The sequence below is a fragment of the Arachis stenosperma genome, chromosome 4, assembly GCF_014773155.1.
Source record: "Arachis stenosperma cultivar V10309 chromosome 4, arast.V10309.gnm1.PFL2, whole genome shotgun sequence".
Taxonomy (NCBI): Eukaryota; Viridiplantae; Streptophyta; class Magnoliopsida; order Fabales; family Fabaceae; genus Arachis; species Arachis stenosperma.
Genome location: NC_080380.1, coordinates 104,656,106 through 104,728,194, shown reverse-complemented (window position 1 = coordinate 104,728,194; position 72,089 = coordinate 104,656,106). Strand labels below are relative to the sequence as shown.

The 72,089-nt window shown below is 36.8% G+C and overlaps 1 protein-coding gene across 1 annotated transcript; it reads right to left on the bottom strand.

The window, feature by feature from the left end:
* Window positions 1–37,315: 37,315 nt before the first annotated feature.
* Window positions 37,316–45,647, bottom strand: LOC130975270 (uncharacterized). The gene is made up of 4 exons (XM_057900086.1): window positions 45,546–45,647; window positions 38,349–38,564; window positions 38,033–38,125; window positions 37,316–37,657 (listed from the first exon to the last, which is right to left on the bottom strand). Exons 1-4 carry the CDS (start codon window positions 45,645–45,647, stop codon window positions 37,316–37,318), a joined length of 753 nt encoding a protein of 250 aa, XP_057756069.1.
* Between the last annotated feature and the right edge of the window lie 26,442 nt (window positions 45,648–72,089).

Sequence of the window (72,089 nt, the reverse complement as noted above, 5' to 3'; positions counted from 1 at the left end):
TGCAACATTTAACATTCATCCTCGAAGTGCTCCAGGAGATAATGGTATGATAGCAAAATATTTTCAAAGCTTTTGGAATATACTCAGTGGTGATGTGTTTTGAGCAGTTAAAAGATTCTTTTTAAGAGGCAGAATTTTGAAAGGTTTTAATCATACTCAGATCTGTCTTATTCCTAAGATTTCTGATGCTAAAGATATGACTCAGGTAAGACCAATAAGCCAATCCTCAGTCTTTTAGAAGATTATCTCTAAAGTATTTGTACATAGACTTCAGAGTATGATGAATAGACTAATTAGCCCTACGCAGAGTGCTTTTATTAAAGGAAGATTAATCTCTGATAATATCCTAATTGCTCACGAGTGTATGCATTACTTGAAGAACAAAAAAAGGGGACTTGAAATTGAAATGGCACTAAAATTAGATTTGAGTGAATACACATCCGGTGAGGGGTTCGATCGCTCAATTCTATGTTCTTACACCTTATAGTGTATCTTCTTGCAAGTTGTTTAATTGGATAGTTTTGATAATTTCAATTCAATTCTTTGGACATCGATCTTAGCGCATGAACTCTTTGCATTGGCCCTAAAGCTTTCTTGTGATGGATTGGAATTTCATGGTTTGTTCCTACCAACTATTATCATAGTGCATATTGGCGATTAGCCTTAGGATAGCTGCATGCATTTAAGTAGTTTATAGCATAAGTCATTTTCCCTTTCATCTACCTCCTTTGAGTGCGTTTAACATGAGGACATACTAGTGTTTAAGTGTGGGGGAATTGATGAATCCTTATTTGATGTTGATTTTTGGTTGGATTTAATGGATTTCATCACATAAACTTGCACTTATTCCCTTGAATAGCATGATTTTGAACTTTCCTCCCAAATTGTGCTTGATTATGAAAATATGCTCTTTTGTGCCCAATTTGATCTATTTTATTCCATTTGCCATCCATTCGATCCCTTGATGTTGTTTGTGAGTAATTTTAGGTGTATAAGGTAGGAATGGCTTGGAAAAAATGGAAGAAGAGCATGCAAAGTGGAAGAAACATGAAGAATCAAAGGAGATGAGTTCAGAGACGTCTGTGTGCGCACAGCCTCTTGTGCATACGCACAGGAGCCCAAGCAGAGTGCATGGATCATTTCAAGCGCATTGCACGTCCACCCAAGCATCGCCTAGTGTGCGTGCGCATAGCTACTTGTGCGTACGCATAGGAATGGATTTCCGCAAAGTGTGCGGATGCACACGCCTGTGCGTCCGCACAGGTGTCCGCACATGACTTCATTAAAATGGCACGTGACTCATGATTTGAGGGCTTTGGAGGCCCATTTCTAAAGTCTTTTAGCTCATATTGGAAGGGAAATGAAGAAAAGAACATAGCATATCATTAGGATAGTTTAGGAGTAGTGGTAGGAAGTTGAGGTTAGTTTTCTCTAAGTTTTCTTCATTATCTCTACTAGGGTTTCTATTAGGTTTTTACATTCAAGTTCCATTTCCATTTTTGATCTTGGATTTTGCTAATTTCTTTGTAAATATTCTCTTGTTATTACTCTTTATAGTTACATTGTCATTATTCTTTCTTCTAATTCAAGCTATAGTTCAATTTTACTTCTCTTTTGCAATTTCAATTTCTTGTTGATGAATTTGATGTTTGATGTTTGTTTCATGTTTTCTTATGTTATTCTTGTTGATTGAGATCAATTGATGCTTTTAGTTTCAAATCTTTTCTCACTTTTCCTATGTTCAAGTTTTTTCCCACCAAGTGTTTGACAATATGTCAAACATGGTTTTAGGCTAAATTTTTGTCTCTTGGCTTGAGTAAAGTGAGAAATTGGGTTTCTAGAGTTGGAATGTCCAACATTTAGTGTCAATTCTTGGATTGTTAATTGTTCTTGTTCCCACTAACGCTAATTTGTTGTTAAGGCAATTAGCAAGCAATTTAGGATTTGTGGGTTAAGAACACTTATGCTCATTTAACTTACTTTCCGATGTGAGGGTTGATCAAGTGAGACTAATCCATCATAATTGTCATAGTTGTAGTTCCAACAAGGAAAGGACCCTTAGCTCACTCCAAGCCAAGGCTCTTTTTATGCTTTCAATCTTTCATACATTGCTATGTTAATCTCTTTTATACTTTACTTGTTTATATTACATAGTTGGTTCTTTAATTTCTTTATTAGTTCAATCATTACAATTTTGCATGTTCTTTTATTTATTTATATGTTCATTTCTTCATTGACAATTCCTTGATCACTACAACTGTAATTTGCACACTCATTGCTCTCAAGTGATTCCTTAGGAGATGACCTGGGAGTCAAATACTCTCGGTTTTAGGTTAGTTTTGAATTGTGACACATCTTTTGAACTTCAAATTTGATTATGAGAGTTGTTGTTGGTTTGGGCTATGCTACCAACGGATTTATTTCATGTTTTGATTGAATTCTGAATGATACAAAATTCTCGCTCATCAAATTTTTGTCGCCGTTGTTGGGGAAGTTCACTTTAAGTGCAATGAGTGCTATGATTTTGGTTGTATAAATATGTAAATAGTGTGAATACTTGATTTTTTGTTTGCTACTTGGCATTAATTGTAGATACTACTTTGCTCTTTAGTTAGTCTTAGTAGTTGTAGATTGTTAAGTTAGTTTTTGTTTACTTGCCCACTTTTGTTTTGCTTGCATGCTTTCATTGCCTCCTCAGTTGAATGACACGGTCTCTTCCAGACCCGAGCTTGGCTACTTTTGATCCAGAAATTGAAAGAACTTTAACTCGTATAAGGCAAGCTCGGCACCGACTAGCTTTTGTGAATAGTGAATCGGGTTCCCTTGAGGATCACTCCCATTCACTATCACCACCAATCTGTGACCATTATTCTCCAATCAATGAGGAGACCATATATTCATCTATGGGAAGTACTGAAATATCTTTGAGTGACTCAGGTGACACCGTCATGGCGGACCCACCTCGAAGAATCACCTTGAAGGAGGCCGGAGCTCCTGATCTTAACTTGCAACCGCTTCAAATTCTGTATCTGACCTTGGATCCGAATTTTGAGCTTAATTCCGGCACAATTAACTTGCTCCCCAAATTCAATGGACTTCCTGGGGAAGATCCTCTAAAGCATCTAAATGATTTCAAAGTTACATGCGCAACTGCGAGAATACATGGGGCGGATGAAGCCGTAGTGTTGGTCTTCACTTTCCCTTTCTCTTTGGAGGGAAAAGCGAAGGAGTGGTGTTATACTCAGCCGGGTGAAGTTATATCCAACTGGGACTTGTTGCGTAAAGAATTTTTGGAGAAGTTCTACCCTCCTCAGAAAATAGACAAGCTGCGAAGAAAGATCTCTTGCATTGTTCAGCGAGATAGGGAGACTTTATATGAACACTGGGAGAGATTTAAGAAGTTTCTGGAGGCTTGGCCTTACCACCAGATTGATGAGTTGGTTCTTATTAGTTATTTCTGTCAAGGAATGCACCACCAAGACAAGCTTCTCCTGGATGCCGCGAGTGGAGGATCATTGACCAAAAACAAGATCGCTGCAGAAGCATGGGAAGTTATATCGGATCTAGCAGACTCAACTCAACACTCAAGGGCAAGGAGTCCACAACCAAAAGCTTTGAGTGAAGTTTCTCCCTCTGGAGATGCTATTCTAACTAAGACCCTCTGTGAGATGACGATTTTGTTAAGGCAAGTCATCCAAGGGCAACAAATCCCTCAAGCTTTGATAAATGCTCCACCTCAACCTCCAAGGATCGAAGGACCATCAAGGATATGTGGTGTTTGTGCTTGTAATACTCATTACACCAATGAGTGCCCTCAACTCCAAGAGGACACTACATTGGTGGTTGCTAACTCTTACCCACAAAGGCCCAATTACAACCAAGGACCCTACCAACATGGAGGCAATCAAAACCAAGGGTGGAGAGATAATTCAAACCAAAGGTGGAACCAAGCTCCTCCAGCTCAACCCAACCAAAACGCTCAAGTCTACTACCATCAACATTCCTAAGGTCAACCCCAATACCAACAACCACAATACCAACAACACTACCAACAACCCCCATAACCTCAATCTCAAGTGAAGTATCAACATCCAAATAGTAGATCCAATCCTTCTCAAGTTAACCAAGCCCTTCCTTCCAATCAATCTCACATGAATGACACAATTCACACCTTCATGCAAGAGCAACGAGAGTTTCATAAGAAACAAGAGGCGTATATGGCTATGATAGACAAAGCCCTTTCCCGTTTAACTCTCCCTCCTTAAACCACACAAAAAACCCAACAAGCTTCAACCTCAAGTAGTTTACCCTCCCAACCTCAACCCAATCCTAAGGGAAGCATAAATGCCATTACTCTTAGAAGTGGTACAAACTGGATAAGAATGTTGCTATACCTACAAGGTTGAGTGAGGAGACAAACATTGAGGAGGTAGGAGATAAAGTGGAGGTGATGAAGGGTGAAGATGAAAGTGTTGACAAAAGTGAGGAAGAACCACCAAACGTCAAGGAGCCAAAGAGAAAGACCTTGCTTGAAGAGCCTTTGCCCCCCTTTGCCCATTCAATTCCCAACCTTGGCTAAGAAGGCCAAGAAACAAGAAGAGCTTGACCCCACTATGGTGGAAATTTTTGAGAAAGTTTAAGTTACCGTCCTTCTCTTTTAAGCCATTCAACAAGTGCCAAAATATGCCAAGTTCCTCAAGGATGTTTGCACTCACAAAGACAAGCTTGGCAACCTCAACAAAAAGCCGATAGATGATTCTATCTCCTCTTTACTTCCTGAAAAATGCAATGATCCCGGCCCATGTTTGGTTACTTATTTGATCGGTGGAATGAAATTCATGGATTGCATGTGTGATTTGGGGGCATGCGTAAGCATTATGCCACTTTCCATTTATCAAAGATTGAACTTGTCACCCCTAAAGAGGTCCGGGGCGAGGCTTGTGCTAGCCGATAAAAGCACTGTGTCAGTTATGGGGATTGCAGAGAATGTCATAGTTAATATTCAAGGATTGCTCTTTGCAATTGATTTTCACATTTTGGAGACCACTCCCATTGACTCAAACAAGCCATCGTCCATACTCCTTGGAAGACCATTCTTGAAGATGGCCCGTTTCAAGCTAGACGCACACTCAGGAGTCTACTCTTTTGAGTCAGATGGCAAGTTAGTCAGGTTCACTTTGGAAGAGTCCAACAAGCCTATTCTTGAAGCTTACTCTATTTTTGGGTGCAACATAGTTGAAGACAAAGTGCTTGAAGATGACAAGGAGCAAGAAGAAGAAGAAGTTGGCAAGAAGTCAAATTCAAAGTACCACACTCAACCCAAGAATACCAAGGAGTCGGAAATTTTTCTCCTTGGAGAAGTTTCTAAATGACCAATAAAGCCATGCAAGTCCAACTTAGGACTCTAAACCAAATTTCTTGGTAGGAGACTGATGAGCGGATAATTTATACGCTTTTTGGCTTTGTTTTTAGGTAGCTTTTAGTATGATTTAGTTAGCTTTTAGTATATTTTTATTATTTTTTATGCTAAAATCATATTTTTGGACTTTACTATGAGTTTGTGTGTTTTTCTGTGATTTCAGGTATTTTCTGGCTGAAATTAAGGGACCTTAGCAAAAATCTAATTCAGAGGCTGAAAAAGGACTGCAGATGCTGTTGGATTCTGACCTCCCTGCACTCGAAGTGGATTTTCTGGAGTTATAGAAGCCCAATTGGCACGCTCTCAATTGTGTTGGAAATTAGACATATTGGGCTTTCCAGCAATGTATAATAGTCCATACTTTGTCTGAGATTTGATGGCCCAAATTGGCGTCAAAATGCCGATCAGAGACCCTTTTCTGGCGTTAAACGCCAGAACTGGCATAAAAGCTGGAGTTAAACGCCTAAACCGGCACCAGAGCTGGCGTTTAACTCCAAGAAAAGTCTATGCACGTGAAAGCTTCAATGCTCAGCCCAAGCACACTCCAAGTGGGCCCCGGAAGTGGATTTCTGCATCATTTACTTATTTCTGTAAACCCTAGATTACTAGATCACTATAAATAGGACCTTTTACTATTGTATTTTCATCTTTTGATCATCTTTGATCTTGGGATCATGTCTTTGAACCCTTTTTTGATTGTTTCATGTCTAGACCTTGTTCTTATGTATTTTCAACGGTGGAGTTTATACACATAATAGATTAAGGTTTGGAGCTCTGCTGTTCCTCATGAATTAATGCAAAGTACTATTGTTCTTCTATTCAATTCATGCTTATTCTTGTTCTAAGATATTCACTCGTACTTCAACCTGATGGATGTGATGATCCGTGACACTCATCATCATCCTCCCTTATGAACGCGTGCCTAACAACCACTTCCGTTCTATTTGCGAGAGCTTGAGTGTGTATCTCTTAGCCTCCTGGTTCACGACGCATGGTTACCTCTCCTGACAACAGAGTCTTCCATTCCGTGAGATCAGAGTATTCGTTGTATAAGCTAGAATCAATTGGCAGCATTCTTGAGATCCAGAAAGTCTAAACCTTTTATGTGGAATTCCGAGTAGGATCTGGGATGGGATGACTGTGACGACCTTCAAACTCGCGAGTGTTGGGCGCAGAGACAGTGTGCAAAAGGATCAATGGATCTTATTCCGACATGATCGAGAACCGATAGATGATTAGCCATGCGGGAAACCGTAGAGGACCATTTTCACTGAGAGGATGGATGGTAGCCCTTGACAACGGTAATCTACCTACATATAGCTTTTCATGGAAAGGAGTATGAATGATTGGATGAAGGTAGTAGGAAAGCAGAGATTCAGGAAGAACAAAGTATCTCCATACGCTTATCTGAAATTCCCACCAATGAATTGGATAAGTATCTTTATCTTATTTTATGTCTTATTCAGATTTTAATTATTAAAACCCCATAACCATTTGAATATGCCTGACTGAGATTTACAAGGTGACCATAGCTTGGTTCAAGCCGACAATCTCCGTGGGATCGACCCTTACTCACGTAAGGTATTACTTGGACAACCTAGTGCACTTGCTGGTCAGCTGCACGGAGTTGTGTATCACGATTTCGAGCACCAAGTTTTTGCCGCTGTTGCCGGGGATTGTTCGAGTTTGGACAACTGACGGTTCATCTTGTTGTTTATATTAGGTATTTTTCTTTTTATTTTCTTCTCCCGAATATTTAAGAATGAATTCCAGAGTTTCAGATGATGCTTTTATCATAACAGGAGCTAATTGATTCCCATCAATTTGGCTGTTGTATGTAATGTCCTGCTGAAGCTTGGTTAGCCAAGTCTAAGTTTTTTTAGATTGAAGCTTTAGACTAACATTGCATGATTCTTGGAATTCGTATTAAAAATTTTGAGTTTCTTATTTTCTTTTTCAAAATAATTTTCGAAAAAAAACAAAAAAATTACAAAATCATAAAATCCAAAATATTTTGTGCTTCTAGTTTGAGTCTAGTGTCAATTTTTAAGTTTGGTGTCAATTGCATGCTTTTATTTTTCTTGCAAATTTTCGAAAACTCATGCATGGTGTTCTTCATGATCTTCAAGTTGTTCTTGATGATTTTCTTTGTCTGATCTTTAAATTCTCTTGTTTTGTGTCTTTTGTTGTTTCTCATGTGCATTCTCAAATTGTTAGTGTCTCTAGTATGAAAATTTCTAAGTTTTATGTCTTGCATGTATTTTTTTTCTTAAAAATTTTCAAAAATATGTTCTTAATGTTCATCATGATCTTCATAGTGTTCTTGATGTTCATCTTGACATTCAAAGTGTTCTTGCATGCATTCCCTGTTTTGATCATAGTTTTTCATGTTTAATTTCATTCTATTGTTTTTCTCTCTCGTCATTAAAAATTCAAAAAAATTCAAAATTATGTCTTTTCAAGTCAATAATATAGAGAATTGAAGATTCAGAACATACAACAGATGAATCACAGAGAAAAAGCTGGGCGTTCAAAATGCCCAGGGAAGAGGGAATTCTGGCGTTTAAACGCTAGCCAGGGTACCTGGCTGGGCGTTTAATGCCCAAGGAGGTAGACAAGTGGGTGAATGGATACCATTCTGGGCGTTTAACGCCAGGATAGCACCAATGAGGTAGTTTTGTTATCAATTCAAATCTTTTTCAATTTTTCAAGTTTTAAAACTAATTTTTCAAAATCTTATCTTTTTCATATCCTCTCTTATCAATCGTATCTTTTTCAAAATCAAATCTTTTTCATTTTTCTTTTAATATTTTCGAAAATCCTCGCTAACAATTAATGTTGTGATTCAAAAATTTCAAGTTTGTTACTTCCGTGTTAAGAAAGGTTCAATATTTGAATTTTAGAATCATATCTTTTAATTTCTTGTTAGTCAAGTCATCAATTTTAAAAATCAAATCTTTTTCAACCATATCTTTTCAATCATATCTTTTTAAAATCAATTTTTCTTCAATCATATTTTTTTAAAATCAAATTTTTTCAATCATATCTCTTTTAATTTGATTTCAAACTCTTTTTTTCTAACTTCTTATCTTTTCAAAATTATTTCCAAATCTTTTTCAACTAATCACTATTTCTTATCTTTTTCAAAACCACCTAACTACTCCTCTCTCTCTAATTTTCGAAAACCATTAACAACTTTTTCAAAAATCTTTTTAAGTAACTAATTGTTTTAAACTCTAATTTCATTTTATTTATTTTTTTTTTCAAAAACTCTCTCTCATCTCTTTCTATTTAATCACTAACACTTATCCTCCTTTAATAATTCGAACTCTCTCCCTCTCTATAAGTTCAAATTCTCTACCTCATTCTTCTATTCTCCTTTTTCTCTGACACATCAAGGAATCTCTATACTGTGACATAGAAGATTCCATACTTTTTTTGTTTTCTTCTCTTTCATATGAGTAGGAACAAAGATAAAGCCATTCTTGTCGAAGCTGATCCTGAACCTGAAAGGACTCTGAAGAGGAAGCTAAGAGAAGCTAAAGCACAACTCTCTGGAGAGGACCTGACAGAAATTTTCAAAAAAAAGAAGACATGGCAGCAGAAAATAACAACAATGCCAACAATGCAAGGAATGTGCTTGGTGACTTTACTGCACCAACTCCCGATTTCTATGGGAGAAGCATCTCTATTCCTGCCATTGGAGCAAACAACTTTGAGCTTAAGCCTCAATTAGTTTCTCTTATGCAACAAAATTACAAGTTTCATGAACTTCTATTGGAAGATCCTCATTAGTTCTTGGCTGAATTTTTGCAAATCTGTGGCACTGTTAAGACTAATGGAGTTGATCCTGAGGTCTATAGACTCATGCTTTTCCCTTTTGCTGTAAGAGATAGAGCTAGTATATGGTTAAACTCACAACCTAGAGACAGCCTGAACTCTTGGGAAAAGCTAGTCAATGCCTTCTTAGCTAAATTCTTTCCACCTCAAAAGATGAACAAGCTTAGAGTGGAAGTTCAAACCTTCAAATAGAAAGAAGGTGAATTCCTCTATAAAGCTTGGGAAAGATATAAGCAATTGATTAGAAGGTGTCCTTCTGATATGCTTTCAGAATGGAGCATCATAGGTATCTTCTATGATGGTCTATCTGAGTTATCCAAGATGTCATTGGACCATTCTGCAGGTGGATCTATTCATCTGAAGAGAATTCCTGCAGAAGCCTAGGAACTCATTGAAATGGTTGCGAATAACCAGTTCATGTACACTTCTGAAAGAAATCCTATGAACAATGGGATGACTCAGAAGAAAGAAGTTCTTGAGATTCATACTCTGAATGCCATATTGGCTCAGAACAAAATATTGACTCAACAAGTCAATATAATTTCTTAAAATCTGACTGGATTGTAAGCTGCATCTGACAGTGCTAAAGAAGCCTTATCTAAAGGATAAGCCTATGACCCTGAGAATCCTGTAATAAAATAGGTGAATTACACGGGAGAACCCTATGGAAACACCTACAATTCTTCATGGAGGAATCACCCAAATTTTTCATGGAAGGATCAACAGAAGCCTCGACAAGGCTTCAATAACAATAATGGTGGGAGAAACAGGTTTGGCAATAGCAAACCTTTCCCATCATCCTCTCAGCAACAGACAGAGAACTCTGAGTAGAATCGTTCTGGCTTAGCAACTATAGTCTTTGATCTATCTAAGACCACACTAAGTTTCATGAATGAAACAAGATCCTCCATTAGAAATTTGGAGGCACAAGTAGGTCAGCTGAGTAAAAAGGTTACTGAAACTCCTCCTAGCACTCTCCCAAGCAATACAGAAGAAAATTTCAAGAGAGAGTGCAAGGCCATAACCATGACCAACATGGCCGAGCCTAGAGAGAGTGAGGAGGACGTGATTCCAAGTGAGAAAAACCTCATGGGATGTCCTCTGAACGAAAAGAAGTTCCCCTTTGAGGAACCAAAGGATTCTGAGGCTCATATAGAGACCATAGAGATTCCATTGAACCTACTTCTGCCATTCATGAGCTCTAATGAGTATCCTTCCTCTGAAGAGGATGATGATATTACTGAAGAGCAAATTGCTAAGTACCTTGGAGCAATCATGAAGCTGAATGCCAAGTTATTTGGTAATGAGACTCGGGAGGATGAACCTCCATTGCTCATTAATGAACTAAACGCCTTGGCTCAGGTGAAGATACCTCAAAAGAAACCAGATCCCAGAAGGTTCTTAATACCTTGCACCATAGGCTCCATGACCTTTGAGAAGGCTTTGTGTGACCTGGGGTCAAGTGTAAACCTCATGCCGCTCTCTGTAATGGAGAAACTAGGGATCTATGAGGTACAAGCTATAAGAATCTCACGGGAGATGGCAGACAATTCAAGGAAACAGGCTTATGAACTTGTAGAGGATGTCTTAGTAAAGGTTGAAGGCCTTTAGATCCCTGCTTACTTCATAATCCTGGACAGCGGGAAGAATAAGGATGAATCCATCATCCTTGGCAGACCCTTCCTAGCCACAACAAAAGCTATGATTGATGTTGACAGAGGAGAGTTGGTCCTCCAAGTGAATGAGGACTACCTTGTGTTTAAGGCTCAAGGTTCTCCTTCGGTACACATGGAGAAGAAGCATGAAAAGATTCTCTTAATACAGAGTCAAACAGAGCCCCCACATTCAAACTCTAAGTTTGGTGTTGGGAGGCCATCATCATGCTCTAAATATCTGTGAAGCTCCATGAGAGCTCACTATCAAGCTATTGAAATTAAAGAAGCGCTTATTGGGAGGCAACCCAATTTTTATTTATCTATGTTAAATTTCCATTTTCCATTGTTATTTTATATTTTCTTTAGGTTGATGATCATGTGGAGTCACAAAAACAACTGCAAAAATCAAAGCAAATTCAAAAACAGCATTAAACATAGCGCGCCCTGGAGAAGGATCTTACTGGCGTTTAAATGCCAGTAAGGGTAGCAGAATGGGCATTAAATGCCTAGTTTGGCACCATCATGGGCATTTAATGCCAGAAAAGGGCACCAGACTGGCGTTTAACACCAGAAAAGGGCACCAAGTTGGAGTTTAACGCCAGGAAGGGAAGAAAAGCTGGCGGTAAATGCTAGAAATGGGCAGCAACCTGGTGTTTAACGCCAGGATCAGCACTCAGAGAGCGTTTACACGCCAAGATGGTGCAGGGATGAGAAATCCTTAACACCTCAGGATCTGTGGACCCCATAGGATCCCCACCTACCTCAACTCACTCTCTCTATTCTTCACACATTCTAATAACACCCTTCCCCAAATACCCTTCACCAATCACCTCCACCTCTCTTCCCCATCACCTCTTCATCACTCACATCCACCCACTCTTCTCCAAAAACCCCACCTACCCCACCATTTACAATTCAAAAAACTTTCCCTCCCAAACCCAACCCTAATACACGAAACCTACCCCTCTCTCCACTTGTATATAAACCCATCACCCCTCTTTCATTTTCAAACATCATAAACACTTCCTTCCCCCTTGGCCGAACCACTCACCACTCTCCATCTCCCCCATTTTTTCTTCTTCTCCATCATTCTTTCTTCTTTTGCTCGAGGACGAGCAAACCTTTTAAGTTTGGTGTAGAAAAAGCATTGCTTTTTGTGTTTTCATAACCATTTATGACACCTAAGGCCGGAGAAACCTCTAGAAAGAGGAAAGGGAAGGCAAAAGCTTTCACCTCTGAGTTATGGGAGATGGAGAGATTCATCTCAAAGGTCCATCAAGACCACTTCTATGAAGTTGTGGCCAAGAAGAAAGTGATCCCTGAAGTTCCTTTCATGCTCAAGAAGAATGAGTATCTGGAGATGCGACATGAGATTCGAATAAGAGGTTGGAAAGTTCTCACCAACCCCGTTCAACAAGTCGGAATCTTAATGGTTCAAGAGTTCTATGTTAATGCATAGATCACTAAGAACCATGATCAAAGTGTGAACCCGAACCCAAAGAATTGGCTTACAATGGTTCGGGAGAAATACTTAGATTTCAGTCCGGAAAATGTAAGGTTGGCATTCAACTTGCCAATGATGCAAGGAGATGCATGCCCATACACTAGAAGGGTCAACTTTGATCAAAAGTTGGACCAAGTACTCATGGACATATGTGTAGAAGGAGCTTAGTGGAAAAGAGACTCCAAAGGCAAGTCGGTTCAATTGAGAAGGCATGACCTTAAACCCGTGGCTAGAGGATGGTTAGATTTAATCCAACGCTTTATTATTCCTACTAGCAACCGGTCCGAAGTAACTGTGGATCGGGCTATCATGATCCATAGTATCATGATTGGAGAGGAAGTGAAAGTTCATGAGATCATACCTCTAGAACTATACAAGGTTACTGACAAACCTTCCATTTTAGCAAGGTTAGCCTTCCCTCATATCATCTGTCACCTATGCAATTTAGCTGAAATTGTCATAGAGGAAGACATCCTCATTGAAGAGGACAAGCCCATCACTAAAAAGAGGATAGAGCAAATAAGAGAGTCCACTCATGGACCTCAACAAGAGCATGAGGAAGTCCCTCATCATGAAATCCCTGAGATGCCTCAAGGGATGTATTTTCCTCTACACAACTATTGGGAGCAACTCAACACCTCTTTAGGAGATTTGAGTTCCAATATGGAGCAACTAAGGATGGAGCACCAAGAGCACTCCATTATTCTCCATGAAATTAGATAGGATCAAATAGCCATGAGGGAAGAGCAACAATGGCAAGGAAGAGACATAGAGGAGCTCAGGCATTCCATTGGATCTTCAAGAGGAAGAACTAGGCGCCATCACTAAGGTGGACCCGTTCTTTGATCTTCCTTGTTTTTATCTTTTTGTTTTTCAATTTTTATGCTTTATGTTTGTCTATGTTTGTGTCTTTATTACATGATCATTAGTGTCTAGTGTCTATGTCTTAGAGCTATGAATAATTCCATGAATCCTTCACCTTTCTTAAATGAAAAATGTTCCTAATTACAAAAGAACAAGAAGTACTTGAATTTCAAATTTTATCTTGAAATTAGTTTAATTATTTTGATGTGGTGGCAATAATTTTTGTTTTCTAAATGAATGCTTGAACAGTGCATATTTTTTTGATAGTGAATTTTATGAATCTTAAAATTGTTGGCTCTTGAAAGAATGATGAACAAAGAAAAATGTTATTGATAATCTAAAAAATCATGAAATTGATTCTTGAAGCAAGAAAAAGTAGTGAATAACAAAGCTCGTGAAAAAAATGGCAAAAAAGAAAAAGAAAGAAAAAGAAAAAGCAAGCAGAAAAAGCCAATAGCCCTTTAAACCAAAAGGCAAGGGTAAAAAGGGATCCAAGGCTTTGAGCATTAATGGATAGGAGGGCCTAAAGGAATAAAATCCTGGCCTAAGCAGCTGAATCAAGCTGTCCCTAACCATGTGCTTGTGGCATGCAGGTCCAAGTGAAAAGCTTGAGACTGAGTGGTTAAAGTCGTGATCCAAAGCAAAAGAGTGTGCTTAAGAACTTTGGACACCTCTAACTAGAGACTTTAGCAAAGCTGAGTCACAATCTGAAAAGGTTTATCCAGTTATGTGTCTGTGACATTTATGAATCCGGTGGTAATACTGGAAAACAAAATGCTTAGGGTCATGGCCAAGACTCATAAAGTAGCTGTGTTCAAGAATCAACGTACTGAACTAGGAGAATTAGTAACACTATCTAAAATTCTGAGTTCCTATAGATGCCAATCATTCTGAATTTCAAAGGATAAAGTAAGATGCCAAAACTGTTCAGAAGAAAAAAGCTACTAGCCCCGCTCATCTAATTAGGACTAAGTTTCATTGATATTGTGAGATTCATTGTATATTCTCTTTTTTTATTTTGTTTTCAGTTGCTTGGGGACAAGCAACAATTAAAGTTTGGTGTTGTGATGAGCGGATAATTTATACGCTTTTTGGCATTGTTTTTAGGTAGTTTTTAGTATGATTTAGTTAGTTTTAAGTATATTTTTATTAGTTTTATGCTAAAATCGTATTTCTGGACTTTACTATGAGTTTTTGTGTTTTTTTGTGATTTTAGGTATTTTCTAGCTGAAATTGAGGGACCTAAGCAAAAATCTTATTCAGAAGCTGAAAAAGGACTGCAGATGTTGTTGGATTCTGACCTCCCTACACTCGAAGTGGATTTTCTGGAGCTATAGAAGCCCAATTGGTGCGCTCTCAATTGTGTTGGGAAGTAGACATCTTGGTATTTCCAGCAATGCATAATAGTCCATACTTTGTCCGAGATTTGATGGCCCAAATTGGTGTCAAAATGCCGGTCAGAGACCCTTTTTTAACGTTAAATGCCAGAACTGGCATAAAAGCTTGAGTTAAATGCCCAAACTAGCACCAGAGCTGGCCTTTAACTCCAAGAAAAGTCTATGCACGTGAAAGCTTCAATGCTCAGCACAAGCACAAACCAAGTGGGCCCCGAAAGTGGATTTCTGCATCATTTACTTATTTTTGTAAATCTTATGTTACTAGTTCACTATAAATATGACTTTTACTATTGTATTTTCATCTTTTGATCATCTTTGATCTTGGGATTAGGTCTTTGAACCCTTTTTCGATTGTTTCATGTCTAGACCTTATTCTCATGTATTTTCAACAGTGGAGTTTCTACACATCATAGATTAAGGTGTGGAGCTCTGCTGTTCCTCATGAATTAATGCAAAGTACTATTGTTCTTCTATTCAATTCACGCTTATTCTTGTTCTAAGATATTTACTCGTACTTTAACCTGATGGATGTGATGATTCGTGACACTCATCATCATCCTCCCTTATGAACGCGTGCCTGACAACCACTTCCGTTCTATCTGCGAGAGCTTGAGTGTGTATCTCTTGGCCTCCTGGTTCATGACGGATGGTTACCTCTCTTGACAACAGAGTCTTCCATTCTGTGAGATCAGAGTCTTCATGGTATAAGCTAGAATCAATTGGCAGCATTTTTGAGATCTGAAAAGTCTAAACCTTGTCTATGGTATTCCGAGTAGGATCTGGGATGGGATGACTGTGACGAGCTTTAAACTCGCGAGTGTTGGGCACAGTGATAGTGTGCAAAAGGATCAATGGATCTTATTCCGACATGATCGAGAACCAACAGGTGATTAGCCATGAGGGAAACTGTAGAGGACCATTTTCACTGAGAGGATGGATGGTAGCCATTGACAACGGTGATCCACCTACATACAGCTTGCCATGGAAAGGAGTATGAATGATTAGATGAAGGCAGTAGGAAAGCAGAGATTCAGGAGTAACAAAGCATCTCCATATGCTTATCTAAAATTCCCACCAATGAATTTCATAAGTATCTCTATCTTATTTTATATCCTATTCATCTTTTAATTATTAAAACACCATAACCATTTGAATCTGCCTGACTGAGATTTACAAGGTGACCATAGCTTGCTTCAAGCCGACAATCTCCGTGGGATCGATCCTTACACACGTAAGGTATTACTTGGATGACCCAGTGCACTTGCTGGTCAGCTGCCAGGAGTTGTGTATCACGATTTCGAGCACCAGAGACACCCTACCGTGGTGACATTTTTCCAATTCTATCTCTTGTTTATAGCTTTTTGAACTATTTGTTTTCTTGTGATATAATGATTAGCTTAGGTTTGGTTTGATGATTTTGAGTTGCATAAGTTAAATTACTTGTGGACTATGATTTTGTCCTTGTTTGAATGATTTGTAGTTGGTATGTTGTTATGGTAAGGTTAGGAACCTTAGTTTTGAAGAGAAAAGAAATTTCTGAAACAGGACATCTGTGCGTACGCACTAAGTTGTGCGTGTGCACAAAACTGTATTTTTCGCCATCTGGACGGACGCACAATCCTGTGTATCCACACACACCTTGACATGCCCTCTGGTCGCGGCACCAGCATAGCTTATGCGTGCGCGCTGCCCCCTTTTCTCTGATCTGTGCGTGCACACAACCGCGTGCGTACGCACACATTCCCTTTCGTGCTTCATCTGTGTGGTCGCACAGATGTGTGCGTTCGCACACCAATTATAAGCCCCTCTAGTGGAAGCGAGGGAACAGCCTGTGGGCATGAACAACCTCCCCCATTTTTAGCATCTGTGCGTGCACACGGACCTGTGTGCGCACGCACACATGATTCTGTCCCCAAGTCTAAAAAAAAGTCCCTCTGTGTGGGCGCACGCCTTTGTGCAACCTCTTTGGTTACGGCGTTCGCATGCTGTGTGTGTTCTCACCTTTCTAAGTTGTGCCTTTTGTGCGTCCGTATAGCCCCCTCTGCGTCCGCACAAGACGTGTTCTGGGCATTAACAGCTCAACCTGCCCTGTTGAGAGGCAGCCCTTCTCTTTTCTTCTCTTCTTCATAGCTGCCTTCTCTCTCTCTTCTATGCCCAGCTCCGCCAGTTAGCCTGCAGCCGGCCACCACCGCCGTCAGCCCACCGCCAGCAACCACCATCTCTCTTTCTTTCTCTTGCTTCTCTTCTCTTTTCTTTCTTTCTTTCTTTCCCTTCTCTTTTCTCTATTCACCACCAATGAGTTCTCTCTTCTAGTGCTTTTTTCCGGCGAACCCAACCACCGTGATCTCGCAGTGGCTATAAGAAGTGCCACTATTTCTCCCTCGTTCTTGTTCTCTACAACCTCTATACCTAAGGTTCTTGTTTTTCCTTTCTTTTTTTATGTTAATATTTTTGCATTTGTTTTCATTCCTTTTATGGTGCTTAGATTAAATTTGTTGCTTTCTTTGTTGTTTTTTTGTATTGCAAAGTGTTGTTACTTGATTATTGGGTTGGTTAGGATCAATTTTGAGCTTACCTGTGATAAACTTGCACATTGCATACCACATGTCCGATAAAATGCCTCTATGAATATTTTGTTTGATTCATATAACTTGGCCACATGCTTTCAATGTACTTTTTGTTAGCTATATCATATGAATTGTGCACCTTTAATTGTGAATTTTATTGATTGATCAAATTGTTTTATCAATGCATTTCCTTGCTGGTATACTTTAAGTTCAATCACCCATGTTTTCCAAGAATTGTGTACCTTGCTAATGGGTGACTTTACTTGCAAATGCATTGTATTGGTAGAATCAAAGTTTCATTGTTCATCTTGGAATTTAAATTGAGTAACCACTTTACAAATGTTCAACTTCTGGTGATGTCTTGATCAAACATCTTTTAGCTTCAAATTAAGAACATTGTATATGTGATTACCACTTGTTGAGGATAAACAATTGACAATTCCCTTTTGGTGCTTGCTTGAAGTTGCTTGCATTTATATGTTTGATATTTGCGACTTGAGCACTTAGTTGTGAAGCTTTGAACTTTTAGTTGCCTTAAGAGTGTGATTGCTGTTGTGTGTGAGCGGTGTAAGTGTTTCAACCATGCACACCATTGGAATATATACACCACATTTCCTGTGAATCACACTATCTTTAAGCTTCTAACTAAGGATTAAGTTCCCTTGATTTTATTGAGTTCTTCCTCATTATTTTTAATTTGTTGTTGTCCTATGACCTTGATATTTTCTGTTTTCTTTTTAGGATGCGAAAGAAGGGTAAGAAACCGGTCAGTTTACCGGTTATACAACCTACAACCCGTGCATCCAGACCATGTTTCATGGATCGGCCGAGTGATGACCCAGACATCTTGCTCAACTAGAGAGCCGAGTTCTAATATGACAAATTTGAGAAAAGATCAATTCATTGGGAATAAACGCTTAAGGTTCCGAGCAAGTACAAACCGGTCATCCATGAGCAGATTGCCTTACTTCATTGGGAGTTTCTTGAGCAAGATCCAATTGAATTTAATGACACCTTGGTGCGAGAATTCTACGCCAACTACCAAAAATTGGGAAGCGGAGTCGGTGTTCCTCTAGGGAAAGAGGTTGGATACTTCCAACCGAGCTCTCAAAGCTATTCTGAAGATCCTCCATATTTCGCTCGAGAAAGATGATTATTCACGCATCAAGGTGAGTTTGTCCAAGGGAGTATAACAAAGGGAGGAAATCTATTCCCGCAACAATAACTTACTCCAATTTGAATGCCGAAGCTCGTATATGGCATTAAATTATGGCGGACTACGTTATTCCCAGCACCCATGCTACCCATGTGAGATTCAAGATTGCGTTGCTACTTTGGGCTATCATGGAAGGAAAGAGTATAGTCATTGTGCCTTTATTATGCACATCAATATGGAAACTGATTGAGAAGAAGAACATCAACATCCCTTTTCCATCGATGGTGATGCGTTTAGCAACAGCAGCGGGGGTAGAGTGGCATCCGCGAGACATTATGTTCAGGATTCCTAGAGGCAACAAGTTCATTCCGAGGGGAGATTTGGAGAGATCAACAAAAATAACACCCTCCGAGAGAAAAACACCCACAGTACCACCACTAAGTCTACCAACTTCGTCAACTGCTTTACCCTTTCTCTGTCCTCTTCCAGAATTATTCGAGGACATCTTGCATGATATCCACCACAAGGAGCAATTGGAGCAAAAGCGTTTTGAGTGGATAGCGGCAAGGCTAGAAGGAAGAGACCCTGGCCCACCTCCTAGAGCTTCATCCGAGCTATCTGGGGAGGAGTATGATGCAGTTGACCAACCCACTTCCGAGTCCACCAGCTGAAGGTGGCTCTTCTTCATTCTCCCGGAGCATAAGCATGCATGGAGGACCGTGCACAAACTAAGTGTGGGGGAGGATCGATGATTACAAGGGGGGTAAAATTTCTCTTTTCAAGGCACTTTGCAATGTTTCTTGTAGTACTTTTTCCTTATTTTGAGTAGTTTTATGTCTAGTTCATCTTGTTTGATTTGTCTGTAAATATTTCTTTATCGTTTATGGATATTTGGTAGTTAGTATTTGCATGTCGCATGATTGAATGAATAAGTTGGTGAAACACCAAGGAATTTCTATGAGATCTTTTCTAGGGCGTACCATTGATTGAATTGAAGGAAATCTTGTGTTTGCTAACTTACTTGGAGTAATTTGTTTGTAGAACATGGAAAAGAGCTCGAACAACATACCTTGTGAGACTTGAGCTTTAATAGATGGTTGCATCTTTTCAACCATAATGTTTTTCTTGTGTGTGATTATACTCCTTTTTTATTGTGATAATTGATTTGAATGATTCTTTATGTCCTGTATTTGTGTTTGGATGCATTTAACATGATTGAGGCCATCTTTGATGTTAAACTTACTAACCTATATGGCCAACCCTTGCATTAACCTTTGTCGAGCCTATGAATCCCCTTTTGTTCTGATGATAGCACATTACTCCTCTTAAGCGGAAAACCATTGATGTCCCCGAATTACTTTTGGGATTAGCTTGGGTGGATTAGTGTGTAAATTCTAAGTGTAGGGAAATTTTGGGAAACATTGGTGATAGAGGCATGAACTTATTGTGAAAAATTTTTTGGCAATTGGGTAATGCTCATGCATTTCATTAATTAAGATATATACATTCATAATATATATATATATATATATATATATATATATATATATATATATATAACTTGTGCATAACAGAGTATGAAATAAAAGAGTAAATAAAGGATGCATATGCCATGTTTGAAAGGAAAATGCATGAGTGAGGTGAGATAGAAAAAGAAAATGGCTAGATAGGTTGTATTGTTATATGTATATAGGTGAGATAGGATTAGGTGGATACTCAAGCTAATCAAAGAACTAATTTTTTAAGTCCACTTAACCATACTTCATCCTACCTAAACCCTAGCCCCACTACATCCCTCTAAAGACCTCATGATATTTGTTATTCATGCATTAAATACTAGTTGATTGTTAGATGACTTGTAAATCTTTAAAAAGCATGATAAAAAGAGAATTGAGTGGTTAAACCCTAAACACTGAGAGATTTGAGTGAATACACATCCGGTGAGTGGTTCGATCGCTCAATTCTATGTTCTTACACGTTATAATGTATCTTCTTGCAAGTTTTTAATTGGATAGTTTTGATAATTTCAATTTAATTCTTTGGACATCGATATTAGCGCATGAACTCTTTGCATTGGCTCTAAAGCTTTCTTGTGATGGATTGGAATTTCATGGTTTGTTCCTACCAACTCTTATCATAGTGCATATTGGCGATTAGCCTTAGAATAGTTGCATGCATTTAAGTAGTTTTTAGCATAAGTCATTTTCCCTTTCATTTACCTCCTTTGAGTGCGTTTAGCATGAGGACATGCTAGTGTTTAAGTGTAGGGGAATTGATGAATCCATATTTGATGATTTTTGGTTAGAATTCAATGGATTTTATCACATAAACTTGTACTTATTTCCCTTGAATAGAATGATTTTGAACTTTCCTCCCAAATTGTGCTTGATTATGAAAATATGCTCTTTCGTACCCAATTTGATCTATTTTATTCCATTTGCCTTCCATTCGATGCCTTGATGTTGTTTGTGAGTGATTTCAGGTGTATAAGGTAGGAATGGCTTGGAGAAAATGGAAGAAGAGCATGCAAAGTGGAGGAAACATGAAAAATCAAAGGAGTTGAGTTCAGAGACATGTGCATGCGCACAGCCTCTTGCGCGTATGCACAGGAGCCCAAGCAGAGCGTGTGGATCATTTCGAGCGCGTCGCGCTTCCAGCCAAGCATCACCTAGTGTGCGTGTGCACAGCTACTTGTGCGTACGCACAAGAAGGGATTTTCGCAAAGTGTGCGGATGCACACGCCTGTGCGTCCGCACAGGTGTCTGCACATGACTTCATTAAAATGGCACGTGACTCGTAATTTGAGGGCTTTGGAGGCCCATTTCTGAAGTCTTTTAGCTCATATTGGAAGGGAAATGAAGAAAAGAACATAGCATATCATTAGGATAGTTTAGGAGTAGTGGTAGGAAGTTTTGAGGTTAGTTTTCTCTAAGTTTTCTTTATTATCTCTACTAGGGTTTCTATTAGGGTTTTACATTCAAGTGCGATTTCCATTTTTGATCTTGGATTTTGCTAATTTCATTGTAAGTATTCTCTTGTTAGTACCAATGTTCTGAAAATCAGACCGGACCGGCCGGTTCAACCGAGTTAACCAAAAATTGGTCGCCTAGCAAGTCCGGTCCACATGCAAAACCGCGCTGCAAAAAACCAGTGGAAGAACATGATAAACCGGTGGTTAACTGGTAGACGAATTTGTGATCATCAACAATGGCTCCAAAGGCTTGGTGCTCTCAAACGTGAATCACACTTTGTCACAACTCCGCACAACTAACCAGCAAGTGTACTGGGTCATCCAAGTAATACCTTACGTGAGTAAGGGTCGATCCCACAGAGATTGTTGGTATGAAGCAAGCTATGGTCATCTTGTAAATCCCAGTCAGGCGGATTTAACTGGATTAAGATATTATTGGTTTAAATAAAGATAATAAAATAAACAGAAAATAAAGATAAAGTTACTCATGTAATTCAATGGTGGGAATTTCAGATAGGTGTATGGAGGTGCTGTGCTCCTACTTCTTCCTTCTAGTTTTTCATCACTCCTTTCTATGGCAAGCTGTATGTAGGGCATCACCGTTGTCAATGGCTACATACCATCCTCTTAGTGAAAATGGTCCAAATGCTCTGTCACAGCACGGCTAATCATCTGTCGGTTCTCAATTAGGTTGGAATAGAATCCAATGATTCTTTTGCGTCTGTCACTAACGCCCAGCCTTTAGGAGTTTGAAGCTCGGTCACAGTCATTCAATCCTGGAATCCTACTCGGAATACCACAGACAAGGTTAGACTTTCCGGATTCCCATGAATGCCGCCATCAATTCTAGCTTATACCACGAAGATTCTGATCAAGGAATCCAAGAGATATGCGCCCGGTCTAAGGTAGAACAGAAGTGGTTGTCAGTCACGTGCGTTCATAGGTGAGAATGATGATGAGTGTCACGGATTATCACATTCATCAAGTTAAAGTGCAACGAATATCTTAGAACAGGAATAAATCGAATTGGATAGAAAATAGTAGTAATTGCATTAAAACTTGAGGTACAGCAGAGCTCCACACCCTTAATCTATGGTGTGTAGAAACTCCACCGTTGAAAATACATAAGTGAAAGGTCCAGGCATGGCAGAATGGCCAGCCCCCAGATCTAAGAACTAAACGTCCAAAGATAGCTAATACACTAGTAAAAAGTTCTATTTATACTAAACTAGCTACTAGGGTTTACAAGAGTAAGTAATTGATGTATAAATCCACTTTCAGGGCCCACTTGGTGTATGTTTGGGCTGATCTATTCACGAGCTGGGGCTTTTCTTGGGGTTGAACGCCAAGTTGTAACGTGTTTTGAACTGGCTTGCCTTTGGAGTCTCTTTTTCATTGAGCTCCTTGCACACATATGTCCATAAGGACTTGGTCCAACCTTTGATCAAAGTTGACCCTTCTAGTGTTAGGGCGTTCATCTCCTTGCATCATGGGCAAGTTGAATGCCAACCTCACATTTTCCGGTCTAAAATATAAGTATTTCCCCCGAACCATTGTAAGATAATTCTTTGGATTCGGGTTCACACTTTGATCATGGTTCCTAGTGATCCATGCATTGGCATAGAACTCTTGAACCATTAACATTCTGACTTGTTGAATTGGGTTGGTTAGAACTTCCCAACCTCTTCTTTGGATCTCATGTCGGATCTCCGGATACTCATTTTTCTTGAGCTTGAAAGGGACCTCAGAGATTACCTTCTTCTTGGCCACAACATCATAGAAGTGGTCTTGATGGGTTTTGGAGATGAATCTTTCCATCTCCCATGACTCGGAGGTGGAAGCTTTTGTCTTCCCTTTCCCTTTTCTAGAGGTTTCTCCAGCCTTAGGTGCCATTAATGGTAATGGAAAAACAAAAAGCTTATGCTTTTACCACACCAAACTTAAAATATTGCTCACCCTCGAGCAAGAAAAGAAAGAAAAGAAGAAAAAGAAGAAGAGAAAATATGGAGGAGAGTAGGAGAGGTGTATTCGGCCAAGGTGTAGAAAAGGGGATTGTGTTGTGTGAAAATTAAGGAGAATGGAGGGGTTTATATAGTGAGGGGAGAGGGAGTAGGTTCGGCCTATTTAGGGTGGGTTTAGGTGGGAAAGAAATTTGAATTTTGAAGGTAGGTGGGGTTTATGGGGAATAGTGGATAGATGTGAGTGGTGAACGGGGTGATTGGGAAGAGAGATTGAGGTGATTGGTGAAGGGTTTTTGGGAAAGTGTGTTATAGGATTGTTAGGAGGTAAGGTGGGAATATGTTATGTGGGGATCCTGTGGGATCCACAGATCCTGAGATGATCCTGTGGGGTCCACAGATCCTGAGGTGTCAAGGATTTACATCCCTGCACCAATTAGGCATGTAAAATGCCTTTGGATGCAATTCTGGTGTTTAAACGCCGAAGTGATGCATGTTCTGGGCGTTCAACGCCCATGTGCAGCATGTTTCTGGCGTTGAACGCCAGTTCCATGCTTGTTACTGGCGTTCAGTGCCAGCTTTCCTCAGGGCATATTCCTGGCGTTCAAATGCTAGGATGTTGCTTGTTTCTGGCGTTCAGTGCCAGATCCATGCTCTGTTCTGGCGTTGAATGCCAGCCAGATGCTCCTTACTAGCGTTTAAACGCCAGTAAGTCCTTCCTCTAGGGTGTGATTTTTCTTCTGCTATTTTTGATTCTGTTTTTAATTTTAATATTTTTTTTGTGACTCCACATGATTATGAACCTAATAAAACACAAAATAACAATTAAATAAAAATAAAATTAGATAAATAAAAATTGGGTTGCCTCCCAACAAACGCTTCTTTAATGTCAATAGCTTGACAATGGGCTCTCATGGAGCCACACAGGTGATCAGGTCAATGTTGTATAGTCCTAATAGCAAACTTAGAGTTTGGTTGTGGGGATTCAACACCAAATTTAGAGTTTGGTTGTGGCCTCCCAACACTAAACTTAGAGTTTGATTGTGGGGTCTCTGTTTGACTCTGTACTGAGAGAAGCTCTGCATGCTTACTCTCCCTTATTACAGAAGGATAGCCGTGGGCCTTAAACACAAGGTAGTCCCCATTCAATTGAAGGACTAATTCTCCTCTGTTAACATCTATCACAGCTTCTGTTGTGGCTAGAAAAGGTCTTCCAAGGATGATGCGTTCATCCTCCTCCTTCCTAGTGTCTAAGATTATGAAATCAGCAGGAATGTAAAGGCCTTTAACCTTTACCAACACGTCCTCTACTAATCCATAAGCTTGTCTTACTGACTTGTCTGCCAATTATAATGAGAATAAAGCAGGCTATACCTCAATGATCTCCAGTTTCTCCATTACAGAGAGTGGCATAAGATTTATGCTTGACCCCAGGTCACACAGAGCCTTGTTAAAGGTCATGGTGCCTATGGTACAGGGTATTAAGAATTTACCAGGATCTTGTCTCTTTTGAGGTAAAGTTTTCTGAACCCATGTATCTAGTTCACTAATGAGCAAGGGAGGTTCACCTTTCCAGGTCTCATTACCAAACAACTTGACATTCAGCTTCATGATGGCTCCTAGATATTGAACAACTTGCTCTCCAGTCACATCTTCATCCTCTTCTGAGGAAGAATAGTCTTCAGAGCTCATGAATGGCAGAAGGAGATTTAGTGGAATCTCTATGGCCTCTATATGAGCCTCAGATTCCTTTAGGTCCTCAATAGGGAACTCCTTCTTGTTTGAGAGACGTCCCAGGAGGTCTTCCTCACTAGGATTTTCGTCCTTCTCCTCCCTTGTGGATTCGGCTATATTGATTACATCAATGGCCTTGCACTCTCCTTTTGGATTTTCTTCTGTATTGCTTGGGAGAATACTGGGAGGAGTTTCAGTGACTTTCTTACTCAGCTGGCCTACTTGTGCCTCCAAATTTTTGATGGAGGACCTTGTTTCACTCATGAAACTTAAAGTGGCCTTAGACAGATCAGAGACTAAATTTGCTGAATTAGAGGGGCTTTACTCAGAATTCTCTGTCTGTTGCTGAGAAGATGATGGAAAAGGCTTGTTATTGCTTAGCCTACTTCTTCCACCATTATTAAAGCCTTGTTAAGGCTTTTGTTGATCCTTCCATGAGAAATTTGGATGATTTCTCCATGATGAATTATAGGTGTTTCCATAAGGTTCACCCATGTAATTTACCTCTGCTATTGCAGGGTTCTCAGGATCATAAGCTTCTTTAGAAGCTGCCTCTTTAGTACTGTTGGATGCATTTTGCCATCCATTTAGACTTTGAGAAATCATGTTGACTTGCTGAGTCAACACTTTGTTCTGAGCCAATATGGCATTTAGAGCATCAATTTCAAGAACTCCCTTCCTCTGAGGCGTCCCATTATTCACGGAATTCCTCTCAGAAGTGTACATGAATTGGTTATTTGCATCCATGTCAATAAGTTCTTGAGCTTCTGCAGGCGTTTTCTTTAAGTGAATGGATCCACCTGCAGAATGGTCCAATGACATTTTGGAAAACCCAGATAGACCATAATAGAATATATCTAATATGGTCCATTCTGAAAACATGTCAGAATGACACTTTTTGGTCATCTGCTTGTATCTTTCCTAAGTTTCATAGAGGAATTCACCATCTTTTTACTTGAAGGTCTGAACATCCACTCTAAGCTTGCTCAACTTTTGAGGAGGAATGAATTTATCCAAGAAGGTCGTGACCAGCTTATCCCAGGAGTCCAAGCTATCTTTAGGTTGTGAGTCCAACCATGTTCTAGCTCTGTCTCTTATAGCAAAAGGGAAAAGCATGAGCCTGTAAACTTCAGGATCTACTCCATTTGTCTTAACAGTCTCACAAATCTGCAAGAACTCAGTTAAAAACTGATAAGGATCTTCAGATGGAAGTCCATGAAACTTGCAGTTCTGTTGTATCAAAGCAACTAATTGAGGTTTCAGTTCAAAATTGTTTGCTCCAATGGCAGAAATTGAGATACTTCTTCCATCAAACTTGGACGTTGGTTTAGTGAAATCACTAAGCATCCTCCTTGCATTATTGTTGTTGGGTTCGGCTGCCATCTCCTTCTCTTGTTCGAAAATTTCAGAAAGGTTGCCTCTGGATTGTTGTAATTTAGCTTCTCTTAGTTTCCCTTTCAGAGTCCTTTCAGGTTATGGATCAGCTTCAACAAAGATGCCTTTTTCCTTATTCCCGATCATATGAAAGAGAAGAGAAAAAGAAAAAGGAAGAGGAATCCTCTATATCTGGACAAAGAGGATCCTTATTATTAGTAGAAGAAGAAAGGAATAAGAGTGGAGAATCCAATCACAAGGGTGAGGATAGAGGCAGTGATTGGAGATGAAGAGAGGTGAAGAGAAGTGTTAGTAAATAAATAAATAAATAGAAGAAGAGAAGAGAGGGAGAATTCAAAAATAATTTTGAAAAAGTAGTTAATGATTTTCGAAAATTAAAGATAAGATATAATTAAAATTAAAATTTAAAACAATTAAAAAGAATTTTTGAAAAAGAGATGAGATATTTTTGAAAATTAAAGAGAGAAAAGTAGTTAGGTGATTTTGAAAAAGATAAGAAACAAACAAAAAGTCAAATAGTTAGTTGAAAAAGATATTAAAATCAAATTTGAAAAGATAAGAAGATAAGAAGTTAGATAAGATATTTTGAAATCAATTTTTTGAAAAAGATAAAATTTTGAAAAAGATATGATAAAAAGATAAGATAAGAAGATATGATAAAAAGATAGGATTGAAAAAGATTTAATTTTTAAAATTAAAATTAATTACTTAACTAACAAGAAACTAAAAGATATGGTTCTAGAGTTTAAAGATTGAACCTTTCTTAACAAGAAAGTAACAAACTTCAAATTTTTGAATCAATCATATTAATTGTTAGCATAATTTCGAAAATTAAGATAAAATTAAGAAAAATATTTTTTTGAAAAACATTTTAAAGAATTTTCGAAAATTAATAAGAAAAATGAAAAAGATTTAATTTTTGAAAAAGTTTTAAAAAGATAAGATTTTTTAAAATTGAAAATTTGACTTGACTTGTAAGAAACAACTAATTTTAAAAATTTTTGACCAAGTCAACTCAAATTTTCGAAAATTTGGAGAGAAATAAGGAAAAGATATTTTTTGATTTTTAAATTTTTAATGATGAGAGAGAAAAACACAATTATGACCCAAAACATGAAAATTTTTTATCAAAACCAATTACGCATGCAAGAACATTATGAATGTTAAGATGAACACCAAGAACACTTTGAAGACCATGATGAACATCAAGAACATATTTTTGAAAAATTTTTGATGCAAAGAAAACATGCAAGACACCAAACTTAGAATTCTTTAATGCATGGACACTATGAATGCAAAAATGTATATGAAAAACAACATACAACACAAAACAAGAAAACATCAAGATCAAACAAGAAGACTTGTCAAGAACAACTTGAAGATCATGAAGAATACCATGAATGCATGAATTTTCGTAAAATGCAAGAAAAATTTTTAAAGCATGCAATTGACACCAAACTTAAAAATTGACTCAAGACTCAAACAAGAAACACAAAATATTTTTGGTTTTTATGATTTTATGATTTTTTTGTATTTTTATTATTTTTTTCGAAAATTATATTTTTGAAAAACGAAAATAAAGAAAAATTTTTGAAAACTTTTTTGAAAGGAAAATAAAAAGAAAATTACCTAATCTGAGAAACAAGATGAACCGTCAGTTGTCCATACTCGAACAATCCCCAGCAATGTCGCCAAAAACTTGGTGGACGAAATTGTGATCATCAACAATGGATCCAAAGGCTTGATGCTCTCAAACGTGAATCACACTTTGTCACAACTCCGCACAACTAACCAGCAAGTGTACTGGGTCGTCCAAGTAATACCTTACGTGAGTAAGGGTCGATCCCACAGAGATTGTTGGTATGAAGCAAGCTATGGTCATCTTGTAAATCTCAGTCAGGTGGATTTAACTGGATTAAGAGATTATTGTTTTAAATAAAGATAATAAAATAAACAGAAAATAAAGATATAAGTTACTCATGTAATTCAATGGTGGGAATTTTAGATAAGTGTATGGAGGTGCTGTGTTCCTTCTGAATCTCTGCTTTCCTACTTCTTCCTTCTAGTTTTTCATCACTCTTTTCTATGGCAAGCTGTATGTAGGACATCACCATTGTCAATAGCTACATCCCATCCTCTCAGTGAAAATGGTCCAAATGCTCTGTCACAGCACGGCTAATCATCTGTCGGTTCTCAATCAGGTTGGAATAGAATCCAGTGATTCTTTTGCGTCTGTCACTAATGCCTAGCCTTCAGGAGTTTGAAGCTCGTCACAGTCATTCAATCCCGGAATCCTACTCGGAATACCACAGACAAGGTTAGATTTTCCGGATTCCCATGAATGCCGCCATCAATTCTAGCTTATACCACGAAGATTCTGATCAAGGAATCCAAGAGATATGCGCCCGGTCTATGGTAGAACGGAAGTGGTTGTCAGTCACTCGCGTTCATAGGTGAGAATGATGATGAGTGTCATGGATCATCACATTCATCAAGTTGAAGTGCAACGAATATCTTAGAACAGGAATAAATCGAATTGGATAGAAAATAGTCGTAATTGCATTAAAACTTGAGGTACAACAGAGCTCCACACCCTTAATCTATGGTGTGTAGAAACTCCACCGTTGAAAATACATAAGTGAAAGGTCCAGGCATGGCCGAATGGCCAGCCCCCAGATCTAAGAACTAAACGTCCAAAGATAGCTAATACACTAGTAAAAAGTTCTATTTATACTAAACTAGCTACTAGGGTTTACAAGAGTAAGTAATTGATGTATAAATCCACTTTCGGGGTCCACTTGGTGTATGTTTGGGCTAAGCTTGATCTATTCACAAGCTGAGACTTCTCTTGGGGTTGAATGCCAAGTTGTAACGTGTTTTGGGCGTTCAACTCTGGTTCGTGACGTGTTTTTAGCGTTTGACTCTAGAATGCATAATGGAACTGGCGTTGAGTGCCAGTTTACATCGTCAAATCTCGAATAAAGTATGGACTATTATATATTGCTGGAAAGTTCTGGATGTCTACTTTCCAACGCCGTTTAGAGCGCACCATTTTGAGTTCTGTAGCTCCAGAAAATTCATTTCGAGTGCAGGGAGGTCAGATTCCAACAACATCAGCAGTCCTTTATCAGCCTCTTATCAGAGTTTTGCTCAGGTCCCTCAATTTCAGCCAGAAAATACCTGAAATCATAGAAAAACAGACAAACTCATAGTAAAGTCCAGAAATGTGAATTTAGCATAAAAACTAATGAAAACATCCCTAAAAGTAACTAGATCATACTAAAAACTTCCTAAAAATAATGCCAAAAAGCGTATAAATTATCCGCTCATCATTAACCGATGAATCGGGCGAACCGGCCCGGTTTTTCCAAGTACCGGTTTTTCCTCCTGCTATTGAAACGGCGTCGTTTGGCTATTTTATAAAAGAAAAAAAAATAAAAACAGGCTAAAGCGCTGAACAACGCGAGTAGAAGCATCAGTTTACCCTAAATCAACCTTAATCTCCCAAAATCTTCGAAGAACACTCAACACTCCACTCCCAACCCTAAGCTCGAGGCTGGACAATCTGCATATGACGGACAACTGACAAATGCCATGAAGAACACTCTCACCGTCGCAGGTCGTTGCTGGTCGTCGCGCACTGTTGCCGCTGTTGGGTTTCTGGCTTCTGGGTTTCTGGGTTTTGGTCACGGGTCGTGAAGCACCATTGCGGGTTCTGGGTTTCTGGCTTCTGGGTTTTGGTCCCTGGTCGTGAAGCACCGTTGCGGGTTATGGTTTTCGGTCGCGGGTCGTGAAGCACCGTTGCGGGTTCTGGGTTTCTAGCTTCTGGGTTTCTGGGTTTTTGGCTTCTGTTCGTGCTGTTTTTCTGGCTTCTGTTCGTTCTTCACTTGCGGTAAGTTATGGGTTTCTGGCTTCCGTTCGAATGTTGAATAAATTTGTTCTTCAAATTTTTTGTGAGAGGAATAAATTTGTTCTTCAATTTTTTGTATGTTGAATAAATTTGTTGAAATGTTGAATAAATTTTTCTGGCTTCTGTTTGTAACTTCGTATGTTGAATAAATTTGAGAATACTGCTATGCTCTGTTCTTCAATTTTTTTATCTTTTCAATTCTGCTCTATTCAATTTTTTGATTTTGTCAGCCATATAAATTGTATGAACTATGAACTATGAATTGATATATTGGTCTGGATTCTGGGTTGCTGGCATTTTGAATTTGGATGGAATAGTCACAAAATGATCAGCAACAACAACATAATGCTGTACAAGAATCTCATACAGGTTCCTCTCGAGAAAAATCTTTGTTTAGTTGAAGTATTGTTTGTTGAATATTGTTTCTTTTGGTTGCAAAACATTGTGTTTGTCATTTATGTGCGTTTTAATTTCTTTAGTTATAAACTTTCATATTTGAGGTTATTTATGACTTTTTAATGATAACTTATGTAATTTTTATTTTGTGAAATTGTTAAATTTTGAATCTTATTAGTTTAAAAATTATTGCATTTAACTTTTTAAAATTATATATTGAATTTTTTATAATTTTACTTTATATTTAATTAAACTGGTTCAACTACGGTTTAACTTCGATTGAACCACTGAACCATTAAACCAGTCACTTGACAGGTTCAATGACCGGTCTGGTTCTCACAACCTTAGTTATTACTCTTTATAGTTACATTGTCATTACTCTTTCTTCTAATTCAAGCTATAGTTCAATTTTACTTCTCCTTTGCAATTTCAATTTCTTGTTGATGAATTTGATGTTTGATGTTTGTTTTATGCTTTCTTATGTTATTCTTGTTGATTGAGATCAATTGTTGCTTTTAGTTTCAAATCTTTTCTCACTTTTCATATGTTTAAGCTTTTTGCCCACCAAGTGTTTGACAAAATGTCAAACATGGTTTTAGGCTAAATTTTTGTCTTTTGGCTTGGATAAAGTGAGAAATTGGGTTCCTAGAGTTGGAATGTCCAACATCTAGTGTCAATTCTTGGATTGTTAATTGTTCTTGTTCCCACTAATGCTAATTTGTTGCTAAGGCAATTAGCAAGCAATTTAGGATATGTGGGTTAAGAACACTTATGATCATTTAACTTACTTTCCGATGTGAGTGTTGATCAAGTGAGACTAATCCATCATAATTGTCATAGTTGTTCCAACAAGGAAACGACCCTTAGCTCACTCCAAGCCAAGACTCTTTTTATGCTTTCAATCTTTCATACATTGCTATGTTGATCTCTTTTATACTTTACTTGTTTTATATTACATAGTCGGTTCTTTAATTTCTTTATTAGTTTAATCATTACAATTTTGCATGTTCTTTTATTGCTTTATATGTTCATTTCTTTATTGACAATCCCTTGATCACTACAACCAGAATTTGCACACTCATTGCTCTCAAGTGATTCCTTGGGAGACGACCCGGGAGTCAAATACTCTCGATTTTAGGTTGGTTTTGAATTGTGCCACATCTTTTGAACTTCAAACTTGATTGTGAGAGTTGTTGTTGGTTTGGGCTATGCTACCAACGGATTGATTTCATGTTTTGATTGAATTTCGAACCGACACAAAATTCTCGCTCATCACTTATTCTGAAGCATGTTCAAACATCCTGTATTTATTAAATTCTTATGAAAGCATCAGTGGCCAGAGGGTAAATCTTAATAAATCTGCTGTATTCTTTAGCCACAACACTCCCTCCACTACTCGTACACTACGGGCTAACTCTATGGATATTAATCATATTGGGGCTCAGGATAAATACCTTGGTTTTACCTTCTACAGTCTCTAAATCGAAAAAGGCTTATTTTAGTATGATCAAAGATAAGGTTCGGAAAAGAATCCAAGGGTGAAAGCGCAATCTTCTATCGTCAGGTGGTAGACACGTATTGCTTAAGACAGTGGGAGAAGCTATTTCTATCTATACATTGTCTTGCTTCAAGTTGCCTGATGGTTTAATTTTGAAAATTCACTCTCTACTTTCTCAGTTCTGTTGGGGCCAAAAAGGTTCTAAAAGGCGGATGACTTGGATTAGCTGAGACACTATGACTGGCCCACGAAGAGAAGGAAGCCTTGGATTTAAAGATCTCAGAATCCAAAATCTGGCACTTTTAAGCAAAAAGTTTTGGTGACTCGTAACACAGCCTACTTCCCTATTATCCAAAATCCTAAGAGGTAAATACTTTAGCAATGGTAATGTTATAACGGAAAAAATTAGAGTCTTACCTTCTTGGGGATGGAGGAGCATACTGGAAGGCCGAAAGATTGTTGAAAAAGGTCTTAATTGGACTGTGGGTACTGGAGAGAATATCCGAACCTTTGAGGATCCTTGGTTGCATCCTCTGTATGCTTTAATGATTTCTGACATGCCAAATAGATAGGCTATTTCTGAGTTGGTTCCAAGAGTTAAAGATCTAATTACTGAAGATAGAAATTGAAATCAGAATCTCATTCAAGAATTATTTCCCGAAGACGTTGCAAACAGGATTTTGTTAGTAAAAATTCAGTAGAGTAGGGACAAATTTTAATGGGATTTGAACAAATTCAAGCAATATGATACAGCTTCAGGTTACAGAATTGGCTATTTATTTTACCATCCATCTCTAGAGCTTTGCCCTAATTATATGCAACAGAAAAAGCTGTAGATTGGTCTATGAAAGTTGAACTTGCCTCACAAAATTAAGCTATTTATCTAGAAAGCTCTCCATGGCCGGCTTCCGGTGCTTGCTCAGATTCATCACCTCATTCCATCTATATCACCAATATGCCCCTGCTGTCATAAAGCAACAGAAACAGTCACTCATTATTTGATCGATTGCTCTAGAATTAAAGATGTATGGTCTCAGAGTTATCTTCGTGACTGTCTTCCCCTTAGAGTCCTAACGACTTTTGGACATGGTGGAATGCATCAACAGAGATGCTTAACCCGTTGAAGAATATTGATCGTAATCCTCAATTGCTTGCCATCATTTGCTGGAACAGCTGGAAAGCTCGCAACCAGTTAATTTTTGAAGGTTCTATTTCAATGCCGTCTGCCATTCTAGCAAGCTCTGTCAAGTTGTTTCGTGAAATCCAAAGAACTCCAGCCTAGGTCGTCTTTTCCATGAGGCAAATTTTTAGTTAGTTTCATTCAATTTGATTTATCATTCTTTCTTCTTTAAGATTTTTCTTCGTTTTTTGACCACGCACCGTTGAATGAATACTTTTAATGTAGTATTTTTGGAAAATCTTCACCTTTTATTATGCTATCCTATTTTTGAATATTTTTGTATTTTATTTTTTAATAATAAATGAAATATAATCTACTATTTTAGAAAAAAAATCAAATTAATCATTTTGTTAACAAAAATGATGTATCACGAATTATTCATGCTACATGTCATCATTTAAATGATAAAATGACCATTCACAGTTGATATAGATTAATTATAGTTCATTAATTGGTATGAATTATATAAATTATGTGAGTTTGGATCTAAAGAATTTAAAGAAATAAATTGAGAACTATTTTAAAAAATATGTCATATTAATTTTATTATTTAAAAGCAGAAATTTGATTTTAATATAAAAAAATATTAGAAAATTATCAGAATTTATTATTTTTTTATTATTATTTAGTTACCAATTTAATTTTTTTATTATAATTTTTTTAGTCTAGTAATCAAACCATATATTTTATTCTATAATTTTAAACATTGATAATTAACCGATGGCCAAAAATAATATATTTTAATGGCTTTTTAGTATTTTTCTTAGTATAATATAATATAATATAATATAATAAAAAGAAATATTAGAAGACCATCAAAATTTATTATTTTTAGTCATTAATTAGCCATCAATATTTAAATTATGAAATAAAATATATTATTAAATTATTATATTAAAAAAATTACATTAAAAAAATTGTATTTATGATTAAGAAATAATAAAAAATAATAAATTCTAAAAACTTCTAATATTTTTTTAGATAGTATAAAAAATGTTGGTTAAATAAAATTTATTTTTGACTGTCATCCTCTAATTGTAATTGATAGGGTGTTTGCGGTGTGATTTAGATCGGTTTTGAGTAAAAAATTTATTCGATTTGAACACTATTTTTATTTGCAGTGCGATTTGGATTGGATGATTTCTTTTAAAAAAAATCCGATCCGATTCGGTCAAATTTCAAGCGGTTTGGATTGGATTAGATTTGCGATTTTGTAAATTAAAAAATTAAATATATATAACAAGTGTCAAGATTAAATTTTAAATAATCAACAATGACTTAACAAGTCTCAACAAGATCTTTAAAAACCAACAATAACATAACAAATAGAAATAAAATTATAAGTTAGTTAAAATAAATAAATAAATCACAAATATAAAATATTTATTAAATAATAATAATAATACATGAATAATATAAAAGGTATAACAAATTGAACATGTAATAAGTATAATTGTAAATATAATAATAAAATAATAATATTATAGCACATTGTGCGATTTGGATCGGATTGGATCGATTATAAAAAGTAGATCCAAAATCCGATCCGATTTATCGGTTTGCAAAAAATAGAATCCAATTAAATCTAAATTAATGTGATTTTAACCAATTTTCAATTTAAACTAGATTAGATGAACAATCTAATTTAGATCTATTTGAATTTAAACATCCCTAATAAATAATCATGAAATTGATATATGAAACTTCACATCTACGAAGTGATATTCAAATAATGGTATTCGATAATTAAATATGGAAACTTTACATCAATATTAACTTCAGAATTATATTTATTTAAAGGTCTGAGTCTGACATGCATTTTGATTTTTAATGTTCTCATGTGCTGATTGGCTTTGCACTTGTTATATGTCTGTAGCAGTTAGCTCAATTGATGTAGTTTTAATTTTCTTTCTTCCCATATTCTAGAATAATAAACTTATATTTAACGTACCAAGAGAGCAACCACTTACTGATAAGTCCGAGTTAAGTGAAGAACACTAAACTACTTAGATAGGATTATATTAGCAAAGTGTCCTTCTTAGCACTGAAGCAAAAAATGTAATTGCTAATGCATATTTTCCTTTTCAACCTCTCTTTTGTTTTTTTTTTGGTGTTTTTTTTTTTGAGAATCTTCCCATGAAGAAGACCATTTAAGGAAGAACAACCTAGGACAGAACAATGCCTAATATACCCTTTATAAAGCATTAATGAAAATATTCCTTTCCTTCTTTCCTAGATTTATTAGCAGATCTGTGAGGACCCTTGTTCTTGAGTTCTTTTTGACATCATTATCCTTATAAAGGACTGAAAATATGGGATTTTTAATTTCTTGAAGTTTAGGTATCCTTATAAAATAAGTTTCTTCCATGCTTTGCTAGTTTCACCATTACTTGGTCATGTTTTTTTCATTTTCAGTTAATATTAGACTTTTGTCAAGAAGATCAAGGTTTATTAGAGACAAATAATACATATTATATTACCACTTTTTTTCAAAAGTTTAAATTAATAAAAAGAGACATATAAATAATTATAGACTTATTTGAGTGAATTTTTCAAAAAATATATTTTTTGAGTTATTTTTTTTAAAGATTCTATTCAAAAAGAAAAAGTAATTTTATGTTTAGATATCTCATGTAAAAAGATCTTTTTATTTATCAATTATGTTTGGATATAATAATATAAAATTATTTATTTATTTATTTATTATGTAAAAAATATCTTCTTTTTAAAAAAAAATCTTTTAAAAAATATATAAATTGTAACTTCTAAAAAAAGATATTTTTATTTTTGTAATACTTTTATTTTTACTACTAGAAATTTATCAAATATTCTAAAAGAAGATATATTTTTTATTAAATTTTTTTTTTCTATCAACTTAACCTAAACAAGCACTATATCTTACTCTAATTCAAGTTCTAACGCAAGAGCCTCTTTTAAGTTTTACGTGAATTATATCATACTCTAATACTATGTTATGATATCATTTTTCTCAAAAATTTAAACTGATAAATAACGCATATAAACGACTATATCTTACTCTAATAGAACCGTATGCTGTATATTAAGTTCATGTTCTAATAATATATATTCCTACCAATTGCACTTTTCTTTTCGTAGAACTTTTTCTTTGCTCGTGTCAATTTAGTTTTGGTTCTTTAACTGCAATTTGTGCCATCCGAGATTGGAAGAAGAAGAACTAGCCAATGGCCATCAATTATTTGAAGCTACACTACACCTTTTCTGATAAATAGCAGCAGTTATATACAGGATTAACAGCGGTTTTTAATCAGTATCAAATAGATAACAGCGGTTGATATATCTGCTCAAAGATAGTCTACGGCTAAATCGTTAGTAGCGGTTAATAGCAACCGTTGAAACAATCGCTGCTAAATGGTATTTTGCAGCGGTTTTTTTCACTACAAAAAAATCGTAAGAATATGACTGCTTGGAGATGGCAGTGGTTGTTAACCGCTGCAAAATGCTATCCGTTGACTTATTATGTTAAGATATAGCAGCGGATTTAAAATCACTGCCAAATGTAGAGTTATACTTTGTTTATAAAAAAACCCGAATTTACACTAAAATATGTCAATTCTTTTATCCTTTATACATTCTTCCACTCAGTTGCTTTAACTTATTAAAATAACCAACATCCAATCAAACTACAACACACAAAACAAAACAAAAATATATGCAAAACTGAATCATTATAATAGTTATTTGAATTCAATGCATCCATGACTGTAAACTACAAATAAAGTCACCAAAATGAAAAACTACAAATAAATATCTCAAAAGTCATTATGACAGTGAAAAATTAAAGAGTATTCATATTCCAACATTGATAATTCAAATCATTAGTGTCCGCACATTATATTGCATGGGATGAGGTTGGTGCACTTCTCAAAGAATCCAAATTTGCAGCTATTTCAGGTGGCACATTACCTCCTTGTTGCTGGATTATGTATCTTAACAAATTTTCCATAGTCTGCATTTTTGCCTTCTCCTCTGCTGCCTCTGCCTCCATTCTCTGTCTCTTTGCCTTTTCCTCTTCTACTGCTGCCTTGAGTTCTGCTACCTCCGCCTTAAGTTTTACAATCTCCATCTGATACTCCTCAATATGTACACCGTAGTCAGACTGCTGTGGATTGTTACGAAAATACTGACTGGGACAAGGACCAAAACTGAGTCCACGAACTCTTCCTGGGTGCTCCTTTCCAAGCACTTGTGCAAGGGAATCATTCTATGAAAATTCCTTACTGGACGGGTCTTGGCTCTCAATATATTCAATTGCTTCTTGCAAACATGTGAGATCCGGATTTACACTAATCTAAATTCAATGGTAGTAATTGCAAAGAGAAATTTGAAAAAGTAAAGAACATGATTTACCCCAATCAGACGTGCATCTTCATTCATATACGAACCATTCTTTTTTTTTATGACTCATGGTCCATCCCTCTCCTCTACCAATAGGCCTTCCCTATCACAACTCCTATAACTAACAATCATCAATACACAATCATATAACAGACAACACTATATTACCAGAAACACGTCAATATTCTGGAACTGAATTTAAATTAATTACTTCTTCGTGTCTCTTTCTTGCCATCGTTTTAGAACCTCCGGTATGTGTGTACAGTTGCTTTGAACGATTAATGGCATTTTTCTTACACTTCTCCTAAACACAAAATGACAAACATAAATGTTATCGGGATAAATTACTACACTTTTAATGGTCTTATAAGTCAGGCATGTACAACTTCAGGAAACACAAAAAAGGATAAGGTGATGAACTTTTTGGTAGTAGTTTTTCCACTATCACAATAAATTCAGCATATTTAGTAGTAATGAAGTTCGATTTATGATCGAATACAATGAAATATCAACTAAATATTTGTTACTTGTATGTCCTCGTTCAACCGATATTCAAGAAACATTTTCCAGTGATTTGCCTCTATTCCTGCTGGCTTACGCTTGAGGTTTTCCTCAAAAGTCAATTCTTCATCATAAACCTTATGGAACAAATGATTTCTTGCGTTCCTCCATGAACTTTCTATTCTTTGTACAATTCCCCGCTTTATCCTCTCTCTTCCATCGTCCTCATAGTGGAAGACTCGCTACAAGTAGTTCAGATCATAATATAACACAATAAAGATGATAACGATATTGACATCAGTGCTTTCACACCGTCATTGTAACCACTAACTTTAACTCCAAATTCATTCTACATCACAGAACTTTATACACGATTCATCAACTCAACACACAAACAAAGTTGATTGAGAACTTTTCACCATGAAAACTTTATCCTAAAGGCTAAGTTCAAAACGCAAGTTTCACAACCAATAAAACCATATAAAGAGCAAGAATCACCTCCAATATAAGCGTGCCTAATCACCTTCAAGATATGAACCAAATCCCCCTTGCTGGACCAGCTTAGTAGTGATCAAATATATATCACTTCATTAAATAATGATTCTAGTTACTAATACAATCTGTTAGAACTTTTTGGCAAAGGAACCCATCAAATCCTATTAAAGGAATCATGCTGAATCTCTTTTACAATAGCTTTTTACAGGCATGGACAACAATAACAAAGTTGAAAGGTGAAGGGGTTTTTGGTCGAGAGGGTTGAGGAGGAGTAGACCAATATAGTAAGATAAAGAAAACATATAATAATTAACCACCTCAAACGAACTTACATATTATCAAAAGACACATCATTAGACATGAACAATTCTCGGCAACACAATTCAAAGAAGTGAACAAAAAGAAACCCAACATACACTATCCTTTTCTAATTTACCAGACTAAAACAAAAAATTAGAAAACCAAAGAAATCCACCTACTAATAGAGTATAACAGCACATAAAAATAGCAACCCAATAGCTAGGAAATAATTAAATAATGTCTCAACAAATAATTAAAACCATAAAACATTCAAAATTTCAAAGTTAAGAAGGTAACAGAATCAACTTGTGCAAATGTGTTCCATATTTATTTTTCTCGGACATTTTCATTTAAACAAAAGTCATAACCTATAGCTACTCACTCTCTAATTGTTTACAATGGGAGCAGCTTTAACATTCTCATGAGGTTTATAAGTTTATCATTATTATTGTTATTATTATTACTACAACTATTAGTTACATTGCTATACACGAAGGACCGGATTAATTGGGGATTAAGTTATATAATAATGTAGTGCAATTTACACTATACAAAAAAGTCCTTAGAAATTTATCGATATTCTATAAACAAATCTATATGGTCGATATCATGTATGTGCGTCTTAATCTTTCCTTGAGTTGTTCATTTAATAGATAAAAGAAAGCATTTTACACCAAGCATTGGTAACGCCTTACTTTATATAAAAAAAAATAAACATTACCTTAAACTGGTCAAACGCATGCTCCTTAGAAGCCTTGCTCATTGTCTTCCAACTTTTTTCAGAAATAGGTAACTGTTGAAAATCAAACGCCAATGTCCCCAAGAACCCGCTCAATAGGCCCGCTGCCTGACCAACTTGTTACAACTCTCTGTTATGGTTTAGCACGATATTCTTTCCAGGAGGAAGTGCTAATGCCTCCTGAATAGTCAGCTCCATACAAGAAGTCACACCATTTTCTAACAGAGGGAACAAACTTTTGTAGAACCTATGCACAATTACTCAAGAGGGGGGGTGAATTGAGTATTGCAATAACAATGAATCTTTTTACGAAAGTTAAAGACAATATACAAAAGTGTTATTGTACTAGTATTTTTCCAAGAGCTTAACTCAATTGCTAAGCATTTATAAGGAGCTTTTACTTTCCAATAGACACCAACTCAAATAAATTGATCAAGCTTTTCACCAATCGAACTTAAGCCACTCCTTAAGTACTTACGAAGCTACTTTTCGATCACAATTTATTTGCTCAAAGGTTAAAAGACAATAATATTGAAGAGATGAGTTGGAGAAATGCAAACGCTATTTAGAGTGGTTCGGCACAATCCTTGTCCTACGTCCACTTTCTTTCTCAATCGCAATTGAGAAGTTCCACTATGCCAAGCTTCAAGGTGCTCGCGCAAAACCTTTTACAATCCGAGTCCTTAGTTTCTAACACCTCACGGTATATGATCACCACTCGTATACTAACCCACTCCACTTAGAGATACCTTCTCTAAGATTTGCCTTGAGTACTTAGTATACCTCTTTGGTATCCTCACCGACTATAGTATTTATAACTCTTGACTCAACCTTGGAGATCACACTCCACTTTACAAGGTGTATAAGAAAACAATTCTCAAAGAATTGTGAGATAAAATGAGTACTCTCTAAAAGAGTGTATGATTACAAGTTTAGCACTATTGAACCAATTGATATTTCTCTCTCAAATTGTGTATTATATCACTTTAAAAATGTGTAGAATGAAAGAATATGAACAAAGATAGTTTCCAAATACTCAAAGTTGTGAAATAAGGCTTCAATCCATCCATTTATAGATTCCCCAAACCTTAGAAACGTTGGGGAATTAATGGGATGGAGCCTTTATGTCAAAACTAGCCGTTTTTTATGTTTTTGAATTATTTGCATCGATGCATAACACTTTGCATCGATGCAAATGTGTCTTTGACGCTGAAATTTGAATTTTCAGCTAGGTTGCATCGATGCAAACATCTTTGCATCGATGCAACAAGTCGTTGCATGCTTTGCATCGATGCAAGATGAGTGTGCATCGATGCAAACCTTAAAGAATGGCTTAAAATCACTTCAAAATGCTTAGGATTGATCTCAAACTTGTTGGAGTCAATTCCTATGCTTTTGTACCTTGAAAACAAGTTTTTAAACCATTTGGCTAGCATCGAATTGCAAGATGTGCATCAAAACATTTGTGAGTGTGTGTTGAGAGATTTAGCAATTGGTTCTTAACAAGAAGTTACCTAAGTCCTAAGACACTATACTTGTCTTCAAAAGTTGTGGACTTGAGTTTCTTGTTGTTGTTGTGTTGCTTTCAACTCTTCATTCCTCAACGTTGAATGTTGGTTGATCTTTCAATCAAGCTTGTTCATTCAATTTGTTTGTTGGTTTGTCTTTCATGTCGTTTGTTGGTTTGTCATTCATCAAAACCTATGAATACAGACTTCACATACAAGCAACATGATTTACAATTTCCCCCTTTTTGTTAATGACAAACTAATTTTGAGGATATGTATTTATAAATGATTTTGAAAGCAACAATAATGCACTTTGTTTTATAGAAAGCTTTGGAGAAGACTTCTCAAAAGAAAAATTTGCAGAAGTTCCCCCTAAATATGTGCATTTGTTCCCTTAAAGGGCGTTTATCAAAGAAAACGATTTAACTATCAAAGTTTTTTTTTTTTTGCTTAGCGGAAGTCTTTTTGAAATCATTGTTTCGCAAACTTTTTTTTTTCTTCTTTTCAAATCCTCAAAAAAAGTTCAAAACTTCAAATATCCTCAAACTTTTCTTCCCCCTTTTGACATTATCAAAAAGAAAGGAGTTTGAAATGTGTCATAGAAGCATGCATAAAACAATGAGTTTTTTTTTTTTAAGTTCAATTTCTCTATTAATCTCAAGGATGAGATATTCCCCCTTTCAAAAAGAATTTGATTTCCTCTTTTTATATTTAACAAGCATGCATAATTCCCCCTAAAGAAGTGAGATATATCAAAGCATGCACATTAACTTAAAATAGGGGTACCAAGCCTATTTTGAGTTATTCACCAAATGAGCATACAAGCATTAATCATTAAACAGATATCAAAGTATTTAAACCATAATAGAAATCCTTAGCTTACTAGGAGTTAGTTTAACAATTCATATAATCAAATAAACATAAAGCAATAAAAAGTGACTTGATGAAGAGGAGACAATCAATCTTGGTCTTCATTATCATCACTATCCTCTTCATCCTTTGGTGGTTCTTTCTTCAATCCTTTGAGTTCCATCATGTATATACTCACTTAAGCCATTATAAACTTCAATTTGTTGATCCTCCATTGTTTATAATCTTCAAATTCTTCAGTCTACCTCAAGATTAATCACTCATTCATCAATTCATAAACCTACAAAACAATGGCTAATTGGATATCTCCAATGCTTAAGTTAGTAAGAGATACAAAAATAGCAATATAAATACAATGAATTCAAACAAATCATATTAGATTAGAATCCAAGATACCAAGTTCATTTCGGATGTTAAAAAAACTTTCTTTACATAAAGGTTTAGTGAAGATGTCCGCTAGTTGTTTACTAGTTTCGACAAATTCAATAACCACATCACCCTTTTCAACATGGTCTCTTATGAAGTGATGTCTAATCTCAATATGCTTGGTTCTTGAATGTTGAACCGGATTCTTGGTTAAATTTATTGCACTAGTATTATCACATTTGATAGGAATGTGATCAAGCATGAGTCCATAGTCCATAAGTTGTTTTCATCCATAAATTTGGGCGCAACAACTACCGGCGGCTACATACTCGGCTTCAGCGGTAGACAAGGCTACACTTACTTGTTTCTTACTATGCCATGAAACAAGAGAGTTTCCTAGCAAGTGACAAGTGCCGCTAGTGCTTTTCCTATCCAATTTGCAACCGGCAAAATCGGAATCGGAATAACCAATCAAATCACAAGTGGATCCTTTCGGATACCACAATCCAACATTTAATGTTCCTATGAGATACTTCATAATCCTTTTTACCGCACTTAAGTGAGATTCCTTAGGATTAGCTTGGTATCTCGCACACATGCATACACTAAACATGATATCTGGCCTACTTGCCGTTAGATAAAGTAATGATCCTATCATGCCTCTATACTTCTTTACATCTATGCTTTTACCTTGTTCATCTTTATCAAGGTAGCAAGTAGTGCTCATTGGTGTGTCCATTGCCTTAGCATTGTCCATTCCAAATCTTTTGAGCAGTTCCTTGCAATATTTGGTTTGGCTAACGAAAGTTCCTTCTTTTCCTTGTTGATTGCAAACCAAGGAAGAAGTTGAGTTCGCCCATCATGGACATTTCAAATTCACTTTGCATGAGGTTTGAGAAAAACTTGCAAAGTGATTCGTTAGTTGAACCAAATATTATGTCATCGACATAAACTTGTATCAAAAGGATATTTTTGTTTTCTATCAAGATAAATAAAGTTGTATCAACTTTCCCTCTTCTAAAACCCTTTTCTATTAAAAACTTGCTCAAACGTTCATACCAAGCTCTGGAGCTTGTTTAAGACCATAAGAGCCTTCTTGAGTTTAAAAACATGATTAGGATTTTCGTAATCCTCAAAACCGGGAGGTTGTTCAACATATACTTCTTCTTTAATGAAACCATTAAGAAAGGCACTCTTAACATCCATTTGATAAAGTTTGAAGTTATAAGAGGATGCAAAAGCAAGTAACATTCTAATTGCTTCTAATCTAGCTACGGAGCATAAGTTTCGTCATAATCAATGCCTTCCTCTTGATTATAACCTTTAGCTACTAATCTAGCTTTGTTTTAACAATTGTACCATTTTCATCGAGTTTATTTCTAAAAACCCATTTTGTTCCTACAATTTGATTACTTGGTTTAGGCACCAATTCCCAAACGTCATTTCGTTTGAATTGGTTAAGCTCCTTTTGCATTGCCATAGCCCAATGTTCATCATCAATTGCGGACTCAATGGTAGATGGTTCAATTTGAGAAACAAAAGCACTATATGCAAATAAATTTCTAAAAGTGGATCGAGTTGTTACCCCTTTCGAAACATCACCAATGACGTTGTCTAGAGGATGATCCTTTGAAGTACGCCAATCCTTTGGAAGTGCATTTATTTGTGCTTGTGATGGTTCAATTTCTTCAACTTGAACACTATCCTTTGTTGAGCTTGTAGAGGCTTCATTTAAATCTTTTTCTTTGTCTTCACCATTCAAATTTAGTGAATCAAAGTTTTCTACATTTTCATCAAAATCTTTTCTGGCACAATAATGGTTAGTTTCATCAAAAGCGACATGAATACTTTCTTCCATAGTCATGATGCGTTTATTATATACTCTAAAAGCTTTGCTAGTTAAAGAATAGCCTAAGAAGATTCCTTCATCAGCCTTAGCATCAAATTTGCCTAAGTTATCTTTTCCATTATTTAGAATAAAGCATTTACAACCAAAGACGTGAAGGTGGAAAATATTTGGCTTTCTTCCTTTGTACAATTCGTACGGTGTTTTCTTAAGAATAGGTCGAATGATAATCCTATTCATAACATAACACGCGGTACTAACCGCATCCGCCCAAAAGTACTTAGGAATATTAGCCTCATTGAGCATAGTTCTCGCCATTTCTTCTAAGTGACGATTTTTCCTTTCAACCACACCATTTTGTTGTGGTGTTCTAGGAGAGGAAAAATTATGCTCAATGCCATTTTCTTCACAAAAAGTTTCAAAAAGATTATTTTCAAATTCTCCACCATGATCACTTCTAATAGATGATATATGCAAATTCTTTTCATTTTGAATAACTTTGGCTAATCTTTTGAATGCTCGAAATGCATCACTCTTGTTTGCTAGGAACAAGGTCCATGTAAATCGAGAGTAATCATCAACAATAACTAAAGCATAGTAATTGCCACCAAAGCTCATAGTCCTAGAAGGACCAAATAAATCCATGTGCAAAAGTTGTAATGGCCTTGTTGTTGAAACAATGTTTTTGGATTTAAAAGAGGCCTTTACTTATTTTCCCTTTTGACATGCGTCGCAAAGGACGTCTTTTTCAAAACGTAGCTTTGGTAAGCCAATTAGTAACTCTTTAGAGACCAACTTGTTAAGATGGTCCATGTTAGCATGAGACTCTACGATGCCATAACCAAGTTTCATCATTTTTACTAACAAGGCATTTCACATCATTTGAGGAAACTTCATTTAGATTAATCATGTATACATTGTCAACACGGTGCCCAATTAGCACAATTTCATTAGTGTCTTGCCTTTTTATCAAACAACATTTTGAATCAAAGGTGACTAAGTTTCCTTTGTCACAAAGTTGGCTAACACTAATGAGATTATGTTTGAGACCTTTGACAAGTATAACATTATCTATGGAGGTAGAAGGATTTTTACCAACTTTTCCAATGCCGATTACTTTGCCGGTGTTGTTGTCTCCATAGATCACGTTTCCTCCGTTTGTAGACTCTATTGCGGTGAATTTTGATTCATCGCCGGTCATGTGTTTGGAGCATCCACTATCAACATACCAATTTGTATCCTTAGCTCCAACACGTACTTACAAAATAATTAAAATTGGGATTTAGGTACCCAAGTGAATTTGGGTCCTTGATGGTTAGTATGAGCATAATGCCCATAAGGTGCCCATCTCGTATCTTGACTATGAAAGTTTATATGCTTAATTCTAGTAAAGCATACGGGTGCTATATGACCTACTTTATTACAATAATGACATATGACATTTGGTTATGCTCCTATGCATGTTTCTAAATGGTTGCCTAGGTTGTTTCCTAAATGCAACATCTTTTGATCTATATGCATTGTGATTGTAATTTCTAAATGAAGCATGTTGAGGAGGATGTTTAAGGCTTCATTCCTTTAGGCATGCTTACCTTTTGGGCTTGCGGTTGCCTAATAGGAGTTTTAGCATTTTTAAATTTTCCTTTTTCAAAACCCAAACCTTCCTTATTATGAACATGCTTTTGGTTTTTCAACATTTTATCTAAGTTCTTTGAAGATTCTTGAACTTAGCTAAAGTGTTCTTAAGATTTGTAATTTCATTTTCATGCATTTTACAAGATTTGTATGGATCACTACTTGTGCTACACTTATCTTTTCCAAGATTGATATTCTCGTTTTTCAACATCTCATTTTGTTTTAAAAGTTCCATATTCTTTTTCTTTAGGAGAGAATAATCTTGGGTAAGTTTTGTGTACACCTCAAGTAAGGCATCATATTCATCTTGTAAATTAAGAAGTGGAGTTGTCATCACTAACCTTTTCTTCGCTTGCCATTAAGCAAAGATTTGCAACCTCGTCGTCATCGGAGTCGGATTCATCCTCGTTCTCCCATGATATGTATGCTTTCTCCTTCTTCTTAAATTTCTTGTTTTTTGTCCTCCTTTTGAAGTTTTGGACAATTGGGTTTGATGTGTCCAACTTCTCCACACTCATAGCATTTTGGTACTTTTGTTTTGCTCTTGAAATTTTTCTTCATTGCAAACTTATTGAATCTTTTTAATAAGAGTGCAAATTCTTCATCTCCTTCTTCTTCATTATCATCACTCTCTTCTTGCAGTGATGTGTTTTAAGGGCGAGACTTTTCTTCTTGCTTTCTTCACCTTTTTGTCTATTTAGCATAGTCATTTCATAGGTGAGTAGATTACCTCGTAGTTGATCAAATGTAAGTTGATCATAGAGCCTTCCTTCCACAATGGCGTTCACTTTGGAGTTCCATTTTGGTGTAAGGCTTGTAAGCACCTTGGTCACAATTTGTTTGTCATTGTACTTTGTGCCAAGCATGCTTAGATTGTTGAAGATCTTGGAGAGTCTTTCAAGAGCTTCTTCAATGCTTTCTTCGTCTTTCATTTTAAAATTTTCCCATTCATGAACCAACATAAATACCTTTGATTCTTTAACGTGGTCGGTTCCTTTGTAAGTGATTTGGAGTTTATCCCAAATCTCTTTAGCGGTTTCACATGTAGAGATCTTCATATAATCATGCTCGTTAAGTGCACAATGAATGAAGTTGATGGCTTTATCATTCATTGCCACTTTCTTCCAATCATCGTCACTATATTCATCTTCTCCTTTTGGTACTTGCTTTAAGACGGAGGCTTCTCCTTCTTTAGCGCTTGTTGTCTTTGTTGGAATGTGATTTCCATTCTCAATCACTTTCCAATTCTCACATCTTGAGAACGGATCCAAATTCTCATCTTATTTTTCCAATAAGAGTAATTTGTTCCGCTAAAAGAGGAGGTCTAGCGGTTGAGTTCCCTTCGCTAGTGTGTTGTTGTTAAAGCCTGTGCTTGCCATGATCTTTTCCCTTAAACGGTTTTAAGTCTTTCAAAGGGTTAAGCTCTGATGCCACTTGTAGAACCTATGCACAATTACTCAAGAGGGGGGTGAATTGAGTATTGCAATAACAATGAATCTTTTTACGAAAGTTAAAGACAATATACAAAAGTGTTATTGTACTAGTATTTTTCCAAGAGCTTAACTCAATTAAGCATAAGGAGCATTTCCAATAGACACCAACTCAAATAAATTGATCAAGCTTTTCACCAATCGGACTTAAGCCTCCTTAAGTACTTACGAAGCTACTTTTCGATCACAATTTATTTGCTCAAAGGTAAAAGACAATAATATTGAAGAGATGAGTTTGGAGAAATGCAAACGCTATTTAGAGTGGTTCGGCACAATCCTTGTCCTACGTCCACTTTCTTTCTCAATCGCAATTGAGAAGTTCCACTATTGCCAAGCTTCAAGGTGCTCGCGCAAAACCTTTTACAATCCGAGTCCTTAGTTTCTAACACCTCACGGTAAGATTGCCTTGAGTACTTAGTATACCTCTTTGGTATCCTCACCGACTATAGTATTTATAACTCTTGACTCAACCTTGGAGATCACACTCCACTTTACAAGGTGTATAAGAAAACAATTCTCAAAGAATTGTTGAGATAAAATGAGTACTCTCTAAAAGAGTGTATGATTACAAGTTTAGCACTATTGAACCAATTGATATTTCTCTCTCAAATTGTGTATTATATCACTTTAAAAATGTGTAGAATGAAAGAATATGAACAAAGATAGTTTCCAAATACTCAAAGTTGTGAAATAAGGCTTCAATCCATCCATTTATAGATTCCCCAAACCTTAGAAACGTTGGGGAATTAATGGGATGGAGCCTTTATGTCAAAACTAGCCGTTTTTTATGTTTTTGAATTATTTGCATCGATGCATAACACTTTGCATCGATGCAAATGTGTCTTTGACGCTGAAATTTGAATTTTCAGCTAGGTTGCATCGATGCAAACATCTTTGCATCGATGCAACAAGTCGTTGCATGCTTTGCATCGATGCAAGATGAGTGTGCATCGATGCAAACCTTAAAGAATGGCTTAAAATCACTTCAAAATGCTTAGGATTGATCTCAAACTTGTTGGAGTCAATTCCTATGCTTTTGTACCTTTGAAAACAAGTTTTTAAACCATTTGGCTAGCATCGAATTGCAAGATGTACTTCAAAACATTTTGTGAGTGTGTGTTGAGAGATTTAGCAATTGGTTCTTAACAAGAAGTTACCTAAGTCCTAAGACACTATACTTGTCTTCAAAAGTTATGGACTTGAGTTTCTTGTTGTTGTTGTGTTGCTTTCAACTCTTCATTCCTCAACGTTGAATGTTGGTTGATCTTTCAATCAAGCTTGTTCATTCAATTTGTTTGTTGGTTTGTCTTTCATGTCGTTTGTTGGTTTGTCATTCATCAAAACCTATGAATACAGACTTCACATACAAGCAACATGGTTTACAACTTTAATTGTTAGTTTACTAAGAGAATTAGAATGCACGGAGAAGAGTAATTACACTTTCTATGAAACAAGCATAAAAAGAATACCTATGACATCAACAACCCAATAATCGGTGTCCTTTTTTTGCTGTTGGCATTGCCTTGACGTTCAACTTCATGTGCGGCAAATAAGTCGTCGACATGGTCATCGAACGACTCGACCTCATCCTTCTCCGGGTCATAGTCTTCATCTTCTGAATGGTCATCTACAACTTCATGTAAATCCGGATGCTTTCTATTTGTTGCAGGAGCTCGAGTGTCCCCAATGTCACTTGACAGAGCCACCCGTGTTTCATTACGCAGTGGTCGAAATGGTACAGCGTTAACACGAGTTTGTCGAGCACCGTTGCCGGATTATGGAGGTGGAGGCGGTCTAGCACGTCACTGTGCAGTTGACGTATTTGCTCACGCATCATGCGTTCCATCCGTGTGCTAAAAACAAAGTAGTTAGTACATCAACCAATTTTTTTCAGATTTTCTACAAATTATATTGAATAAAAGTCTATCTTAAAAGGCAAATGAGATTTTGAAATAAGTGCTGCATTAATTAACTCACCGGAGTAGCGTGGGTTTGACTATTAGGGGCAGCTAAAGTTTCGGCCGCAGTACTAACGGTGTACCGAGATTTCCTTGGCATTTGATTATTCATTTACACAACACAAGGTCACTAGACAATTAGCAAGAGAACGACAATGTAAAACTCAATTGTAACACCCTACCATACAGAGTCTTATGCTTAAGTCATAATTCAGAGATGACAAGGTATTACGACCTCTAAAATAAAAATTTAGTACGTATAGTAGTATGAATGATTGATTATAACTAGGAGCCTTTGTAGAAAAGGGGTAAACAAAAATTGCAACTCTAAAGCGCAACACTCCGATCGATAACGTAACGAACAAGGATAACCAACGCGAGATTGTATATATACAAAGGAGTGTCAAAAACAGGAATATCAAGACTCGAAATCCGGCTGCGAAGATAACCGGTCCGAGCATAGCAATATATACATATGATAAAATAAGGAAATCCCCAAAGGAAACCCAAAGGGACACAAATACATAAAACCTATTCTCCAAAATCTCCCATAAGAGGAGTCATCACAGATTGTATTATTTAATGGAGATAAAGTATCTAAGCAAAACATATAAACCAAAACATAGTCCCGAGAACAAAGGATCTTCGCAAATCTAGAAGTCTCCAGCATGCCTCAGCGGGAAACCTCACGTCCTGCATCTGAAAACCACAAAATCCGCATGGGTGAGAACCAGAGGTCCCCAGCATGGTAACAGCTTCCACATATATAATACATAATAATAGAGGAAAGCCGAAGGCAATCCTAGAACTTCCTCCAGATAATATCAAAGCTTATAAACAAGCTAAACCATATGTGGCGATTGACTAAAGATTTTTCAGTATAACTAATACTTCCCTTTCCAATTCCTTCACACCTCCCAACCACCAGCAGGAGTATAATGTAGCAAACACAGTTATATCAGACAAGAAATATACAAGTAGGAACAAATAAGACATTTAGACAGTTAGCAAGTAATATGCAGTAAAATAGGCAATCTCAAACAATTCATATAGTATGCATATGATGAATGCCTGTCCCTAGTGGTTGATGATATCATCTGTCGGTTATAGAGCCAACCCGACAAGTCTTGACAGCTAACCATTAGACTGTCCCTCTGTCGTGTCTCCCCAACTTGAGTCATACTCAATATAAACTTGATCATAATCATGATCCATATCCATCACCCTCACTGGTGAATATTTATGGGGATGAGCTCATCCGGGGCTTTCACAGTGCCCGGCCACCCTGACGACATAGGGTCAAAAGAGCTTCAAGTCTCAACCTGGAGCACGTGGTGGCTAGCCACTGCTTTCTCCCAGGGAAACTCTCATCTCCGATAATGGAAGTGCAACATTCACAATTCATTCAACAGCATATATATGCATTTATTCTTAGCCATAATCATGGCTCCGCCGTAACACGGCAATAATCCAGCCATCCGGCTCACGGTTAAATCCATAACCAGTCATCTGACTCACGGTTAAATCCATAACCAGCCATTTCATTAACAATTACGACCTTTCGGCCCATGGCATAACAAGCACTTCCACCACCATCCTACGCATCTTACATAATCATGCTTGATCCTCATTGATCATTCATTTTTCCCTTGCTTCACTCGTAAGTTACCACATCCCCTAGCTCCTTTTCTAATTGATAGGCATATCATAATGATTTAAGACATAAGTGGTGAGATCAGAGGCTTAGAAGTATGAGATTTGGCTTTTAAAACTCAAAAATTAACTTTGGGATGAAAATAGGGCCACGCGTACGCGCACTCCACGCGCACGCGTGGATGGCCTCAAAAACTCCTCGACGCGTAAGCGTCATGCATGCCAACGCGTGGATTGAAAAATAGCCAAACAACGCACACGCGTCAGCCACGCGTACGCGTGGGTAATCTCGTGCCCCAGGCACAAAACTGGCACTGTTCTGGCATAACTCTTTGGAAAAATGGCTGGGCATTGGGTGCAGCACATCGGCGCGCCAGTGCACATTACGCACACGCGTGGATGGCATTTCCGAGAAGAACGACACGTACGCGCCAAGTGCGCCTACGCGCGGGGGATCATTCTGCTAAAAATTTTCTAAGTTAAAAACTGCAGAATTCACAAATCCAACCCTCAATCTTCCGACGGACATAACTTCCTCATTTTAAATCGTTTTTCACCCGTTCCTCGAACGGCATGGACATCCCGGATCCAATTTCATTTCTAAACAGATTTAGCACAAAACAGAGATCCGTAGTCCAAGTTATGTCCCATCAAAGCATGCCCAAAAACCATGTTTTTCATACAAACCACAAAGTGCCATTTTCAAAACAAGTCATTTTCAACTCTTTTCAAAATCATTCAAAACATGCCAATTTCATCCCTTTTCTTTGAAATCAATCAAAATATATCAAATTCAACATCAAGCCTCCTCAACTCACACATTGACACATTATCTCAATTTACCAAAATCACTATCCCATCATTCTGACCCACTTCACCCAAGTGGTTCAAATCCAAACACATTGACATATCATATACTCTTTCTCATGCCAATTTTCAACAACACCAATTTCTAATAAATCATTATTGTACACAATCAATATCATACTCACCATCAACATGGTTCAACCCACAATTCAACCATAACCAATCATCAAGCATATATCACAACATGCATATTTCTCATACATCATACCACCAAGGCATCAATAATCATCATCACATATATGACCACATCATATATCTCAATCATTCAACAACATCAACCATTCAATGCCTATCTTAGGGCCTCTAGCCTAAGTATTTCTTACCACATTACATATTAGATACGGGAAACCGAAACCATACCTTAGCCGATTTCCCAAGCTCAACCGGAGCACTTCCAAACCACTTTTCCTCAAGCTCTCAAGGCCTCAATACCTCCAAGAACAGATTTTTCACCACCAAATCCTTTCCAAGCTTTTCAATATCCCCAATCAAGCTCCAATATTCACATATACACAACCTAAGCCACAATCATCACACCCACACACAACATCTCAAAACCCAAACATCATAGAACAGAAATTACACTAGGGTTGAGAATCTTACCACACCCAAGGTCCAAGGAGACAAGATTAACCTTCTCCTTCAAGAGAGTTGGGTCCTATAACATCAAAGAGCCCAAAATCTCAACATTTTTGCTTATGAAACTCGAAAACAAGGCTAGAAATTCGAAGAGCAAAACGTGGCTTACCTCAAGATTGATTGTATGGGTTTTGTAGAGCTCTCAGCGATGAACGCGTGGTCGTAAACGGTGCGGCAATCGGAGCTCTAGATCAAAAGTTATGGTGGTTTGAAGATCAAGTGAGAGATAGAAGTTTGAGAGAGTGTTCTTCTCCCATTCTTCTCCTTTTCAGCGTGTGTGTGTGTGTCTAATGAGGAGAGAGAGTGCTGAAAACTAGAGTTTTGGTTTAGTTATGTTGGGACAAGGGCCCACTTTGGGTTCGGTTGGCCCGGTTTGGCCCGTTCGGTCCAATCTTGGTCCGAATTCTATAAAATTGGTACCAAAATTCTCGTCTCAATCTCCTCTATCATATTTAGCCACAAAAATGACATTTTGGGCTTTCTAGAATACATTCTCATTTATGGGTTAATTAGCCGTTAATTAACCGGGTTTTACATTCTACCCACCTAATTGGGAATTTTGCCCACAAAATTCAAATGCAATTACCTGAGAATAAGTGCGGATAATTCGTTCGCATCTCCGACTCAAGTTCCCAAGTGTGTTCCTCAACACCGCCTCGACTCCATGCCACTTTGACTAATGAAACCTCTTTTCCACGCAACTGTTTGATACTAGTATCATCAATTCTGACCGGAGCCACTGGAAACGTCAAATCTTCCTTTAACTGAACCGACTCAGGTTCTAACACATGGCTAGCATCAGGAGTGTACTTCCGAAGCTGCGACACGTGAAACACGTTGTGAAGGTTCGAAAGATGAGGTGGTAGAGCCATCCGATATGCCACCGGTCCAATCCTCTCTAGGATCTGAAATGGACCAATATATCGAGGATTCAACCTCTTTGTTTTAATCGCCCTACCTACTCCCGTGGTCGGAGTAACCTTAACGAAAACATGGTCTCCTTCCTCAAATTCTAAGGGCTTTCGCCTCTGATCGGCGTAACTCTTTTGATGACTCTGCGCCGTAAGCGTCCTATCACGGATTTTCTTGACTTGTTCAGTGGTCTCAGCTATTATTTCCGGCCCCAACAAGCCTTTCTCCCCGCTTCATACCAACATAGCAGAGATTGACATTTCCTCCCATACAAGGCCTCATACGGAGCCATTCCGATGCTCGCATTATAACTATTATTGTATGCAAACTCCACTAATGGCATATATCGATCCCAACTTGCCGGTTGGTCCAAAACACAAGCTCTCAACATATCCTCTAGTGTTTGGATTGTCTTCTTAGATTGACCATCTGTTTGAGGATGGTAAGCCGTGCTCAAGCTTAATCGGGTTCCAAAAGCTTTCTGAAATGCACCCCAAAACCTTGAAGTGAAACGAGGATCTCTATCAGAGATTATAGTAGCAGGTACACCATGAAGTCTCACAATCTCCTTTATGTATAACCGTGCTAGCTCCTCAAGGGTGTAAGTCATACGAATGGGTAAAAAAGTGAGCTGACTTCGTCAGTCGGTCCACAATCACCCAGATAGCATCAAAACCAGCCCTAGTCCTTGGCAATCCCGACACAGAGTCCATTGCAATACTTTCCCACTTCCATTGTGGAATATCTAAAGGTTGCAACATCCCGGAAGGTCTTTGATGTTCAATCTTTACCTTTTGACAAGTTAAGCACTTTGAAACATATTCCGCCACATCATTCTTCATACACGGCCACCAAAACATCGCCTTTAAATCATGGTACATCTTAGTACTTCCCGGGTGAATGGAGAATCCGCTTTTGTGTGCCTCCTTTAAGATATCTTGCTTCAAAGTGCCAACATCCGGCACAATGATCCTACCCTTGAACCTCCATAACCCATCTTTTTCTTCCGACACTCTCCACTGTTTCCCTTGCTCAATAGCCGGTAACACCTTCCATAATGCTTCATCGTTTTGATGAGCCTTTAGGAGTTCGGACTTAAAGTCACTTGAGATTTCTAATCGGCTCAAACACAAAGTTCCGGATACTTCTTGAGCACCAATTTTCATACTCTTGAATCCCTTGAGCAACTTCTCCTCTTGAAGTATCATCCAAGCCGCATATAATGACTTCCGACTTAACGCATCCGCCACTACGTTCGCCTTTCCCGGATGGTAATACAACTCAAAGTCGTAGTCCTTCAACAATTCCATCCACCTCCTCTGCCTCATATTAAGCTCTTTCTGATCAATGAGATATTTCAAGCTCTTATGATCAGAGAAAACTTGGAACTTAACCCCATAGAGGTAATGCCTCCACACCTTCAAGGCAAACACAACTGCAGCGAGTTCCAAATCGTGCGTAGGATAATTAACTTCATGCGGTCTCAACTGTCGTGAGGCATACGCCACCACATTATGATACTGCATCAGCACGTACCCTATACCCTTCAATGAGGCATCACAATACACCTCAAAAGGTTCGTTCGGCTCGGGTAACACTAACACAGGTGCAGTGGTCAACTTTTTCTTCAATGCCTGAAAGCTCTCCTCGCACTCAGGAGTCCAAACAAATGGAGTGTCTTTGCGGGTTAACTTTGTCATTGGCAAAGCTATCTGTGAAAAGCCCTTGATAAACCTTCGGTAATAGCCAGCTAAGCCTAGAAAACTCCTTATCTCCGTTACGGTGGTTGGTTGCTTCTAATCCATCACAGCCTCTACCTTAGTTGGATCTACGGCTATTCCCTTCTTACTCACCACGTGACCCAAAAACTTCACCTCACTCTTCCAAAACTCACACTTAGACAGTTTTGCATAGAGTTTCTTCTCCTTTAGAATCTGTAATACGGTTCTCAAGTGTTCCTTATGCTCTTCCTCAGTCTTGGAATAAGTCAGTATGTCATCAATGAAGACAACAACGAATTCATCCAAAAACGGACGGAAGACTCTATTCATGTAATCCATGAATACCGCAGGAGCGTTCGTCAACCCAAAGGATATTACAGTGTACTCGTAATGACCATAACGAGTCCTGAAAGTGGTCTTAGGGATATCCTCACCCCTCACCCTTATCTGGTGATAGCCGGATCGCAAATCGATCTTGGAGAAAACCCCAGCTCCTTGCAACTGATCCATGAGATCATTAATTCTCGGCAATGGGTACTTATTCTTTATTGTGACCTTGTTCAGTTGCCTGTAATCCACACAGAGCCACATACTCCCATCTTTCTTCTTTACCAGTAACACTGGCGCACCCCACGGAGAGACACTTGGTCGTATAAAATTCTTTCCCAACAAATCCTCTAACTGAGACTTTAGCTCATTCATCTCTAACGGTGACATCCTATAAGGAGCGCTTGAGATTGGTCCCGCCCCGGGCACCAACTCAATAGCAAACTCAACCTCTCGGTTAGGTGAAAACTCATCAATATCATCGGAAAACACTTCCGGAAACTCACAGACAACCGGAATCTGCTCCAACCTTTGATCATCTCCCGAAACACCCGCGGTTAACAATAGGATACCCTGACATTCGATTCCAGAACAGTTCACCATCATCGAATTCAAGTAATAATTATTTACCACGACCGGCCCTTCTGTATCTTCCGGCATAAAGTACACCGACTTTGTAGAACAATCAAGCAGGACATGGTTCTTAGATAACCAGTCCAATTCCAAGATAAGATCAAGTCCGATCATCGGCAAGCAGACTAAATTATGAACAAGATCACGCTGCTTGAACTTAAAGGAAACTTTCAGGCATCCTAGCCTAGTTACCGTGGCTTCATTGGTAGCATTGTACACTCTTAGATCATAACCTAAGGTTACGATCTTCAATCCTAACTCATGGGCTTTTCTCAAATGCAATGAATGAATGCGATGCTCCCGAATCAAATAAAGCATTTAAAGTTTGACCAGCCATTTCACAGTTACCTCTAATGAGTGTCTTGGATCCCTCGGCACCTATAGCTGAGGTGGTGAACACCCGACCAGTCTGTTGTGCCTTTCCAGCACCTTGTTTCTGCTTCTTCGGACAATTTGCGGCTTTATGCCCCGCCTTTCCACAATTGTAGCACAAACCCCATCCGCCTTGCATGGTGCTCCCGGATGGTGACTTCCACACCTAGTACAAGCTTGATCATTCTGAGGCTGCTTCCCAAACTTCTTTCCTTGGGAGTTATTGTTGTTGGGCCTCCTGAAAGAGCTTCTCCTCTTGAAAGACGGACCTCTAGGTGCAAGCTCTTCCCTCGGTTCTGTGGGAATGATTCTTTGTGACTCCCTTTCTCAGCGGTTGCCCTTTTCACACACTCTTCAGCAACCCTACACTTGTTCACCAATTCGGAGAAAGTCCTAATCTCCATTGGTCCCACTGAGCTAAAGATATCGCTCCGGAGTCCTCCTTCATACTTAACACACTTCCATTCCTCATATTCCACCGGAGTCCCTTGGCACATACGAGAGAATCTGAACAGCTCCTCAAACTTGTCAATATACTCAAATACGAACATAGTACCTTGCTTCAGCTGTAACAATTCAAGCTCCTTGGCCGTCCTAGCAGAAGTCGAAAAGTACTTCTTATAGAACTCCTCTTGAAAGACATCCCAGGTGATATAATCATCGCCCTGCTGCAGGAGGCATCGGATTCCTTGCCACCAATGCGATGCTTCACCGGTGAGCATATAGGTAGCAAACTCGACACGCTGTCCTTCAGGCACCACTTGCGCTTGCAGCGCTCGCTCTATAGCCTGAAACCATGTATCAGCCTCAATCGGGCTAGTAGTCCCCTTGAACTTAGGTGGATTAACCTTCAAAAAGTTTGCCAGTGTCATCGGGCCCTGAACTCCACCTCCATCATTACTATGGTTGTTCATCTGTTGACCAAAAGCCTCAACAGTGGCTTGCATAGCAGCAGCCATGTTCTCCAACGCAGTCATAAAGTTCACCGGGTCATCAGGGTTATTCTCCGGCGCACGAGCATTCGTACGACCTCTCACACTACCTCTACCGCATCCACGAGGTGCCATCTGGTTCCTATACACACCAAACAATCGATATTAAGTTGATCAGTCTCAATATCAGAAGTCTAGTACTTCAAGATCCCAAATGCATGCTCATGAACGTTTATGCCAATTATATCAAGCAGATATACTAATAGCACATAACACACACACAGAGAATGCACAGAAGCATAGTCAGTCTATCCCTCAGGCTCTACAGGAACGAACTGCTCTGATACCATAACGTAACACCCTACTATACAGAGTCTTATGCTTAAGTCATAATTCAGAGATGGCAAGGTATTACGACCTTTCGGCCCATGGTATAACAAGCACTTCCACTACCATCCTCCGCATCTTACATAATCATGCTTGATCCTCATTGATCATTCATTTTTCCCTTGCTTCACTCGCAAGTTACCACATCCCCTAGCTCCTTTTCTAATTTCTAGGCATATCATAATGATTTAAGACATAAGTGGTGAGATCGGAAGCTTAGAAGTATGAGATTTGGCTTTTAAAACTCAAAAATCAACTTTGGGATGAAAACAGGGCCACGCGTACGCGCACTCCACGCGCACGCGTGGATGGCCTCAAAAACTCCTCGACGCGTAAGCGTCATGCACGCCAACGCGTGGATTGAAAAATAGCCAAACGACGCGCACGCGTCAGCCACGTGTACGCGTGGGTACTCTCGTGCCCCAGGCACAAAACTGGCACCGTTCTGGCATAACTCTCTGGAAAAATGGCTGGGCATTGGGTGCAGCACGTCGGCGCGCCCGCGCACATCACGCGCACGCGTGGATGGCGTTTTCGAGAAGAACGGCGCGTATGCGCCAAGTGCACCTACGCGCGGGGGGTTATTCTGCTAAAAATTTTCTAAGTTAAAAATTGCAGAATTCACAAATCCAACCCCCAATCTTCCGACGGACATAACTTCCTCATTTTAAATCGTTTTTCACCCATTCTTCGAACGACATGGACATCCCGGATCCAATTTCATTTCTAAATAGATCTGGCGCAAAACAGAGATCCGTAGTCCAAGTTATGTCCCGTTAAAGCATGTCCAAAAGCCATGTTTTTCATACAAACCACAAAGTGCCATTTTCAAAACAAGTCATTTTCAACTCTTTTCAAAATCATTCAAAACATGCCAATTTCATCCCTTTTCTTTGAAATCAATCAAAATATATCAAATTCAACATCAAGCCTCCTCAACTCACACATTGACGCATTATCTCAATTTACCAAAATCACTATCCCATCATTTTGACCCACTTCACCCAAGTGGTTCAAACCCAAACACATTGACATATCATATACTCTTTCTCATGCCAATTCTCAACAACACCAATTTCTAATAAATCATTATTGTACACAATCAATATCATACTCACCATCAACATGGTTCAACCCACAATTCAACCATAACCAATCATCAAGCATATATCACAACATGCATATTTCTCATACATCATACCACAAAGGCATCAATAATCATCATCACATATATGACCACATTATATATCTCAATCATTCAACAACATCAACCATTCAATGCCTATCTTAGGGCCTCAAGCCTAAGTATTTCCTACCACATTACATATTAGATACGGGAAACCGAAACCATACCTTAGCCGATTTCCCAAGCTCAACCGGAGCACTTCCAAACCACTTTTCCTCAAGCTCTCAAGGCCTCAATACCTCCAAAAACAGATTTTTCACCACCAAATCCTTTCCAAGCTTTTCAATATCCCCAATCAAGCTCCAATATTCACATATACACAACCTAAGCCACAATCATCACACCCATACACAACATCTCAAAACCCAAACATCATAGAACAACAAATTACACTAGGGTTGAGAATTTTACCACAACCAAGGTCCAAGGAGACAAGATTAACCTTCTCATTCAAGAGAGTTGGGTTCTATAACATCAAAGAGCCCAAAATCTCAACATTTTTGCTCATGAAACTCGAAAACAAGGCTAGAAATTCGAAGAACAAAACGTGGCTTACTGATGAGCGGATAATTTATACGCTTTTTGGCATTGTTTTTATATAGTTTTTAGGATGATTAAGCTACTTTTAGGGATGTTTTCCTTAGTTTTTATGTTAAATTCACATTTCTGGACTTTACTATGAGTTTGTGTGTTTTTCTGTGATTTCAGGTAAATTCTGACTGAAATTGAGGGATTTGAGCAAAACTCTGAAGAAGGCTGACAAAAGGACTGCTGATGCTGTTGGATTCTGACCTCCCTGCACTCGAAATAGATTTTCTAGAGCTACAGACCTCCAAATGGCGCGCTCTCAACGGCGTTGGAAAGTAGACATCCAGGGCTTTCCAGCAATATATAATAGTCCATACTTTATTCGAAGAATGACGACGCAACTTGGCGTTAAACGCCAAGTACACGCTCCTTTCTGGAGTTAAACGCCAGAAAAACGTCATGATCCGGAGTTGAACGCCCAAAGCACATCATAAATCGAAATTCAACTCCAAGAGAAGCCTCAGCTCGTGGATTGATCAAGCTCAGCCCAAGCACACACCAAGTGGGCCCCGGAAGTGGATTTATGCATCAATTACTTACTCATGTAAACCCTAGTAGCCAGTCTAGTATATATAGGACATTTATCTATTGTATTAGACATCTTTGGTCTCAGTTTTGTTTTATTCTTCATCCTAAGAGACTATTGATCACGTTTAGGGGGCTGGCCATTCGGCCATGCCTGGACCTCTTTCACTTATGTATTTTCAACGGTGGAGTTTCTGCACACCATAGACTAAGGGTGTGGAGCTCTGCTGTACCTCAAAGATTAATGAAGTTCTATTTTCTTTATTCAAATCTCTATCTTATTCTTATTCCAAGATATTCATTCGTACCCAAGAACATGATGAAGGTGATGAGCTAATAACTCTCATCATCATTCTCACTTATGAACGCGCGTGATTGACAACCACTTTCGTTCTACATGCAACAAGGCTTGAATGTGTATCTCTTAGATTCCCCAACAGAATCTTCGTGGTATAAGTTAGATAGATGGCGGCATTTATCTGGATCCGGAAAGTCCAACCTTGTCTGTGGTGTTCCGAGTAGGATCCTGGGAATCCGGAAAGTCTCACCTTGTTTGTGGTATTCCGAGTAGGATTCCGTTCATGAATGACTGTGACGTGCTTCAAACCTGTAACATGTTGGACGTCAGTGACAGACGCAAAAGAGGGATTCTATTCCAGTAGGGGAGGAAACCAACCGGTGATTGGCCGTACTGTGACAGAGTGCGTGAGCATTAGCTTTCACTGCGAGGATGGGATGTAGCTATCAACCATGGGTGATGCCTCCAGACTGGTTAGCTGTGCGAGTGACAGCCGCATAGGATATTTCCCCGTGAGGATTGAAAGTAGCCACAGCTGATGGTGAACCCCTATACAAAGCTTGCCATGGAAAGGAGTAAGAAGGATTGAGTAGAAGCAGTGGGAGAGCAGGCGTCCGAGAGCTCTACAGCATCTCCATTCCGCTTATCTGAAATTCTTACCAATGAATTTGCATAAGTGTTTCTATCCCTTTTTACTTTCTTATTTTATTTCTATTTTCAACCCATAAATCTTGAATCCTCCTGACTGAGATTTACAAGGTGACCATAGCTTGCTTCATACCAACAATCTCTGTGGATTCGACCCTTACTCACGTAAGGTTATTACTTGGACGACCCAGTACACTTGCTGGTTAGTTGAACGGAGTTGTGACTTCAAATAAGGACAATTATTGAATAAATCCAATTACAATGAATCAGATCAAAGAACAGTGATTACAATTTCGTCCACCACTTACCTCATGATTGATTGTATAGGTTTTGTAGAGCTCTCCGCGGTGAACGCGTGGCCATAAACGGTGCAGCAATCGGAGCTCTAGATCAAAAGTTATGGTGGTTTGAAGATCAAGTGAGAGATAGAAGTTTGAGAGAGTGTTCTTCCCCCATTCTTCTCCTTTTCAGCGCGTGTGTGTGTGTCTAATGAGGAGAGAGAGTGCTAAAAACTAGGGTTTTGGTTTAGTTATATTGGGCCAAGGGCCCACTTTGGGTCCGGTTGGCCCGGTTTGGCCCGTTCGGTCCAATCTTGGTCCGAATTCTATAAAATTGGTACCAAAATTCTCGTCTCAATCTCCTCTATCATATTTAGCCACAAAAATCACATTTTGGGCTTTCTAGAATACATTCTCATTTATGGGTTAATTAGCCGTTAATTAACCGGGTTTCATAAAAATAAGTACTCTATTTAACAATTTTGTTGTCTGAATAGTAATAAATAAATGAAATTAATTAAACAAGAAAAGTTTGGTATCAACTTTTAAAGGTGCTAATATAGGAGACAAACTTGGTGGTGTTAAAGATAACATGACAACAATTTCTTATCCCCAACAAACACTTCTGTAATTGATGTGAGAAATTAATGTAACTGCGACCTTGATTAAATTAAAGAAAATTGAGCATTACAGAAGTTGTTAAATAGAATCATATAACCTCTAAATATCTGTCGCTTTAAATTTTTTCTAAACAAGTCATGCCCAGTTTTGAGGCCTTAATCCAAAGATTGGGGGTAAGAGTCAGTGAATATTGATAGTTATTCAACCTTTACATAGCAACAATTTTTAGAAGTAAATCTAATTAATTTTGTAAATGTTTGAATGCAAAGTAACTGGCTATCTTGCAAGTAAAGTAGCAGATCATCAATAACCAAAGGGAGAAAAATTAAGTATCAAAACATGTGGGGCATTGTAATTTCAGTTTCAGACAACAAAATTACTAAAATTTTAACTCAAATATATACATGCATGAGATCTCAAATATTGTAACACTAAAGACACTAAAGCAGGAATGGTGAATGACTCATTATTAATTTCATTACATATTATATACACAGGGATTATTTCTTCCTTCCTACCCATACTACGTACCTTTATGGCCTGTGGGATAAAGTTCACGCTCAAGTTCTGATGAGAGCTCCTAAAATCAACAGCCTGCAAATCAGATAGACACTCAATAATTGATGTGTTTTTATTTTGAATCAATATTTGATACGTGTTTTAGTAAAATAAAACCCTTTTAGATAAGGATAAATTCGAGAATATATTATTATAAATTAATAATATAAAATGGTCTTATTTATACTCCGCCTTAGCTTATATATGCATATGCTTGAGTTCCATTCTTCTTGTGATCAAGCTTCTGACGTATAACTATATATGTATATATATTAAATTAAACCCAAAACCTTATATCAATTTAATATTCTGTTTTATTAAAATAACTTAAGTAAACAAATAATCTCAAGTAAACAATTAAAATTGATTTTGCTGTTCAGTTAGATGAAACAAGTTTATTATTTCTTCCACATTAAAAACTGTTATATAATAGTAAATGTGCACACAGAAAGTGAAACTTGCATCATTTAATTATAAGAACTTGTAGAATCAAACTGCAGATTTCGCACCGTCTCCAACTCAAATTTCTGTTTCCATTCATTCAGCGGCCTCAGCTTGAGCAGAAGCTTTTCCTTTAACTACATGCCTTAAGGCCTTCGCAACGGCCAGAAGGAGTTTAAGATAAATAAGTGGGGTTGGTTGATGGATACCTATTGATGGCCGCTGTAGATAGACAGATAGAGAAGAGGTAAAAGTAAATAAGTCTTAGTAATAAAGTGGGTGAGTATGTAAAAATCTCAATAACTAAAACCCTATTGTGGCAGTAGCTCAACTAAAGTGAATTCAGTTTTGCATAAATTTTTTTTGTAAGCTAGAAATTTGAAATTTGAATAATACTTTTTATTGATATTTTGCATAGTCTACCACTTTTTGGACCTCAAATAAGATTCACTGAAGAAAAACAATTTAATTTTTGAACAAAATTTATGCATAACCTCAATGATTAAGAAATTTGTGCAAAACTATGTCAAAAAATGTTGTACAATTTACTGCTTAAGCTCTTAAATAAAGATTAATTTACACCCTCATAATCCCTTGCTCTCTCTCCGTTCTAATGCAAAATAAGATGAATTCAATATGTGATGTAAAATAGTTTTATAAGTATATTCAATTACAAAACATTAAATTAGTAAAAAAATTTGTTCCTAACCCTATAAACTCCCATCTAGTATTTGTTCCGAATATGACAGAGCAACTGCAAATCCAAAATCCAAACTGTTTGATAAAGATAGATATTAATGCAGACTTGATTTGGTTCAAAGAAAAATATGTCATGTTAGGAGGAATAAATGTTTACCAAGTAATTGTTGAATCCAATTTCGTGTATTTGCAAGGTCTTTGTAATTCTTCAAAGATGTATCATAGTAAGTACATAAAATAAATAAATAAAACTTATTAATATTACTTAGATTCTCTACCCAATACCTTACTCAACACAAATAAATAAATAAATAAATAAATAAAATAAAATAAACTACGAGATTCTTAATAATATGTCTAAAAATGTGCAATGAAAACTATGTTATGATGATTCATAGAACTTGGAAAAGCTAACTGAATTTAATTCATCTTCACGTACAAATTAAATGCTTATCTTTGTACTTTGGAACTATGTCACAGGAACAACAAAAGCAAAATCAAAGAGCAAATGCAAAAGTATAAGAAAATTTGTAACCTAGGAGAAATCATCATGAACGTAAGCATAGAATGCAGAAAGACAGAAACAACATGAATTACATACATAAGAGTGAAAAAGGAAAAATACAGGAAAAATCATCGACCTTAGGTGACTGAGCAGAAAATATAGAGCCAAAAACCACTATTTCAGATTCACTTCAACCCTTTAACTAAATTACTGGTCAACTTCTCAATAATTAAAAAGAAGACATGATTATTGCGCAGAGGAATAAGCTCAATATTCGTGAAACAATTATAAGAAACAAGAATTATAAAGTGGCTCAGGGTGAAGGAGGCAGAGTAGGTTAACAAGATGGGAGACAGTGACTGCTAAAATATTGGGTCATTTTTTGAAATCCTAACAACTTCATCTCAATCAGATTTTCGGCCGATTACTTAACTAGCTTATTTGATTTCAAATTTAAAATTTTAAGTTATCGGATTTAAGTAGCCTGTTTCTCCTTCTAATTAATTTAACCTTTTATATAATTAATTTAATCTTTTATTTAATTATTCGTAACTGAATAAATTCATTCTGTTAAAAAAATGACTGTAAATCTGGTGAATGATGGCAATTTCATTTTTTTATTATCTTCAAAACAAAATTTACTATTAGTTATATTTTAAAGGTGTTTTGTTGTCTATATAATAACATATTTCATCTCATATAATTTTAAACTCAATATCTCCACTCTTCTTCTAACTAAATGTTGGGAGCCAACACTAGTCTTCTGTGAGATTCATCAATTTCAAACTACACATTCATCCAGGTACCACCATTTTCAGTGTTAGATACTAATCTCTTCTCCATTTTTTAAAATCAAATTTTCGTTGTTCTTAATTTTTCAAGTAAGTAAAATTCTCCATAGTAGAGTTTTTAAACTAATTTTTTTCATTCATATGACCCTATTTATTGGTTGTTTTATCCTATTAGCTCCGTTTTTGTTTTTAAAAATAATTGCTATGCTCCAAACTAAATCTTTCAACTTTATCGCGCGAACCTCTTTAGATATTAATTGCTTCACCTAATTTTTTTAAATAGGTTTCTAAAATCTCACCTATACAATAAGAAAACTCCAAATTTTTTAATTTTATCGCATCTTGTCAAAGTTTTTATGATACATCAAACAATATAAATAAGCTTTATATAATGTGCAATTATATTTGTTATCTCTAACAAATCTAAGTTGTTTATCTCCCACATCAAAACCGAAACACACAACAATAATCTCTGCAACAAATAAATGAGAAAGATCTTTATGCCTTTTAAACAGAATCATTTTACCTCTCTAATAGTGTAACTTTTTCTTATAGATTCAAATTTATGTTTTAAATATGCAATAATTTACAAACAAACAAATGGTTTCAATTTATAAATTAAATACATTCATAGTAACTTAGTTGCAATTTTAATTTTAACAAGATTTAATAATACTAACAAGTAACAACAACAGTAACAAGAAGTCCTCTAAATTTCTGTAATTAAGGAGAGGCATAATTATAAAAGATACTTAAATAAAACACAATAAATCAAGCAGGGGACTCAAAATGATTTTCAAATATAAAAATAGTTTTACATAATATTTACTTATGATTTCGATTTTAGTTTGATTTTTGAAGTATTATCAAAATTTCCATTCATCAATTACAGATACCATAATCATCATTATATAATTTATCCTTGTACAAAGCTCCTATCATTATTATACTTAGAGCCACCGATTAAGCTTTCATATTGATCATAACCAAAAATCATGAACAAATTACTCAAAAAATTCATGAAGCAGCAAAATCATTCAGCAACACAAATAAATAATTTAGCAACCAAAATCATGAAGCAGTAAATAAACAAATTATGAACAAATAACCTCAAAAAATCAAAAATTTAAATCATGAATCCGACAAACAAATAAATCATTAATAGGTAACAAATAAATCAAAATCTTGAAACCAGCAACCAAATAAATCAGAAACTCATGCACAGCAAATTAGAAGGCAGCGAGGAGGAATAAGTGAATAACAGAGGATTACTTACCAGTAGTAAGTAACGGCGACGAAAGAGGAGGCTAGCTCGGTGACGAAAGAGGACGCGGTGGTAGTTGTGGTGCCTTTGCCATCACTGCTCGATGGCGGAATACGGTGGCGATGGCGTTGGGCGGCTCGATTGGCGGCGACGGCAATGGGCTGCGAAAAGAGGCAAGCTCGGCGACGAAACAGGCCATGGTGGTGGTTGCGGTGCGTTTGCCGTCGCTGCTCGATGGCGGGATGCGGTGGCGATGGCGACGGGCTGCTAGACTGGTGGTGATGGCGGTGGGCTACGAAGAGAGGAGAGATAGTTGATGTGGGTGTGCTGGGGTGATTACTGATTAGGGTTCAGGTTGTGTGTGTTTAGTATTTCTTTCCCTTTTTTTGTTTTTTTTTCTTTTTAGAACAAAACAGCGCCGTACAGGAGTATGTTTTGAAACCAAAAAACCCGCTAAAAAATCGGACGGTTCTTTCGGTTCACCGGTTAATGGTCAGTTCGACCAGTTTTTTCACCGGCTTTTTGCCAAGCGATTTTTTGGCCTTATCCGGACCGGCTAGGTGACCGGTTCCCGGTTAATCCGGTTGAACTGCCCGGACCGCTTCGGTTTTCAGAACCATTATTTTAAGAGACAGTGAATTAATTTATTTATTATGCGCTAATCTATCTAATATTATCCATTTAGATATCAGTAAAGAATTCTTTAGTGCACAAGCCTAACGGCTTTATCTCTTATATTTTATTGAATCCAAATTACAAACATGGTATAAGAATCCACCGGGCTTAGCATATCACTAACACAGAGTTACATAAACTTCGCGTAAGGGCGGCGCTCTGAACGCTGGTGTCTGGATCTCTTCATTTCTTCTGGAGTGGGCTGTAATTAGGTCTAAATGGGGGCTGAAATGACAACAATGTGATGTTGCTTCAAAAAATCGGCCAGGTCACTGTTGGGTTCGCCCGACCGGATCTCGGCCGGTTCACCGGTTTAATTTTGAATTTTAAAATTTCCAATTTTTTCTTTTTACCGAGTATATTTAATAATATAATAAATAAGAAAATAAGTCATGTCGAATATGTCAAAAGTAATTTTTGGTTAAATTACCGAATGTTTATTGCGGGCTTTTACCAAAAGTTTTAATGTTGGCTTCAATTTATATTTTTTCGATTATTTATGTTTTATATAAGTAGAAACAATAAATTGGTTTTGTGGACGTGTTATATTGACGAACTCTTTTTTTCTATTTTTATATTTGTTGTACCTGAAATATGTTATTTAAGATGAAATATTCCTAAATTATTGGTATAGTTTAATTATTTTTGTGATAAAACTTTTTGGAAATGTTTTGATGAAGAGCTAAATTCTTTGGACGTAATTTTTTGTTTACTAATTTTTTTTTTCTTTATGATACACATTTCAGACTATTTTTTTGGCATCTTTGACCTACAAATTTAAGGTGCGTAATGAGTTATGTGAATATATTGTATTATTTGGAGTATATTAGATTTATGAGTTCCTTTTTTGTTTGTCATATTAATATTCTCAATGTGTGTCTTGATTAGTTATTTTTATGAAATAGTTATTTATTAATGAATATCGATATTATTTGACATATTGAATTAATATTTAGTTTATTCATTCTCTAATTATGAATATTAATCCTAGATTATAAAAATTCTAAGACTTAATTAAAATATTTTGTCTCAACTATTTACGTATTTGATGTGTTCCTCTGAGTATTACGTAGTAGTCACTCTATTGATAATTTGTAATTTATCCCAAAAATAATTTCTGGTCAGTGACATCACACTAAAGAATTTTTTTATTGTACATATTATTAAAGAATTTATTATTATCTTGAGTTGCTTCATATTTTTAATCTTTCTTTATGTTGTCTTTAATCGTTAGTAGTCACAATCATATATACCTTAAAAATAAGATAGAAAAAAATTGTCTCATAACTTTTATGTTAATCATCTATACTCCTATAAATGTAACGAACAAATAAGTTTTATTTCTTTTTATTATATGTTTTTTCAATTTTATTATATAATGCATACAAACTATAAAGTCACATATTTTCATTTTTAATAGAAGTTGAAAATTAAAATTTGCTGATATTATTACTTTTTGGCTTAACAAATTTTAATTAAAGTTACAAAACGAAAACTAGAAAAAAATAACTCTAGAAAATACAAAATATTGAACTTTGTGTTACTATATAGGGAAACAATGATTTTTTTTATTATAATAATATTTGCACTAAATAACAAGAAGGTTAAATATTATGTCCACTTTTTATTACTTATTTTACTCATATAGTTTTCGAGTCATGTTTTCATCCAACAAAAAAATTGTTATAAAGTTTTTTTCAATTTTTTTAATAGGAGTACATCTATTATATAATGATTTTAATAATTTATGTAAAATTTAAAAAATTAAATAAATATATATTTACTTTGAATCCATTCAAGATTGAATTATATGTATTCTTGTGGTGAAGAAATAGACTTAATTTATTTGGTAATAAAATTCTTCCTCAACTTTCTAATTTATTAAGTTGTCGCATGTTTCATTTACTCTTTCTAAAAGTTAAAATTAAAAAAAAAATTATTAACATACCTAAAATAAAACATAAACCTAAACCTTGAATAAAAAATAAGAGTACATAAATTTTGAATTCCAACTCATGAAAAGGTTATAAGATGAGTTTTTTACGTAGATAAAATTTTCGTAAGATCAGGGACGGATCCAGGAATCTAAGAGTGGAGGGGACAAAAATTAAAATTTTGTATAAACAAATATAATGTTTTATATTTGATAATAGACATAATTATAATTAGTTTTTTAATTAAAAAATAATAAATACTTGTCAAATAAAAGAATTATCTCAGTTTTTATAATTTTTTCATAATTTTTTATGGTTTTACATCTAATAAAATATAAAATTATATATTTTTAAATATTGTGTTAATTAATTTACTTTATTATGTATTTATGTGACAGTAAGTTATATTTTTATATTTTATATCATTAAAAAATAGGTTTAATTACTATGTTGGTCCCTATAATTTTGCAAAATTTTTAATTAGGTCCTTGTACTTTTTATCCTTTTAATTGAGTCTTGGCGCCAAATTTTTTTTAATTGGGTTCCTACACTTTTTTTTATTTGGTTCCCTGTACCAATTCTTTTTTTAGTTAGGTCCTGGTAAAATTAAGCTAATTACTGACAAGAGAGACCTAATTGCAAAAGAAAAGTGGTGCAAGGATCCAATTAAAAGGAAAAAAATATAGAGACCTAATTGAAAATTTTGCAAAACTATAGGGACCAATAGAGTAATTAAACCTAAAAAATATGACATAAAATAATATAAGTTAATTACACTAACAATTTTGTTATGTGAATTTAAAATATATTAAAGTACTTTTATATAATAATAGGGGTAAAAATTAATTAAAAAAATAAAAAAGAAACAACTAAATAAAATTTAAAAAATAATATTATCATAAATAATAATAAAACATTTTTTATATAATTATAAATGTTAAAATTAATCTTAAAAAAAGAAATGTAAAAAAAACTCTAAATTAAATAAAAAATACAAATAATATAAATATATGTAGAGAAATTTACACCCTAATACATAAAGAATAGTAACTCTTTTTACTATCACTACAATATGAATTTTACTCTATATAATACATCTATTATAATAGTATATAAACTTTTAAAATTTGTTGGGGGGCCAAGGCCACTACTTGTCCCCCTTGAGTCCGTCCCTGCGTAAGGTACTCCATGAATGAACTTAGATGAATGACTATCATATCTAAAAATGAATATTGATTTTTTGTGCCAAAATTTAATCGGCGTAAATTTTATCGTCGTAATATTATTGTAATTATGTGGCTTTTTTGTTTTATATTAGGTTTATATTCTACCTTTACTACACATTTTAGTATAAATTTTACTGGTTTTTGTTACACACGTATTTTACCATACATCTTATGTTTTTAGAACGATATTTGTTATATCATGCGAAAAGATAGACTAAGATACTTAACATTATTTTAGTGATAGAAAAATTATATCACATTAATTATTAAACCATATATTTGGTGTATAATAGATATGGACAAAACCTGGATTCTTAAACCACGAGATAGCATAGAATATAGACGAGGACTTAATAAGTTCCTAGACTTTGCATTTGCCAATGCATCATCGGATAACATGATAAAGTGTCCATGCCCTCAATGTGGGTTTCAATTTATGCAAACAAGAGAGGATGCATACGACAACCTGTTGATAAAGCCCTTTCCCCCTGGATATACTTTGCGGTTGCGTCAAGGTGAGAAACCAACTGAGGAGAGCTCTACTTGCACACCAATAGTTGAGAAACCTACAACTGAGGTGAATCCATATCTTCAAATAGTGCACGAGGAATTTAACTTCACAATGCCTCCTGGAAGTGAGGAGACCATAACAGGGGATCTGGAGTTGCCATACTTGTACGATGGTCCAAGTCGCGAGGCACTGGATTTTGCCGATCTTCTTGCGGATGGAGCGGAGGAATTATATCCCGGCTACTTGAAATACTCAAAGTTGTCTTTCCTAGTGAAGCTTTATCACATTAAGTGTATGCGTGGTGTGAGTGACAAGGCTATGTCGAGGATTTTGGACTTATTGCGGGATGCATTTGAGCAAGCCAAACTCCCATCCACTTTGTATGAATCCAAGAAACTGTCCGAAAGTTGGGGATTGAATACAAAAAGGTAGATGCATGCCCGAATGATTGCATGTTGTATCGGGGTGATGATGAGGACGTGACCAAATACAAGCAGCGTGGGACTTCACGATGGAAGCAAAAGACGCGAAAGGGTTCTATTACGAAACTTAAAATACCTGTCAGGAAAAATGGAAAGCCTCTCCCAGCAAAGATTCTCCGTTAGTTTCCTCTTATACCACGACTGCAATGGTTATTCATGTGTAGCAAAACTTCATTTGACATGTTATGGCATAAAGAGACAGATAATAATGATGGGTACTTGAGGCATATTCCAAGGGACGCTGAAGCATGGAAAGAATTTGATGCAAAGTATCCTTTTTTTCTAACGATCCTCGCAGTGTTCGTTTAGCTTTAGATGCTGACAGATTTAATCCTTTCGAAAATATGAGTACCACATATTCCATTTGGTCTGTGATTCTTATTCCGTACAATCTTCCTCCCTGGCTATGCATGAAACAGGCATCTTTTATACTATCTATGATTATTCCCGGTCCTAAAATGCGGGTAACGACATCGATGTTCATTTGGAGCCCTTGGTGGATGAGTTGAAGCAACTCTGGGATGGCATTGAAACTTATGATGCTAATAAGGGGACCACTTTCAAGATGTGTGTGGCGCTAATGTGGACTTTTAGCGATTTTCCAGGGTTAGAATTTATCTGGGTGGAACACCTACAGTGGGCTAGCATGTCCCACATGTAACGTGGATGCTAAGGCTCAACGACTAACATTCAGTCGAAAATGGTGTTACACGGGGCATCGCTGCTTCTTGAATTAGGGTCATAAATATAGACTAGACCGGAGTAGATTTGACAGACAAGTTGAAAGCAGAGATCCACCGAAGAAGTATTCTGGAATAGATGTCTTAAGGCAGCAGTGTAACATATAAGTATCGTTTGGGAAGAACTCAACTTTGACAGCCAAAAGA

What these genes read in the sequence shown, in the direction of transcription:
- LOC130975270 (XM_057900086.1), bottom strand. Translation starts at nt 45,647, where the DNA reads ATGACCGGCGATGAATCAAAATTCACCGCAATAGAGTCTACAAACGGA. An exon ending in AAGTAATCGGCATTGGAAAA is followed by an intron (nt 38,565 to 45,545) that starts GTTGGTAAAAAT and finishes AACTACTTGTAG; the next exon opens with CGAGTCTTCCACTATGAGGA. An exon ending in CAAGAAAGAGACACGAAGAA is followed by an intron (nt 37,658 to 38,032) that starts GTAATTAATTTA and finishes GTGCTTGGAAAG; the next exon opens with GAGCACCCAGGAAGAGTTCG.